Here is a 65,944-nt window from a genome sequence, read left to right on the forward strand (position 1 = left end):
CCCTCCCTCTCCTCCTGCACCTCTCGGAGCCTCCCCTCCACCTCTCGGAGCCTCCCCTCCCTCTCCTCCTGCACCTCTCGGAGCCTCCCCTCCCCCTCTCGGAGCCTCCCCTCCCCCCTTCTCCTGCACCTCTCGGAGCCTCCCCTCCTCCTGTACCTCTCGGAGCCTCCTCTCCTTCTGCACAGAGCTGAGCCCCGACTGCTGGACTCCTTAGTAGATCAGTCACAGCCCGAGCAGGAGGAGAGGGAGAGCCGGCTACCAGCTGAGGTCAGTGCTGTCACAGTGCACCTCCTCTGGAGGCTCCACAAGTATGGCGTCTGGCTCCCTTTTCTACTTCATGTGTGCTGTGAGCTGCACCTGTCAGCTTACAGCTACATTGTAGCTGCCGTCCGTTGACTCCTATGTACTAAAGGCTGCCATAAAGCAACTGTGTATGTGCCGTGCAGGGAGACATACACAGATGCTATTGCAAATGGCAGCCCCCAGGGCAGCACATTATTGTTAATTTTACAAAACACAAAAACTGAAATCAAAGTCTAACTATTTTTAAAGATATTACTTAAATGAAACAATAATAATAATAATAATAATGTGACACATTCCCTTTAAGGCCTCCAGGGTCAGAGCTACGGTGGCTGATCAGGCTCAACCCTAAGGCTAATCAGCATTGGCTATGACACCCACAATACATTGCAATGCAGACCAGCCTGTCATCAGGCAATCATATAATGAGGTCCCCATGGTGGGACTGTGAAATGAAGTAAAAGTATTAAATAAAAAGCAGAGAAATGTAAATAACTAAAGTACAAAACACATAAAATCCATATAGCCCCTAATGTAATAATAAATGTAGAAAAAAAATAGATAAAACTATCACGGTGACCGCAGAAAATTCCAAATGAGAAAAATGCAAATTTTGTCATTTTATTATGGCCATTTTTCACAAGAAAATTGTACGGATAATTGAACCTAAAGTACAACATGTCACGAAAAAGCGATGTCAGAATCGCATGGATAAGTTATGGCATTGCAGAGCTACAACCGCATAAAGGGAGGCAGGTCAGATTTAAAAAAATGGACTCTGGTCCTTAAGGCACTTTCTGGACCGGGTTAAGAACCTGATGTGGGGGCTGTTCCCGAGTATGTCACTACCAGCCGCCACTACTTCTGTAGGTGGCCATCCCTCACTTGCAGAAACAAGTTAGAGAGAAGATATGGTATGTGCGCTGTGCAAGGCCATGAGTGCCAAGGTCCACATTACTACCGATGCATGGACCAGTAAGCACGGTCATCAACGATGCATGGGCCAGTAAGCACGGTCATCAACGATGCATGGGCCAGTAAGCACGGTCATCAACGATGCATGGACCAGTAAGCACGGTCACCAACAATGCATGGGCCAGTAAGCACGGTCACCAACGATGCATGGACCAGTAAGCACGATCACCAACGATGCATGGACCAGTGAGTACAGTCACACCGATGCATGGACCAGTGAGTACAGTCACACCGATGCATGGACCAGTAAGCACGGTCACCAACGATGCATGGGCCAGTAAGCACGGTCACCAACGATGCATGGGCCAGTAAGCACGGTCACCAACGATGCATGGACCAGTAAGCACGGTCACCAACGATGCATGGGCCAGTAAGCACGGTCAGGGAGGTTACATCTCCCCAACTGCCCACTGGACAAATGAATTGGCGGCAGGGCCTGAAACAGAAACGATCTTGCCACGTGTCTTGCCACCACCTAGGATTACTTGACCTAAATTTTTTCTCCCTGTTTCATCCTCCTCCTCTGCTTCCTCTCTGGAGTAGAAGGAAGTCGTCAAAGTCGCTTGGGAACCAGCATCACCTTGGAAAGGAGGATGAGTATGGCTGCAATGTGAAACACCTTGCTCAGTGCTTAACAAAATGCACACACACACATTGTCCATCCCATTTGAATCCAATTCCGATTTTGGCACAAAAACTGCCGTCTGGGTTTCCAGCCTTTTTCAAGTTCGAAATAACCATTTGAACCTGAAAATCCAGGGGCCCACCCATCATTACTCTGCTCCTTTTTTTCTCCTTTGATCTCGGCCTCCACTTTCTCCCCCTCTTTTCTCAGAGGCTTACTCTACAGCAGAGAAGACCTTCTAAACGGCTGGGTCAATTGTTTTTATACATGTTATTCCCATGCTCAGTTATATTTACTAGTGAAAGTAAAATGTTGCATGCTAAATTTTTCCCTCCTTTGATCCGTTTCTTTTAAGAATTTTTCGTAAATATTTTGTATTTTTTTCTATTCTCTATGCGAATGCAGCTTTTAGTGACTTTGTTTACCAAGAGTGTCAAGGAGAAAGACAATATGGCTACTTTGGGCCAACAGAGAGAGGGTCGATCTTTTTTTTTTTGAAAGACAGACAACCTACAAAGTCCTGCCAACACACATATACAGTGCAACAACAAACCTAAACAAAATCCAAAGAACTTGCACAGTAAATAAAGGTATACAAAAAAGTCTTTATTATGGTCAATCAATTCATAAAAACAGATATATGGGATAGAACACAGAAGTCAAAACCAGAGGGGGAGGAAGACATCAGTGTGGCATCACAAAAGACAAGTAAGTGAGATGGATTATTGCTCTGTAAGGACACTACCATCTAGTGGTCATTGCTGGTATAGTGCAAAAAAAGGCCTTTGGGGTCACATACAGTCTCCCCCTAAACCTTATTTATGTGTTTCTAATATTTATTATATCTTCTTGGCCCTCTATTTTATAGAAGCCTTTTTTGCACTATACCAGCAATGACCACTAGATGGTAGTGTCCTTACAGAGCAATAATCCATCTCACTTACTTGTCTTTTGTGATGCCACACTGATGTCTTCCTCCCCCTCTGGTTTTGACTTCTGTGTTCTATCCCATATATTATTTTATCTGTTTTTATGAATTGATTGACCATAATAAAGACTTTTTTGTATACCTTTATTTACTGTGCAAGTTCTTTGGATTTTGCTTTTTTTTTTTAAGGAAAACTTTTCTTTACACCCAAATTAGGCACTAACAAAAAATTGTAGACCAGCCATCTATCATGGTAGGGATGGGGGAAGTACTGGCATGAGCCAGCATTCAATGGCCATTTTACTGAGTATTATTGACTACACTGAAGGGAAAATATCTTTCAAAATTTGAAGGCATCATTTCTGGTCCCTCTATCCAATGTTTGCAATGTTGGCCATAAGTGGTTAATGATAGCAGTTATTATTTATATGGTAAATGTATGCATTACTCACCTCTCAGTAAAATGTGAATAAGATGTTAGCCATTCAGTCTCATCCAGACAGAAAAAGTTGTAGACTCACATATACTGTACAAATGGTTCTCTTTGTCTTGTGTCATGGCCTCATAACTCCTATGGAACAGTGGAGAAGACCATGTAAATTAATGACCTTACATCCTCTATATGGAACTTATGTAGATGGTCAAGTTGGTATCCCAAAAGTTAGGCTAGGAATTAGGCTTTCACTATCCTTAATCTTGCCAGTGTGTATATGTTTAACATTATACTAGTAAGGATGGGTAAGGGGGCACTACAGGTCAGAAACATGTCCACTATACATTCGATAACAAAAAGTTGGCCTTATGATTAGGATGGTATATTTACAAAAAGCTGCAAACACAGTTAAATGGAGAATCTGAAAATCAACAAAGAGCTAAAGGGACCTACCATTTTTGAGCTCTGGAACGTATCATGGTAAGGCTACCAAAGAGGAAAAGAGGAAAAGGAAGTCATCTTTTCAAAGCTATGGAATCCACCATTTAAGAGCTATCAAAGAGTAAAAGGAAACCACCAAAGAGTACAGGAACTCACCATATTGGAGTTTCCAAAGAGTAAAAAAAAAAAACAGCACCATAGAGCAGCCCGAGGAACCACTATCACAGAACTCCCAAGCAGTCAAAGTACTCTACTGTTTTAAAGCTATCAAAGATTTCATGGAACGCTCTGCCTTTAACTTATGGAATCACCTATACCAGAGCTACTAATTGAATAAAGGAAACCACCATGTCGGAACTACTACAGAATCCACCATCTCAGATCTACTAGAGTTAACATATTCTAGGAGCCATTAAAAAGGTAAAGGAACCCACTATCTCAAAAATAAAGAAATAAAGAAATCCACCTTCTCTGAACTGTTAAAAAACTAAAGGAGTGCACTATCTCAGAGCAATAGAAGCTACCATCTCAGAGCTATGGGACCTACCATCTCAGAGCTATGTATGGAACCTATCATCTCAGAGCTATGTAACCCACCATCTCAGAGCTATGGGACCTACCATCTCAGAGCTATGTATGGAACCTATCATCTCAGAGCTATGTAACCCACCATCTCAGAGCAATAGAACCTATCATATCAGAGCTATGGGACCTACCATCTAAGAGCAATAGAACCTATCATCTCAGAGATATCTAACTTACCATCTCAGACCAATAGAACCTACCATCTCAGAGCTATGGGACCTACCATCTCAGAGCAATAGAACCTATCATCTCAGAGATATCTAACTTACCATCTCAGACCAATAGAACCTACCATCTCAGAGCTATGGGACCTACCATCTCAGAGCAATAGAACCTATCATCTCAGAGCTATCTAACTTACCATATCAGAGCAATAGAACCTACCAACTCTGAGCTATGGGAACTATCATTTCAGAGCTATGTATGGAACCTACCATCTCAGAGCAATAGAACCTATCATCTCAGAGCAACAGAACCTACCATCTTACACCTACGCATGGAAACTATCATACCAGAACTATAGAATCCACAATCACAGGGCGGCCAAAGAGGTAGAGAACCCTCCTTCTCACAGCTACAAAAGGTATAAAGGAACTCACCACTTTAGAGCTACTGATTACGTAAAGGAACAAACTCTCTCAGAGCTACATAGAAAAGCCAAGGCCTATTTTTTGGAGACAATTCAGTAATAATCCTATTGAGCTTATGTCCTGTGTGTATAGGTGTATATGTTCTGTATAGATGAAGCCCAACCACAAAATAATAAATAAAACAAATATCTGTTCCAGTACTGGTTCCCATCCATTGTATTGGGGGCAGCCATCATTATATACTGTATGAGCTACCAGCACTTCTAGAGGCTGACGGAGGTCCAGCACCATAACCCATGGACCTTGTCCTTCCCTTCTTACCAGCAGCCTCTGAATTGAGTTTGTCTGCACAGAAACCTTGTCTACAAATCTCATAACCATCTTATACAATAAAATCTAAATGCACAGAGTTGCTGTATACTAATGATCGTGAGTGTTACTTACAAGGGAGGAAGAGACGTGTAAGAGTTCTGTGACCGGCCAGTGTGACCGGCCTCTGTGGAGGACGCCTAATGGTCGGCCGTACTTCTATTTATACGGTATGTGTTACAGCGTAGACTTGGTCCCTTATGACCGACATCTGGATGTTGCTGCTGATTAATGACAAGTTATTAGGTCACCGGGGAGGCCAGCTGGTACAGTCACAGCTCACTATTCTCTCCGGCATCTGTACGTCCTATGATATGATCCCTGTGATTCTACCATATTATTATCCATCACTGTGACATGTATTATCCATCACATGTTGAAAAACAAGCGTCTGATATAGCAGCGATCTGCTGCCGTCACTCCATTGAATAGGAGCGTCGGCAGCAGACGCTGCTATATCCTATGGGCTGCCCGGACGATCTAGTGATCACCCGGGCAGCCCCCCCCCCCCCCCCCCCCCCGCAGCTCCCCGCCGCCCCCTCCCGCACTCACCCGCTCGCTGCAGCCGCGCTGAATAGCGGCGGCAGCGAGCGGGGAACGAGGAGAGCGCTCGTTTGCTCCTCTAACGACCCGTATAATAGGCCCATTTATTTCTCCTACCATTGTTAGCAGCCATTGTCACCTTCATGTGCAGTGGTGTTGTGAAAGAGAAGCCTGAACTAAAGCCACATCTTCTATAGTGATGTATCCAGGTTCTGTTTGGGCTTTGACGATGGTCAAGATGAAGTATGGAGCCTCATGATGAGTGCATCATCCTGCCTGCTAGTGTGATGATGTAGGGAGGACACATTGCCCCCTGCTGCTGTGATGAAGTGGGGAGTACACACTGCCCCCTGCTGCTGTGATTAAGTGGGGAGTACACACTGCCCCTGCTGGTGTTATGATGTGGGGAGGACACACTGCCCCCTGCTAGTGTGATGATGTGGGGAGGACACACTGCCCCCTGCTAGTGTGATGATGTGGGGAGGACACACTGCCCCCTGCTAGTGTGATGATGTGGGGAGGACACACTGCCCCCTGCTAGTGTGATGATGTGGGGAGGGCACACTGCCCCCTGCTAGTGTGATGATGTGGGGAGGACACACTGCCCCCTGCTAGTGTGATGATGTGGGGAGGACACACTGCCCCCTGCTAGTGTGATGATGTGGGGAGGACACACTGCTCCTTGCTGGTGTGATGATGTGGGGAGGATACAAAGCCCCCTGCTAGTGTGATGATGGGGGAGGATACACTGCCCTCTGCTGGTGTGATGATGGGGGGAGGATACACTGCCCCCTGCTGGTGTGATTATATGGATAATACACTGCCCCTGCTGCTGTGATGATTTAGGAAGGACACACTGCCCCCTGCTGGTGTGATGAAGTGGGGAGTACACACTGCCCCCTGCTGGTGTGATGAGGTGGGGAGTACACACTGCCCCCTGCTGGTGTGATGAGGTAGGGAGGACACACTGCCCCCTGCTGGTGTGATGATATGGGGAGGACAAAAGTGCCCCCTGCTGGTGTGATGATGTGGGGAGGACACACTGCCCCCTGCTGGTGTGATGATGTAGGGAGGACACACTGCTCCTTGCTGATGTGATGATGTGGAGGACACACTGCCCCTTGCTGATGTGATGATGTGGGGAGGATACACAGCCCCCTGATAGTGTGATGATGGGGGGAGGATATACTGCCCCCTGCTGGTGTGATGATATGGATAATACACTGCGCCCTGCTGGTGTTATGATGTGGAGGACACACTGTACCTTGCTTGCTCAGTAAAATGTACAGGACATCATGTGGCCACGTTTGTTGTTTTATGACTTCCAGCTGCAAGATTGTAACATCTCCTTGTCTTCCCGGTCACCAGATTTATCACCCATCCAGCAACCCACAAGTGCGCAGGATCTACAGACCCAGGTGTAATATCTGTGGGCATATGTGTCACAAGATGCCATACAGAACCTGTGTCCTCCATGTCCACCTCTATGTTATCTTGTATACAGGCTACAGTCAGCCACCAGGGTCTGTCTGTCAGTGAGTGTAGCAGAACACTTAAAGGGAAGATGTCACCTTCTCTTTTCCTAATTAGAGTCAGACATTAAAACTGGTTCTTTTATTTTCTGACTATGAAGTCAATTTTTTTTTTTTTAAATGACAGTGACATTATCAGGCTGTATGACCCAGCCGGACCCTCGCCTGATACAATCACTGATCTCTGAGATGGGGGCGGCGGGGGTGCTGCAAATGCGGATGACGCTTATTTCTCTGTATTTTTTGTTACATTTTTATGACCTAAGTCTAAAGTCTAATCCACTACATTCTATGACCCCCTACATAACCCCCTATATAACTTCTCTGAGGGGTATACAGTAGCTTCCAAAATGGGATCGTTTGGGGAAGTCGCGGGGGGGGGGGGGGGGGGGGGCATTTGTTATGGTTTAGCATGTCACTTGCAAACCAAACATGAAGCATTAAAAATACCCTAATAAAAAGAAGATCTTTATTTATGAGGCCTGTGGCCAAGGCAAGAAGCATGCCAGCGCAACATGTGGGATATTACTAAAAGCTAAGCATACAGGATAAGAAAAAATAGATTAAAATTGTAAATTTGTAAAACAGTCTCATTTTTACACTTTGCCTCCGCTTTGCTTTATTTCCTGTGACCCAACTAAAGGATTAGCAAAGACTTGAAGGAGAAGTCAGGCAAAAATTTTTATTAAAGTATTGTATTACCCCCCAAAAGTTATACAAATCACCAATATAGACTTATTACGGGAAATGCACATAAAGTGCTTTTTTCCCATGTACTTACTACTGCATCAAGGCTTCACTTCCTGGATAAAATGGTGATGTCACTTCCTGGATAACATGGTAATGTCACTTCCTGGATAAATGGTGATAAGACTTCCTGGATAACATGGTAATGTGACTTCCTGGATAACATGGTGATAAGACTTCCTGGATAACATGGTGATAAGACTTCCTGGATAAAATGGTGATGTCACTTCCTGGATAAAATGGTGATATCACTTCCTGGATAACATGGTGATGTCATGACCTGACTCCCAGAGCGGTGCGGGCTGTGGTTGCTGCAGAGGATGATGGCAGAGGGATGCTCAGTGTCCCTTTAGTGCCCTGTGTCCCTCAGTGTCCCTCCAGTGCCCTGTGTCCCTCAGTGTCCCCCTGCCATCATCCTCTCCAGCAGCCAAAGCTCGCACAGCTCTGGGAGTTGGGTTGTGACATCAGCATTTTATCCAGTAAGTGACATCACCATGTTATCCAGGAAGTGACACCACCATGTTATCCAGGAAGTGACATCACCATGTTATCCAGGAAGTGACATCACCATGTTATCCAGGAAGTGACATCACCATGTTATCCAGGAAGTGACATCACCATGTTATCCAGGAAGTGACATCAATATGATATCCAGGAAGTGACATCACCATGTTATCCAGGAAGTGACATCCGCATGTTATCCAGGAAGTGACATCACCATGTTATCCATTAAGTGACATCACCATGTTATCCAGAAAGTGACATCACCATGTTATCCAGGAAGTGACATCACCAAGTTATCCAGGAAGTGACATCACCATGTTATCCAGGAAGTGAAGCCTTGATGCAGTAGTAAGTGCAGGGAAAAAAGCACTTTATAAGCATTTCCCGTAATAAGTGTATGTTGGTGATTTGTATAACTTTTGGGGGACAATACAATACTTTAATAAAAAATTTTCCCAGACTTCTCCCTTAAGACTAAAGACTGTTGTGAATTTTTGAGAGATCCCATTTTTTTTAAATGGAGTGCTTTGTGGGTTCTCTGATATACAGGCCTTTCAAATCCACTTTAAAAACGAACTGATCTCTTAGAAAATCGATTTTGAAAATTGTCCTCTAACATCCTGAAAAGTAAAATGGTGTCTATAGAAAGTAGACAGATTGTAAATGTGACGAATAGCTTTGTTTATGTGCCATCACTCTGTTTCTTAAAAGCAAAAATTGTCAAACTTTGAAAACTTTTCTCCAACTTTTTGATAAATTTGGGCATTTTTTACAAATAATAGCTAAAGATATGGAGCAATATTCATCGTTAACATAAAGTACAGTGTGTCACAAAAAACATCACAGAGCTATTACCTCACATAAAGTGAGACAGGTCAGATCTCAAAAAAATGGGCCTTGGGCCTTGAGGCCAAAATCAATTTGGTCACTAGGGGTTTAACTCCTTAGTGACCGCCCATACGTCTTTTCACAGCGGTCACTAAGGGGCTTTATTCCGATGCGTACGCCTTATAACGGCGGTGCATCGGAATAAAGCTGTGGCGCTGCAGGGGTTAAAATCTCCCTGCTCTCAGCTACTGGAGGTAGCTGAGAGCTGGGAAAACCATCGGGGGCCGTGGTGAGCAGTCCCCGGCAATGCGATCGCCGATATTCACAGAATAACGCCGATCACATTAAAATAAATGGCAGCTGTGGCAGACAGCATTTTTACCGCCACCGACCGTTCATTTTCGGTCCCCTCACCTGTCTTTCTGTCATGGCCGCTAGCGATCTTCGGGGAGAGGCCCCCCTCCCCTCTGGGGGCCAAGAAAAAGAAAATGGCGCACGCATGCACCATTAACTATGTGACAGAGCTGCCTGTCAGCTGCTGTTGCATAGCAACAGGGGAGGGACCAATCTGGGTCCCTCACCCAATGATAACTGTGATACACCTATTACAGTCATCATTTTCACTGTGTTAGGTAAACACAGCACAGGACTTGTTTCTCCCTTCTCTCCCTGTAGTTGATCTGGGAGACAAGAGAGAGATACTACAAGTCTTGTGCTGTGATAGTGTCACACAAGCACAAAATACATACACTGTCCGTTGTCCCTGTCTGATCGCCCGTGCCTGTCACCCCTGTCCATTGTCACTGTCTGATCGCCCATGTCTGTTGTCCCTGTCTGATCGCCCGTGTCTGTATCCCCTGTCCATTGTCACTGTCTGATCGCCCATGTCTGTCACCCCTGTCCGTTGACAGTGTCTGATCGGCCGTGTCTGTATCCCGTCTGTTGTCCCTGTCTGATCGCCCGTTTCTGTCACCCATGTCTGTTGTCCCTGTCTGATCGCCCATGTCTGTATCCCCTGTCCATTGTCACTGCCTGATCGCCCATGTCTGTCACCCATGTCTGTTGTCCCTGTCTGATCGCCCGTGTCTGTATCCCCTGTCCGTTGTCACTGTCTGATCGCCCATGTCTGTCACCCCTGTCCGCAGGCCCGCTTCTGCCATGAGGCGGAATGAGTATTCCGCCTCAGGCGGCAGATTTTGCGGTCCTGCAGGGGGCGGCATGCCCGGCTGATAATCTGGCGGACCGGGCAAATGCCCACTGGGCCGCCCAGATTATCAGTTGTACGGCCGCCTGCCGGGCCCCTCCAGAAGATACACTACCGCCCCCACCTCCCTGGAACACCCAGGGTCCGCGGCCGCCGGAGCTCTTCAAGGCGGATCTGCCCCTTTAAAAGCAGAGGGCTCCGCTACCACTAGCTGTTCTAACCAGTCCATTGAGCTTCCGGGACAGGTCACCTGATGCACGCCGGCCCCGTAAGCTCACAGCTCCAGCCCCGTGCGCCGCACCTCTCCCGCGGTCCTGTGCGGTCAGCTGTTACATGTATGCCACTGAGCAGGAGACTAGAGAGGTGCGGCGCGCGGGGCTGGAGCTGTGAGCTTACGGGGCCGGCGTGCATAAGGTGACCTGTCCCGGAAGCTCAATGGAGGTGGGGTTGGTTCGAGTGCCAGTGAGGGGGGCGGCGGCCTGAGGTTTGCCTCAGGCGGCACAGACCCCAGAATCGGCCCTGCCCGTCCGTTGACAGTGTCTGATCGCCCGTGTCTGTATCCCCTGTCCGTTGTCACTGTCTGATCGCCCATGTATGTCACCCCTGTCCATTGACAGTGTCTGATCGCCTATGTCTGTATCCCCTGTCTGTTAACAGTGTCTGTATCCCCTGTCCGTTGTCACTGTCTGATCCCTCACTGTATATGAAGAACCCCCACTTGACATATATATATATATTTTTTTTGTATTGCCTGTATTGCGTACATAACATTGTTATAAGTTGTGTGATCGCACTTACACCTTTACACACCTGTCCGTGCTGGTAACAGTATTTTAAATACTCAAAATGTCCAGCAGATTTAGCGCTGAGCAGGCATACGTCATGCTGTGCTCTAGCGCTTCAGGGAGTGATAGTGACACTGCGTCAGATCCGGATTTTTTTCCAAACTCTGACGGCATTAGTAGTAGTAGTAGTTCAGATGAGTCTGTTGTTGGTAGATCCCGTATGGCGGCTGCAGCCACAGTGGAGGTGTCGGCCCCTGGCTCCAGTGGTGTCCCTAGGCCAAGTGGCGTCCCAGTTAGCTCTTGGGATTCCGCCACTTCTTTCTCTCCCCAAATACCCCCATTTACTGGCACTCCAGGGATCAATAGGGATATAACAAATTGTGGGTGATCAGGTCGTAGGATTGATTGTCGAGCAAACAAACTTATATACTCGGCAGTACATCACCCAGAAGCCCACATTCACCTATGCGACATCTTGGAGGCCCACAAATTAATTAAAATTAAACATTTTCTGGGCTTGACCCTTCCAATTGGGGAAACCATCCATACGCTCATACTGGAGTGGGCGGGCTGGCCATAGTACCCATGTACGTGCAGCAATGATGTCCTGCACCCGCTATGAGACAATAATGCGTTTAGTGCATTTTATTGACAACGCACAGTGCCCCCCAAGAACTGACCCCAATTATGATCGCCTCCACAAATTAAGACCCCTATTATCCCTCCTCCAAGAAACCTTCCTTAGTGTATACACCCCAGACAAACAATTGGCAGTGGATGAATTTTAAACGCCGCCTTTCCTTCCGCCAGTTTATTTCATCCAAGCGGGCGAGGTACGGAGTAAAGGTTTACAAGGTGTGCGGGAGCCCCATTCGCTACACCTGTAATTTTTTTTTTATTTATGAGGGCAGGGTCCGCCAACTGAACCTCCCAGGCTGCCCAGATACAGTTGGCGTCAGTGGAAAAATTGTCTGGGAGCTGATGGCGCCTTTTCTCCAGAAAGGCCACCATCTCTACATGGATAATTTTCATTACAGTGTACCCCTTTACAAACTGCTGCATGCTGCAAACACAGGGGCCTGACTGGAAAGTGCTACATGCTGCAAACAAAGTGGCATGACTGGAAATAGGTCTTTATGATCACCACCCTGCACGCAGACACCTCGTTGGTCATAAGGGAGAGGGGGGTCACCACTGAGGGTCCTATCACACTGAGCAATTTTTAACAATTAAAGAGTAACGATAAACGATTGCAAACAAGATTATTTACCGTTAACCTGAAATCTTTCACTATATTACACAGAACGGCCCATAGGGTGGCACGGAGGATCTGGCAGGTTACTAAATGTATAATGGGTTTTCAAGGCACCCCACTAGAGTCCCCCATATGGCGTAATCTGTCCTTGCCCCATGCGGCTGAATTTGAGGATGTGCGGTACTGGATACTGAAGGAGGTGTTATATCTCTCTGACGTTTATGTAGATGGAGTGTTCACTACATTTGAGGCCCTCAGAGATACATATTGTGTTCCACGCACACATTTCTACAGATATTTACAGTTGCAACACGTACTTACCACGCAATTTCCATCCCCCGCGGAGGAGATCTCCTATCCACTGATTGGGGTCATTAAATCTCAGGGTTCGGATGGGCTGGTCTCATCTATTTATTCTTACCACATTCAGGCAGTGGTGGCGTCCACTCCCCTCCCAGCAATGGAGAAATGGAAATTACCGATCCCTAACCTAGACGATGAGGATTGTGCCGCAATCCTGGAATCTCATAAGTATGTTCCCCCTGCGGTGACCAACAGGCTGACTCAGCTTCATTACATCCACCAGGCTTACCTTACTCCAGTGAGATTACACCGCATGGGACGATTACCGTCTCCGGATTGCCCCAAATGTCATGCAGCCCCAGCCAAATTCTGGCAAATGGTGTGGTCCTGTCCCTGAATTGCAGCTTTCTGGGAGGAGGTAATTCAACTCCTTACCACCGTATTAAATATCCCTGTTCCTCATACCCCGGCTGTATGCCTGTTTAGTCTCCTAGATGAGGAGGAGTGGACGCACCACACTCGTATCATGCTAAGGGAAACTCTGTTTATGGCTAGAAAGTTCATTGTGATCAGATGGATGGACCCCCACCCCCCCACACTCCGCATGTGGAAGAGCCAAATTAATAAAATTGTCGCATATGAAAAAGTATTGTACAAGCACAGAAAGTGCCCTAAGAAATTTAATAAAATATGGGACCTATGGTGTCACTCGCCACTAACGGCGAACGCTGATCAGCCTAACTCGCCGCCTTGAGATGGGCCTACTGCTCTAAGTTGAAGTACACTTCTGTTTATTTTACCTGTTACCCTTCGCGTTTGGTTATTCATCTCTTATACTGTACTCTTCTTCGGGACTACTTGCTTCTGTACTTATTAGTTCTATGAACAGTTGAGGCGCATGTTGCGCTACAATTCTCAGGATTACGCGCCTGTTGCGCGATTTTACAAGATTATACCTTGTTTACTCCATTGTAAATATGCATTGTGAATGTATGTGATCCTTGTATGTGATGTACATTCTTAATAAAACTGAGTTTAAAAAAAAAAGATCCAGAAGTACCATCGCCTGTGCAGGGGATAAAGTAACCTGTATACCCAGCACTTCAGAGGACCAATAAGTTCACAGAGGACCAATAAGGTGTAAGGCAGGGACAGTCCCATAATACATGAATTAGGGAGCCAATATTCCCACAGTTGCGCCAACAAAGGGGGGATGAGGAGGGATAAATATGATGTATTTTTTGTGGGGTAAAATACCAGTGCAATCTAGTTTTTAGTAGATTCTCCCTTTGGGGTACTGCCATCGCTGATCTAAGAGACCATTTGTAGGCCCGTAACCACTCCTCCGCAGAGTAACAATCGCAGAAGATTTCGTAAAATTAAAAAAAGTCTCCCAGTATGTTATAGAGAGGACAGAGTCCTTTCAGGCGACCCAAAAGAGAGTTGTGAATCTCATTACTCCACCGAGGATTGGAATTGGGAACATTAGATAGGCAGTGCCTGATTTGCAGATATAAGAAAAAATCACAAGGAGGAATATTGAAATTCCTCTGTAAATATTGAAAATCGTGCAATACTCCATCTCTGCACAACCCCTTTAACTCTACATATGCCCCTGGACATCCATTGTTTCAGCAGTGGTTTGGAGGAAGCTGGCAAGGCCCCAGACAAAGCTGATAGGGGAGTTGCCAGTGATATCACTGAGCAGGGCACACCACGTGAGGCGTGTGCTTGACACCAACATTTGATACAGGCTAACATAGGTGAGGAGAGGGGGAAGTTTTTGCTCTGGGGCGACCAAATGTGTGAATAGAGAAGACCAGGTAGGTCGTCGTCGCAGAAGACTCTTTCTATTTGGATCCAAGGCTTACAAGGAGCAGAGGTGGACCACCAGTCCTTTATCTGTGAAAGAACCGTAGCTTGGTAATAATAGAATAGATCTGGGACTCCCAGCCCACCTAACAGAGGTGGTTTTATTAATATATGGTAAGCTATCCGTGGCTTCCTACCGCTCCATACGAGCCTAGAGAGCATAGATCTAGCCTTCTGGAAGAACTTAGCTGGGACAATTATAGGCAGGGTGCGAAATAAATACATGAGGCGTGGGAGAATCAGCATCTTAAAAGATGCCACCCGTCCAACCCAAGAAATCTCTAATTTTGACATTCTGTCTGCTTCTGCTTGCAGTGCGGATAGAAGAGGTAAGTAGTTAGTGCGATATAACGCTGACAAGTCTGCTGTCATATGAGCTCCTAGGGGTTTCCTTCACACAAGGAGGAAAGCAGGCACTACGGCTAACCAGCTTCGCAGACACCAGACCGCTCACAACAGGATTCGCTGTGGTGGTGCTCGTGAATAAAGCACAAGGCACTCATAAGAACACAAGTCCAATAGAGAATGTCACCGCACTCACCGGTTCAGCGAAAATGATGCTTTATTTCAGGGAGAGGATATACAACATATAGCAGGTGCGTTCCACAGAAAGGAGCAACGAACGTTTCGCGCCTGCGCGCTTCAACTGGCTCACATAATCTACGTCATCGCCCTGGCGCAGCTAAATACCTCAGCCGCGTCACCGGACCAGGCAACATATTAACTCCATATGTACCAGACGCGTTGTGAGGTAAGTACCTGCGTCTCACACACTACACTGCACCTCCATACAATAGTGAACAAAATATATATAAAACCTGTACAACAGAAATATATAGAACATGCAGTTTACACAAAAATGCTCATGTCATTTTTATCATTTAGACCTAAGGCTTCCATAGCTCTAGTTTTCATTATCCACCATGATTCTCTCTTCAAAAGTTTTGTGTGGCGATCTCCGCCATCTCTGGAGGGCTTCACTGTTTCCAAACCTAGGAATTTAAGGACATTTCTGTCACCATTGTGTTTATCATTAACATGATCTATTAAGCGAGGTGAACCAATTCCCGTACGGATGGAATTGTGATGCTCCCTAAATCTGATAAACAGCTGGCGAATTGTCTTCCCTATATAGAAGTGGCCACAAGGGCACAAAATGGCATAAACCACAAATGTGGATCTACAGGTAATAAGTTGTCTAACTTGCCACTTCATGCCACCTATGGTCACCTCCTTTCCTTCCTGTAAGAAGCCACAAAAAGAACAAAAACCGCACTTATGATTACCCTTAGGAGCGGCATTATCTAACCAGTTAGATGGATTATTTTGAGCTCTATTTCTCGGTCCGGTTAGTATATCTCTAATGGTACGGGTCCGTCTATAGGAGAACAATGGCTTCCTCAGCGCAATCTCCCTGACATCCTCGTCAGCTTCCAATAGGTGCCAGTGTTTTCTTATAGCATTTTGGACGATGCGGTTCATCTCAGTGTATCTAAATGAGAATACAAACCTCCTCTCTTACCTTTTATTTTTCCTAGTCTGTAACATATGATCCCTTGAGCTGAACAATGCTTTGTTCTTTGCTGCACTAATAGTGTTAAGAGGGTAACCCCTCTCCTCCAATCTGTCACTAAGTTCCTGGGCCTGATGTAAGAACCCTTCATTCGTGCTGTTCAGACGGCGCAATCTAAGAAATTGACTGTATGGAATGGACTTCTTGACGTGAGGGGGGTGGAAGCTATCAAAATGGAGAAGAGCATTTGTGGCAGTGGGCTTACGAAAACCAGTAGTTGTAATCTGACCGTCAACCACCTGCACCCTCACGTCAAGAAAATCCAAAGAGTCACCACCAAAGACCGCTGTAAATGCCATATTCATCTTCATGTCTTTATTTAAGTAATCAACGAAAGCTGTGAACTGTTCCCTCGAACCCGACCATATTATGAACACATCGTCCATAAAACGTAAATATGTGACGATGTATTTCAAAAAGTCATTAATTTCCGAGAAAACAAATCTCTTCTCAAAAATCGCCAAAAATAAATTGGCCAAAGAACAAGCCACTGGTGTCCCCATGGCGACTCCCGAGGTTTGCTTAAACCATCTACCCTGAAAGCGAAAAGCATTGTGAGAGAGGATGAAATCCAAAGCCTCACCGACAAAATCTACAAAGGGGTCCGGTTTCTCTATACCTACGAGGATCTCGCAGACAGCCTGCACACCCGCATCCTGCGGGATGCGGGTGTACAGGCTCTCGACATCCACGGAGGCAAGACTAAAACCCTCCTGCCACGTAATTCCCTGTAGAGCCTGCAAAAAATCGCCTGTATCTTTAAGATAGGCAGGGATGTCCACCAAAAGGGGGTGTAACAACCAGTCGACATATTTAGATAAACCCTCAGTCACCGAGCCGATCCCCGCAACAATAGGCCGACCAGGGGGTCGACTCGGTGACTTATGGATCTTTGGCAAAAAATACCATGACGGCTTACGAGGGTGAGTATAGAACAATCTCTCACCACACCGTTTAGAAATTACTCCTAATTCTACAAGCTTTCTCAATAGAGATTGTAACTGACTCATATATTTAAGTGTTGGGTCTTCTCCAAGGGGCTGGTACACAGAAACATCGTTAAGGAGCCGTAAGGCTTCTTCCTGATAATATGTCTGACTCATGACTACAGTATTTCCTCCTTTATCCGCTTTCCTGACAACCAAATCGGGGTGGGTGGAGAGCCAAGAAAGGGCTCGCCTCTCACCAACCGAGAGGTTGTCAGTACACGGCGGATAAAGTAGAGCCTTGACTTCATTGCGAACCAGGGTAGAAAAAAGATCAAGTGTCCCTCCTGACTGTAGTGGGGGGCAGAAGGTAGATTTATTGCCACCTGTAAAATCTCCCACTTCTATAGGTGCATCCCTAGTGGCGACAGATTCATCTGTTAATTCCATCAATAATTGGGCACCCTGAGCCACATCATCAGGAAGAGACGTAGTGACACTGAAGCCAAGGGGACCAATTACTGCTGGTATTTCTCCTACTTGTCTGGAAGGAGGGATTGGAGGTTTTTTAGAAAAAAATTTGCATAAATTGATCTTTCTTATAGCTTTCTTATGAGCTCCTAGGGGTTGCCTGCAATTACACAGAACGATTATTGTTTAAATTCGAACGATTTAACGATTTTTCGCACGATAATCGTCCCGTGTAATAGGGCCCTGAGAGAAGTAAACTGTCTGCCATTACAACCGCTTCATGGGTGGTGTGGACCTGTCAGACCAGGTGCAGCAACCATACCTGGTAAGGTGTAAACCCAGGGCCTAGCATAAGGAGGTGGCAGTCTACCTTATACAGACTGACACCTACAACGCCTTTGTTGTTTACCAGAAGGCACAGGGGGTGATCACATTTTTACAGTTTCAGGAGAAGGTGATTGAGCGTCTCTTGTTTGATTCCCTTGCCCCCCAGCAGTCCTTAGAGTGTGAGGACGTGTGCAGACTCACAGAGAGCAATTTTCCACACCCTGTCCCTATCCGAAGGTATCCCCAAAAAAGGTGCAGAGTTTGCGCCAAGCATGGGGGGAGGGCATGTACTGTCATCCTTTAGAAGTACGCTCCTAAAGGAATAATTCCGTAATTCTTACCCCCCTAATGTCAGTGCACCTTTTAGATGGCACAACCAATTATGCATATTTTATTTTTACAATTAAAGGCAATATTACTGTGGAAAAGTAGCATTTTTGATCATTCGATCATCTTTCAACTGTTCTTATGACTATGTCCACCCACAGAAGTCTGTTATTTCCATTCCTAATACTGTATTTTCATACATTCATAACTTTTTCTTTTCTTTTTTGGAAAGATATCTAATAATAAAGCTGTTCAATATCAATACATGTTCAATCCGACATGGAGAGAGAGGAGCGGCTGCACATCACACGTATGGCTGATACTAATGCTGCTAAGCCTATTTAAAAAAAACAACTTCAGGATGTTGGAATATGAATTGATCAAGCCATATCACCCCGTGTACCAGCAGGTCTCCTGGTTCACACGGGTCCCTACGCTAACTCCACACCGTGTCGGTCAGTGACCGCCACCCCCGCAAAGCGTGCACATGCAGGAAAGGGAGGCCATGGAATGGCCCTGTAACCCCCATGTCACAGGACCAGACCCAAAGTGCCCCCCCCCCCCCAAAGTCCCAGCCAGCACCACCGGCGGGGAAGGCTGTCTCCAAACAACAAAAGTATGGATATGGTATTACACTCACCAAAACTGCTGCAGACAGAATGGGAAAAACATGGAGGCACCGCCATGTGAGCACAGGCATATGCTCTGCTGACTTAGGTCACATGGGTCTTCTAAAGGGGAGTGCCAGCTGCACAGAAAGGGGAGAAAAATACAAAATCCGACATGGAGAGAGAGGAGCGGCTGCACATCACACCTATGGCTGACACTAATGCTGCTAAGCCTATTTTAAAAAAACAACTTCAGGATCAATACATGTTCACCTGCTTTGCATTAATTTTTTCCATTGTGGGGTTAAAATACTCACTCTACCCCTAGATGAATTCCTTATGGGGTCTAGTTTCTAAAATGGGGTCATTTGGGGGTTTCTATTGTTCTGACATGTATGAGCCTCTGAAACTTGGCTTGATGCAGGAAATAAAATGTAATTCACAATTTTAAAAAAGTATGGTTAATTTTGTAAGTTTTCAAAACTAATGCCAAAACAAAGAAAACAGATGGAAATATATATATATGATTTTTAAAAAAATCTACAGAAAGTACATATATAAGTGGAATATTATAGTTAAAAGCTGCGTGGGCAGGGGGAAACATGGGGAAGGGGGCTATTCACAGACATAACACACATTACAAAGTTGTACAACTTTGTAATGTGTGTTATTTTGTGAATAAATGTTTAGCGCCGCGCTACCCCTTTAACTCCGGTAAGAGAAACTGCAAACACCCCGAGAAGAGAAACACTTTAAGAAACCCTGAGACCATCTTTGTCCCTCTTTCCTTTGGTTTTGTATATTTGATGAGGATACTTATACATATATATGTACATAATACTAATTGTATAGAGATTTATAACTCACATAGTAAGCAGATTGGCACAAATATAAAATAAATAATAATAAGAAGAAGAAATAAACAAACAGAAAAAATGTATTGATTAATTAATTAATTAGTTGATTGACATGATCAGCATTTTCCTTAAACCAATTTAATAAAACGTGTGAAATGGTAAAAATAGAAACATAGAAACATAGAAGAATGTCGGCAGAAAAAGACCACTGGGTCTGCCCTTTTAGTATTTCCATTCTTATTATCTTAGGATAGATATATAGTAATGAACGAGTACTAAAATGCCCGGGTGCTCGTTACTCGAGACAAATATTTCCTGATACTCGGGTGCTCGTTTCGAGTAATGAACCCCATTCAAGTCAATGGGAAACTCGAGCATTTTTGCAGGGGACCCAAGCTCGGCCCAGGGAAGGTTGCGTGAAAACCTGTCAACCTTAGAAAATGATCGAAACACAACAGAAATGGACAGGAAACAGCAGGGGCAGCATGCATGGATGCCTCTGAGGCTGCCTAATCGCACCATTACGCCAAATTCTGGGCAACAGCATGGCAGTGATCACACAGTGAAGGATTAAAATAGAGTTAGCATATGAACCACCCCAGAATTCAGCCTGACACAGCATGGTAGTGAGAACACAGAGAACCATTAAAACAGAGGTAGCATATAAACCACCCAAAAACTTAGCCTGACACCACGGAACACCACGGAAATGGACAGGAAACAGCAGGGACACCATGCATGGATGTCTCTGAGGCCTAAACGCACCATTACGTCAAATTCTGGGCAACAGCCTGGTGGTCAACCTCAAGACAATAGCGCTGACCCAGACCAAGATGGGCGAGGCACATGCGACCAAGGTCAAAGGCCTGAAGGTCACTTTGAAGGTCAAAGGCTTTGGAAAGTGTTCCACTCCCTTAATAACTTGTCTTTTTTTAAATTACTAAACTAAGCAGGGCTGGGGCATGACACCCCCTGACTACTTTAGCAGTTGGGGTAATTTTCCCAGTATCATGTCACTCACCATTTCTCCCCACCCCTTCTGTTCTGGCGACCGAATTTAAAATTATTTTTATTTATTTATTTTTGAAATTTGAATTATAATTTGATTTTGAGTTTGAATTAAAATTTGAGTTTGAATTTTGGGTTTGACGATAACATGGTATGAAATGGACAATACAATCATCCAATAAAAATTATGACTAGATTTAGCCTCACACCCTCATGCAGTTGTGCATGAGAGGCAAAATCATTGGAGGTAGGAACGAAGAAATAACAATACAGTCTTCTTAAGAGGCCCCAGAATTTGAATGAATACCCCTTTAGGTTGGGTTCACACTACGTATATTTCATTCAGTATTGTGGTCCTCATATTTCATCCAAAACCAGGAGTGGATTAAAAACACAGAAAGGCTCTGTTCACACAATGTTGAAATTGAGTGGATGGCCGTCATATAACGGTAAATAACTGCCATTATTTCAATATAACAGACGTTGTTTTACAATAACAGCAAATATTTGCCATTAGATGGCGGCCATCCACTCAATTTCAACATTGTGTGAACAGATCCTTTCTGTGTTTTTAATCCACTCCTGGTTTTGGTTGCAATATGAGGACCACAATACTGACTGAAATATACGTAGTGTGAACCCAGCCCCAGGCTATGTTCATACTACGTAAAACAACGGCCGTAGTCCTCGCCGCAAAACTATGGCCGTTCTTTTGAGGTTTATAAACTTGGCTGCAATATATACGAACTACGGTCGTACAATGCACAATATGTATTAGGCAATGGCTGTTGTTTATACGGCCCCGTGAAAAATGAACATGTCAATTATTTCTGGCCAACAACGGCCGTGGATTTCAATGCGGCCGCGAACGTAAAACTTATATCCGCCGAATTAAACTTGATTTTAATGTAAAAAATGTTCTGAGTGGTTTTTCTGGCTGGTCGCAGTATTTAAAGTAAATGACCTGTGTCAGCCCGCTTAGAAACATGCTAGGAAGCAAATTTAACCCATAGCTGCACCAGGACGTTATTTAACGTCCTCGTGCCGCTATGGGAGTTCAGAGGGGGGTCGCGCGGCGACCACCCTCTGAACTGCCGCGATCCCGGGTGCCGCGTGTAGCCCGGGCTCGCGGCTATTAGCGGGCACGGTCCGATCGCCGTGCCCGCTAATTAAGTACTTAGAAGCAGCTGTCAAAGTTGACAGCTGCTTCTAAATACTTCCTGATATGCATCCCTGGTGGTCTAGTGGGGGGATCGCCCCCCTGCGGCGCGATTGCGGGGGGGCGATCCCTGCATCCATACCGGGCCGGGGTCTGCTCCGTAATGGCGCTGATCCCGGCTCGGCATTCTATTGCTTTTGGCTGCAGCAGCCAAAAGTAATAGAACACCGATCTCATGGATTCATGCAGTATAACTATACTGCATGGATCTCTATGAGAGATCAGAGTGCATATACTAGAAGTCCCCCAGGGGGGCTTCTAGTATATGTCTAAAGTAAAAGAAAAAAGTATTTTTAATAACACAAAACCCCCTCCCCTAATAAAAGTCTGAATCACCCCCCTTTCCCCATTTTATAAATAAAAATAAATAAATAAATTAATAAACAAACATGTTTGCTATCGCCGCGTGCGTAATCGCCCGAACTATTAATTAATCACATTCCTGATCTCACACGGTAAACGGCGTCAGCACAAAAAAATCCCAAAGTGCAAAATTGCGCATTTTTGGTCGCATCAAATCCAGAATAATTGTAATAAAAAGCGATCAAAAAGTCATATATGCGCAATCAAGGTACCGATAGAAAGATCACATCATGGCGCAAAAAATGACACCTCACACAGACCCATAGACCAAAGGATAAAAGCGCTATAAGCCCGGGAATGGAGCGATTTTAAGGAACGTATATTGGTTAACAACGGTTTGAATTTTATACAGGCCATCAGATACAATATAAGTTATACATGTTACATATCGTTTTAATCGTAACGACTTGAGGAACATGCATAACAAGTCAGTTTTACCCCAGGGCGAATGGCGTAAAAACACATTTCCCCCAAATAAAAGAAATGCGTTTTTTTTTTCAATTTCACCACACATATAATTTTTTTCTGGTTTCCCGGCACATTTTAGGCAAAAATTACATCTGCCTTAGCAAAGTACAATTAGTTGCGCAAAAAATAAGGGCTCATTTGGGTCTCTAGGTGGAAAAATGCAGGCGCTATGGCCTTATATACACGAGGGAGGAAAAACGAAAACGCAAAAATGAAAACTGGCTGTGTCCCCTAAGGGTTAAACAACGGCCGTAGTTTCACGACTAGCCCGTATGCTCGTATTTCTACAGCCGTAGTTTCAGGCGTACGCGTCCGGCCGGGTGAAAACATGGTATGACCAGACTGCCCTGCAAAATAGTCGAATTTGAATTCGACTATTAGTCGAATTGAAGTGGATTTAATTTAAAGTTGAAATTGATGATTAAAAAAAGGCCATAAAGTGGCCTTTAACGAGCAGCTGACTACTGCCTTTGAAACAGCTACAAAATAAAAGGACGGCAGAGGACACCCGCAAGTTACATCCACTGATTGGATGGTTCGAAATGGACAACACAAGGAACCTAAATTAGGATCCACTAGGATTTTTTTAAAATTACTAGACTGAGCAGTAGCTGATTACTGCCTTTGAAACAGCTACAAAATGAAATGGCAGAGGACACCTGCAAGTTGATATCCACAGATTGTATGGTTCGAAATGGACAACACAAGGAACCTAAATTAGGATCCACCATTTTCACTGGCTGTTCCTTTTAACTGTGCCAGTGCCCGACAAGCTGACTGCTCCTCTCCTCCCCCCCCCCCTTAATAACTTGTGTTTTTTTTATTACTAGACTGAGCAGTAGCTGATTACTGCCTTTGAAATAGCTACAAAATTAAACGGCAGAGGACACCGCCCACACCCACGACCCTTACCCCTGGGGTTCACCATTTTATGGACACTGCACAGTCAAGACTGAGATAGCTGCACTACAGATCACAGCAAGCCAAGAAAATATATTACTCAGACTACTTTTGGAGGTAGTGGTATAGAGTCTGTGTGTAAGTTCTGCTATGTGGTGTATGCCACCTCTTACACAGGACAATGAGCAGTGAGCTTGGATATGGCTGCACTAAGAAATAAAGAAATAAGAAAATATTCTAGTCACACTAGTTTTTGGAGGTTGTCATATAAAATCTGTGGGTAAGTGCAGCTATATAGTGTATGCCACCCTCTAATGCTGCGTTTATACGGAATGATTATCGTTTGAATTTTCGCAATAACGATCACATTTGAGCAATAATCATTCTGTGTAAACGCAGCAAAAAAAAAAAGCCACGAGCGAGAAATCGTTCATTTTGATCTTTCAACATGTTCTCAAATCGTCGTTCGCTAAAAATTCGCAGATCGCTTTGTGTAAACAGTCTTTCAAAGATTCACCCTATGTGAAAGATGGGCTTAAGCAATTTTAAAAACAATCGCAATAACGATTTTTCTTATGAATTTTCTAACGATTTATTCGTCTAAACGCTGATCGTTTTAAAAACCAAATTGTTGCTTCAAAATCGTTAAACGATCGATTGGGCGAATTATCGCTTTGTGTAAACGCAGCATTACACAGGGCAATTAGAAGTGAGCTAGGATATAGCTGCACTAAGATGGGTCCCATGTTATCGCAGGATGTACCAGAGTCTCCTGCATGTTGATTGGCTGAGAAATTGCGCCCAAACTTACAGGAAAAGGATGATGCAATTTTCTAGAGTATCGCAAGATGCTCATCCGAGTAATGAGTACCATCAAGTACCTTAATGCTCGCTCATCACTATAGATATTTAATTATATTTATATATATATTTATATATATATATATATATATATATATATAATATTAAAATATATATAATTTAAAAGTAAAAATGTTCCCGTCCCTCATCATTTTTACATTGACTGAGATATAGTTTTCCTGAAGATTGTTCTCACATTTTCTTTTATTTCCTCGGTTCTCAGACAGTAGATGATGGGACTTGTAAAATGTGGCACAAAAGTGTAAAAGCAGATGAGCAAGACGCTGACATCATCATCAGAAATGATGTGAAACTGGTTGTTGGCATAGACTGTCAGCCTGGGCACGAAGTACAGGAAAATAATAATCCAGTGAGTGGTGCACGTATAAAATACTTTATGCCAATTTCCCACATGGGCTATTTTGAAAATTTTCCATATGATAAATGTATAGGAGAATATAATGAACGACAATGGCAGAAGGTGGGCAGTTGCAGCTATAGTAAAGGCTATATGTATGGTAGGGAGGGAATATACACAGGATAAATCTATTACAGAAGCAAAGGCACAAAAGCAGTTCTTTATTTTATTTGGTCCACAGTATGGCAGAATGGCGCCCATGATGGCAAGCGAAAGACTAATCAGTGAGGCGATCAACCAAAATATAAAGCAGATCACCATGACCACTTTGTTAGTGATGATGGAGCTGTAATGCAGAGGTCTACAAATGGCAACAAAGCGGTCAATGGCCATCAGCATGATAATAAGTGAGTCTAAGGAGCCCAAAGTATGGACAAAAAACATCTGAAAAAAACAAGTCATGAAAGACAAGGAGCCGTCACCGAACCAATACTTGGCAATGATTTTTGGTAAGGTGAATGTGTCAAATATGAGGTCGGAGAGAGCAAGATTTGCCACAAGGATATACATAGGTTGGTGTAGGTGAGATTGAAGAATGATCAGAATCAGGACTATACCATTGAAGAACAAAGCAATATTGTAGATTACAAAGAAGCTCATAGAAACAGCAATATGAAATTTTTCAGAGACACCGGGAAAACCGAGAAGGACAAACTCTACGACATTGCTTTGGTTGACCAACATTTCTTCAGAGAACTAATAAAAGGCAAAAAAAAACAGACAAATACTATCAGAGTATAAATATATAACAATGAGGTACTAAAAAGACAGAAGAGACCAGGTTCAGGGGTATATGAGGAAGCCATGGGTCCACTAACTGGACTGAAGCCCCACTGCATTATGGCCACGATGAGTCCACAAATTGAAAATGTTATGGTTACTATGGTCCTCAGTCTTTGTTTTTGTCTAGTTTTCTCTTTTTTTCTCCTTTTCTCAGCCTCTACATTCTCCTCCTCTTTCCTTAGAGGCTTTGGGTCCCCATACACCTTAGACGGCCAAACCTGCTGCTTGTAACGGAATCAGGCGTAAATCTAAACTGTATGGGCCTCTCCCGAACATCCATATCCATGATGTGGTGATAGGGGTTGGGCATGATGAAAAATCACAACAGATACATTTGTTTCGGGAGAGAGATGCCTCAGCGGGAGCTCACTCTCTGTGGCTTACTACTCCATATAAAGGACACAGGAACGCTCGGACTTGCCAAATATTCCTGTGTATGGGGAGGACGGATGACGGGTGGGAGAGATAATTGACAGCTGATTGATCGTACGGCCCTCCTAGGTTGAATGTGTACGGGGACCTTTCCTCTACAGTGGAGAAGACCTTCTAAACTGCTGGGTCTCAGTTATATTTACTAGTGGAAGTTGGAAAATGCTTAATTGTAATTTTTGCTTTGATCCATTTCTCTGAAATACTTTTTCATTAATACTTTGTATTTGTACAATTCTCTATTTGTATGCAGGGTTTGCTTCCTTTCTTTACCACAAGTGTCAAGGAGGAAGACAATGTGGCTATTTTGGTCAGATTAGTTTTTTTTTTTTATACCCAAGTTGGGCACTAAAAAAAAGTGGCTAGTAGCAGTAGTATAGTATTTATTATTATATGGTAAATGTATACATTACTTACCTCTCCGGAAAGTCTGGATAAGATGTTAGCCATTAAGCAGTCTTGTCCAGCTCGAAACACATGTTAGGAGACTAACATATACAAATGGTTTTGAGAGTCATCGCCTCATAATTCCTTTAGAATAGTGGAGAAGACCACATAAATTCATGAGCACATCCTCTATGTGAAGCTTATGTACATAGTCAAGTTGGGTCCCAAAAGTGGAATAAGATTTGCATTATCCTTAATCCTGCCTTTGTATGTGTTTATATTTATCATTATACCAGTAAGGAGGGGTAGGGGGCTCTCCAAATAAGAAACATCCCACTATCCTTTCTATAACAAAAAGTGGGCCTGATGATTGTGATGGTACCAACAAAGAGACTACGGAACCTACCATCTCAGAGCTCTGGAACGTATTATGGTAGGTATTTTAAAGAGTAAAAGAAAGTCATCTTTTCAAAGCTATGGAATCCATCACTTATCAAAGAGTAAAAGGAAACCACCATTCCATAGCTAACAAATTAAATCACCTCACCATCTTGGAGATTCCAAAGAGTAAAAGAAAAAGCGACACTATAGAGCAGCCAAAGAGTTAAATGATCCCATCACCGCAGAGTCTACACAGCTATGAAACCTACCATCTCAGAGCTATAAAACCTATCCTCTCAGAGTTATGGCACCTATCCTTTCAGAGCTAAGGAACCTACAATCTCAGAGCTATGACACCTACCCTCTCAGAACTATGGAACCTACCCTCTCAGAGCTATGCATCCTACAATGTCAGAGCTACAGCATGGAACCTACCATGTCAGAGCTTTGGAACCTGCCATCTCAGAGTTTTGAAACCTACCATCCCATAGCTAAAGATCCACCATTTCAAAGCTGCCAAAAACGTAAAGAACCCTTCGTCTCAGAGCTCCAAAAGATTTGAAGCAACCTACCATCTTATAGATACAAACTATATTAAGGCACCCACCACTTTTATATGTCCTATGTGTATAGGGGATGAGGATATAGATGAAGCCTCACAACCACAAAATAATAAACAAAACACAATATTCCTCCTGGTACTGGGTCCCATCTATTGCCGCTAAGTACTGGATCCCATCCATTGAACTGGGGCCAGCCATGAATATGTATGATCTACCAGCACTTCTAAAGGGCCATGGAGGTCAAACACCATAACCCCTCAACCTTGTTCATCCTTTCTAACCTTGAATTTGTGGTAACCCAGGGGTGCTGATGGTGCGGTACCACTGCAACACTTGTGAGGGGGCTCTGAGTGGTATATGCCCTCCCTGGGTCCCAATACATACCCGTTGAAGGAACAGTCATTGTGTGTATGTGATATGATGTTGCAAGAAAAAGAAATCCACAGTGTCCAGATAACTTACACAGGATAGCACTTTACTTCTTAGAGGTGCATTGCAGAAAATACAAAGTCCCTTTGTACGCAAGGAATAACTTAAGTTGAGTAGTTGGCTTATCAAGATCCATATGAACTTAGAGGTCACTGCAGGTATACTGGAACTGGAGTTTCCGGGTTCGGTAAAGTTTAGGAGTTGGTTGTAGACTTAGGCTGAAGACTAGGGAGGCTATCGTGAGGTGGGGGTTCTATCCGAATAGTCCGGTGCCCAGCTGGAGGGACTCTAATCACTTTGGAACTGGTGGCAATATAATTGTACAACAACCTGTACTCACGGCTATGGAGATCTGTCTGTTGTTGGTCAAGGGCACCGAGTGACACGTCCAGTAGTACCGGCTGCAGCTAATGCAGGGAGAGGAAGTAGACGCCACACAACACATTATATACAATAGAATCTAAATGCACAAAGTGGCTGTGTGCAAAGTGTAAGTTATAAAAAGGGGAAAAAAACGTTCCGGCCTCTGTGGAGGACGCCTAATGGTCGCCCATCCTCTATATATACAGTATACAGTACAGTACAGACTTGGTCCCTTATGACCGACATCTGGATGTTGCTGCTGATTAATGACAATTTATTAAGTCTCCGGGGAGGCCAGCTGTTACAGTCACTGCTCACTATTCTCTCTATCCACCATCCTCCACGTGGAAATAATCCATGTCATTCTATCATATTATTATCCATCACTGTGAATAGTATACAGAATTATTAATTATCTCCATAATTATTAGGAGATGTCGGGAGTAGTGGTTACATCAGTGCACAGGAACATGCTTCGGGCAGCCCAGAGAGACACCAGTAGGGGATCATGTGATCTGCCAACATGCAGGAGCAACTCCTACAGTTTCATGTCCACCATCCAGACACAGGAGGCCCCACCATTGGTGTTCCTTTATTTCTTCTACCATTAATAGCAGCCATTGTCACCTTCATGTGCAGTGGTGTTGTGAACAAGAAGCCTGGATGGGTATGGACTAAAGTCACATCATCTTGCCCACATTATTAAATTATAGTGATGATTCCAGGTTCTGATGATGGTCGGGTTGGAGTATGGAGCCTCATGATGAGTGCTTCATCTTGCCTGCTGGTGTGATGATGTGAAGAACACACTGCCCCCTGCTGGTGTGATTATATGGGAAAGACACACTGCTTCCTGCTGGTGTGATGGTGTGTGGAAGACACACTGCCCCATGCTGGTGTGATGAGGTGGGGAGGACACACTGCCCCCTGCTGGTATGATGATGTAGGGAGGACACACTTCCCCCTTCTGGTGTAATGATGTGGAGGACACACTGCCCCCTGCTGGTGTAATGATGTGGAGGACACACTGCTCCCTGCTGGTGTGATGATGAGGAGGACACACTGCCCCCTGCTGGTGCGATTATATAGGGAGGACTCACTGCCCCCTGCTGGTGTGATGATATGGAAGACACACTGCCCCTGATGGTGTGATAATGTGGGGAGTACACACTTCCCCCTGCTGGTGTGATTATATGGGGAGGACACACTGCTCCCTGCTGGTATGATGATGTAGGGAGGACACACTTCCCCCTTCAGGTGTAATGATGTGGAGGACACACTGCCTCCTGCTGGTGTAATGATGTGGGGGGACACTGCTCACAGTTGGTGTGATGATGGGGAGGACACACTGCCCCCTGCTGGTGTGATTATGGGGAGGACACACTGCCCCCTGCTAGTGTGATGATGTGTGGAAGACAGACTGCCCCATGCTGGTGTGATGAGGTGGGGAGGACACACTGCACCCTGTTGGCATGAGGATGTGTGGAGAACACACTGCCCCCTGCTGGTGTAATGATGTGGAGGACACACTGCCCCCTGCTGGTGTGATGATGTAGAATAGTGGTCACCCATAGTAGTGATACGAGGACACTAAGAGCTCAGTCATATTTACAGGACCTCCTGTGGCCACATTGTTTCTCATGGCTTCCAGCTGCAGGATAATGCTCCCCCCACACACAAGGGTTTCCAGGAATGTCTCCTCCAGATTGTAACGCTTACTTGTCTGTCCGGTCACCAATTTTATCACCAATTCAGTATTTATGGGACCAACTGAGACACCAACATTAGTAACATACAGTGTGCAAGATCTACGGACCCAGCTACTGTATACCCTCTGTGGGCAAATGTGTCACATGATACCATACACAACCCGTGTCCTCCATGTCCAACTATAGCTCATCTTGTATGAAGCTAGAGGTGCCCACTAAACTCTAAACATTTCCCAGAACATCATCCACAATTCGGGAAGATGTCACACACCTTCTCTTAGCACTGAGGTGATGACCATACTCAACCCCACTTCCTGGTACCGCTTCCCAGTATGACACCACTGGACCAATAACTCCAGAAGTGCCGCATCATCAGCGCTATCATCAGGGCTTCTCCTCCTGGATGGACACAGAATATGTATCTTATGACAGTAATACTTTAAGGGTTTGGGAGCTTAGCTGCAGCAGTGGCGTCTAGACAAATGGGGAAAAAAAATAATAGGATTATTAAGTTGCTTACATCCTTAAGTTTGCACCCCCTCCCCCTGATCCCATATCTGGTCTTCAGCAAAGCCTTTGAAAAAGTTACCCATAAAGAGCTGATAGATTGGTCTATTAGAATCCAACTTAATCCATTGATAGTTCAGTGGATTTGTGGTTGATGAAGAAAGGATCAGAGGTTTATTATTAATGGTGTATCTTTTGAGCAAAGACTGGTTACATGTGGTGGCCACAAGGGTCTGTTCTGGATCCTGTTCTTTTTTATATGTTTGTAAATTACATAGGAGAAGGTTTGGTAGGTAAGGATAGTGACATAGGAGAAGGGTTGGTAGGTAAGGATAGTGACATGGGAGAAGGGTTGGTAGGTAAGGATAGTGACATAGGAGAAGGGTTGGTAGGTAAGGATAGTGACATAGGAGAAGGTTTGGTAGGTAAGGATAGTGACATAGGAGAAGGGTTGGTAGGTAAGGATAGTGACATAGGAGAAGGTTTGGTAGGTAAGGATAGTGACATAGGAGAAGGGTTGGTAGGTAAGGATAGTGACATAGGAGAAGGTTTGGTAGGTAAGGATGGTGACATAGGAGAAGGGTTGGTAGGTAAGGATAGTGACATAGGAGAAGGGTTGGTAGGTAAGGATAGTGACATAGGAGAAGGGTTGGTAGGTGAGGATAGTGACATAGGAGAAGGGTTGGTAGGTAAGGATAGTGACATAGGAGAAGGTTTGGTAGGTAAGGATAGTGACATAGGAGAAGGGTTGGTAGGTAAGGATAGTGACATAGGAGAAGGTTTGGTAGGTAAGGATAGTGACATAGGAGAAGGTTTGGTAGGTAAGGATAGTGACATAGGAGAAGGGTTGGTAGGTAAGGATAGTGACATAGGAGAAGGGTTGGTAGGTAAGGATAGTGACATAGGAGAAGGGTTGGTAGGTAAGGATAGTGACATAGGAGAAGGGTTGGTAGGTAAGGATAGTGACATAGGAGAAGGGTTGGTAGGTAAGGATAGTGACATAGGAGAAGGGTTGGTAGGTAAGGATAGTGACATAGGAGAAGGGTTGGTAGGTACAGATAGTGACATAGGAGAAGGGTTGGTAGGTAAGGATAGTGACATAGGAGAAGGGTTGGTAGGTAAGGATGGGGACATAGGAGAAGGTTTGATAGGTAAGGACAGTGACATAGGAGAAGGGTTGTAGGTAAGGATAGTAACATAGGAGAAGGTGCAGTAGGTAAGGATAGTGACATATGAGAAGGTTTGGTAGATAAGGTTAGTGACATAGGAGAAGGTTTGGTAGGTAAGGATAGTGACATAGGAGAAGGGTTGGTAGGTAAGGATAGTGGCATAGGAGAAGGGTTGGTAGGTAAGGATAGTGACATAGGAGAAGGTTTGGTAGGTGAGGATAGTGACATAGGAGAAGGTTTGGTAGGTAAGGATAGTGACATAGGAGAAGGTTTGGTAGGTAAGGATAGTGACATAGGAGAAGGGTTGGTAGGTAAGGATAGTGACATAGGAGAAGGGTTGGTAGGTAAGGATAGTGACATAGGAGAAGGTTTGGTAGGTAAGGATAGTGACATAGGAGAAGGTTTGGTAAGTAAGGTTAGTGACATAGGAGAAGGGTTGGTAGGTAAGGATAGTGACATAGGATAGGTTTGGTAGGTAAGGATAGTGACATAGGGGAAGGCTGGGTAGGTAAGGATAGAGACTTAGGAGAAGGTTTGGTAGGTAAGGTTAGTGATGAGCGAGCATGCTCCTCCGAGCTTGGTACTCGTTCGAGTATTAGGGTACTTGATGGTACTCGTTACTCGAACGAGCATCTCGCGATACTCGAGAAAATGGCATCATCCATTTCCTGTAAGTTTGAGCACAATTTCTCAGCCAATCAACATGCAGTAGACTCTTTGGTACATCCTGTGATCACGTGGGACCCATACATGTCGATAGCAGTGATTGGTTGGCCAGATCAGATGCCCCTGCCATATAAAAAGTTGTGTCGGCGGCGCTCGGCTCACATGCATGCTGGAAGAAAATAGGGACAGAGCTGCTGCTTGTCAGGGAGAGCGTTAGGGAGGGAATTAGCGTTCCAGTAGGCAGGGATACTATATACAGAACCAAACAGCCCTATTAAGGGCTTAAAATCCTTTTTTTTTTTTTTCATTACTCCAGACTGCTGCCTGGGACTTGCAGTGCAGCTAACACGATTTTAGCAGCACACTGTGGTGATCGGCTGCTGGCAGAAAGGGGACAGCAGGTGTTGCATACAGACCCCAAAGAAATCCTCAGTACTACTATATTTTTTGTAGCTGATGCTGCTGTTGTTGTACACTGTATTGCTGTGATTTGTAGTACAGCTGCATAAAACCTCACTGCTCATTGTCCTGTGTAACAGGAGGCATAGACCATTATATTTTCATATTTCTTTAATTCTCAGTGCAGCCATATACTGTACAAGCTCACTGCTAATTGCCCTGTGTAAGAGGGTGGCATACACTATATTTCAGCACTCACACGCTTCTGAGGGGGAGGCAAGGTCAGTCACAGGACTGGATGGAAGAGGAAGAAGGGTGGGCAGAGGAAGAAGCAGGGCCAGAGCAAGTAGATCAGCAACTGTTTCACGGAGTCAAACTCCCGTGGCCAGGCCTAGATGTTCGCAAGTCTGGAGGTTCTTTAAATAAACTGCGGATGACCGATGGACTGTAGTGTGCCACGCCAGGATCAGCAGGGGAGCCACCACTACCAGCCTAACCACTACCAGCATGCGCAGGCATATGAGTGCTAAACACCCCACTCAGTGGAACCAAGGCCGTTCAGTGACTGCAAGTCGCACCCCTGCTCCTTCCCCTGTGTCACATGCTGGCTCTGTCAGTCCCCCCCGCCCAGGCCCCAGGCACAAGCACCCTTTTGGGTGGTTCATATGCTACCTCTGTTTTAATGGTTCCCTGTGTTCTCACCGCCATGCTGTGACAAGCTACATTTTGGGGTGATTCATATGCTACCTCTGTTTTAATGGTTCCCTGTGTCCTCACTGCCATGCTGTCTCAGGCTAAATTTTGGGGTGGTTCATATGCTACTTCTGTTTTAATCCTTCACTGTGTGATCACTGCCATGCTGTTGTCCATAATTTGGCGTAATGGTGCGATTAGGCAGCCTCAGAGGCATCCATGCATGCTGCCCCTGCTGTTTCTGTCCATTTCCGTGGTGTTTCCATCATTTTCTCAGGTTGACAGGATAAGGAGAAGGATTTAGGGGCAGTGAATTCTGACAGCCTTTAAATGAGTCACCAGTGCAGCCAGGTAGTAGGGAAAACTAATCACATGCTGGGTTATACAGCCAGAGCTATAACCAGTTGGAGCTGCCGAAATTCCAGCTAACGGTTAGCCATACAATTTTGATTTCAAAATTAATAATCACCAGACTCTAACAATCAGCTAATCTGCCCAAAATGTTTGTAAACCTGGTTTGAATACACTATAAAGGGAATGATGGCTATTTTTCCTGTGGTCATGATTCAGGCCTTGACTGGTAATCCGTGCTACCAGACAGATTCCCTGTGGGCCAGTTGTTCAATGGGACACTGGCAGGTCTGGACTGCCCATATGGCATTTCTGGCATTTGCCAGAAGGGCAGGTCCCTCTGTGGTCTTGTCCTTAGATTTTCTAATGTACAGCAACAGGCAAGGCTAGAACACTGGCCCTGCCAGGCAGATTTTCAGTGTGTCACAGGTCTTCTGTTTCACCTCTGTTTTCAACTGTCAGTCAGCTACAGCTTTGTGTGCAGAAACCTCTTTGCACACAAGATCCTTAGCTGCAATGCATTCTTCATGCATGTTCCCCAGAACCCTTAGCATGGTGGAGGCTGCTGGCTCCACTTCCCGACCTTTAACCACCACTGCCATGCTGAGGCTGTTTTACAGTTTAAGATAAAGATGGATTTCCCATCCCATAATATTACTTTTTTGGGGCTGATAATCAGCCACATGGCAGCCAAAACTTTAAAAAAATGTAAGACAACATAATATTATAAAAGTTAAACAGATTTTTTTTTTATGACCCAATTCTAACAAACTCTGTGAAACATTTATTGGGGTCAAACTCTCACTAACCCCTATATAAATTCCTTGAAGGTTATAGTTTCCAAAATGCTGTCTTTTGAGGAGGGATTTGTGATGGTTTGGCATGTCAGTTCATGGTGCATGAAAAACACCCAAAATCCACAGGGTGTCCCTTCATTTCTGAAGCCACGCATGGGACATTTCTAAAAACTATGAATTCAGAATAATAAATATGTAGTAGAATTTTTCTCTTAAACCTGCTAAGTTACAGAGAATTTGGATTAAAATAAAAACATTTGCAAAAAAAGTAATTTTTTTTACCTCTCAGCTTTTTAATTCCTGTGAGCAACCTTAAGGGTTTACAAAGTTCCTGTAGACTGACTCAAAAATGTATTATATGTTTATGATATGTTTTTTTTTAAATGTGGTTCTTTATGGGTGTTACTAACATACAGACCTCTGAAATCCACTTTTAAAATAAACCGATCCCTTAGAAAATCGATTTTGGAAATAGTCAACAAAATTTTCAAATTTGCTGCAAATTACCAAATGATGTTTAGTAGAGATGAGTGAACCAAACTTCCCCAACTGAGAATTATTGCAAACTTTGCAAAAACCTTTGTTTGGAACCGAACTGAACTTTCTGAAAAGTTCTTAACGAGTTTGTAAAGATGGTGGCTGCACAATGTAAATTGCATAACATCACATCAAAAGCACCAGTACAAGGGGTTATCCATAATCCCTTCCAGTCATCTAATCGGCTGCAAGCCGCCCCCCTGTGACATCACACTTCCTCCTCCAGTATATATGCAGGAGTGCACCATCAGCTCGGTATTTAGCTACTGATCAGTGAACTGAACACAAACACATTGTCGAGAAAGAGATAGGTAGAAGCAAGTAGAGTGTGAGAGAGGCAGAGAGAGAGATGGTTGACTAGGTAGAGATAGAAGAAAGCTTGAGAGAAGTAGTAGTGTAATCTGTGTACTTCGTATGTCACTACACAGTGTCCACAGCTCTCCTGGGTGATTTTAACTATATGAATCACCTGTCATGTGACATCTCCAGTGAGTTCTTAAAATTGTTTCTGTCAGGATACAAAACTTCCACCACTGCAGGTTTAATGTAACCCTTAGAATCTGTTGTGGCTGTATACGAAGCATTTCAAGGTCCTGGAGTGGCCTAACCAGTCTTCAGACCTAAATCCAATAGAAAATTTTTGGAGGGAGCCGTAACCCATTGTTGTCCAGCGACAGCCCCAAAACCTGAAAGATGTGTCTGGAGAAGTGGGACAAAATCCCTTCTGCAAAATCCCTTCTGCAAACCTGGTCAAAAACTGCTGGAAACGTCTGAACTCGAATTTTAAGTCCTGATTTCCTATTGTATCAAATCCTTATTTCAGTAACAAAATGCTAAATAATTCTTTAAATATCATACAATGTGAAGTGTATCTATGATAAAAATTGTACACCTCTCCATTCTTTGTAGGTTGGAAAACCTACAAAATCGGAAAGTATCAAATACTTATTTACCCCACTATATATCACGGATTGTCTAGAGGTTTCTATAGGATTATCACGGTCCGCAGAGCCTGTGCAAATAATAATATAAAGAAACAATAAACACAAAATATTAATAGATTAGTTTATTGTCATGATCCAAATTCTCCATACACCAATTACTTTGCTGTGAAATAGTAAAAAAAGAAAAAAAAAATGTAAAAGTTTAAAGTTTGCAGTTGCTCATCATTTTACATTGACTGCGATATAGTTTTCCGAAATATTTTTTTCACACTTTTTTTAATTTCTTCCGTTCTTAGGCAGTAGATGATGGGACTTGTAAAATGTGGCACAAAAGTGTAAATGCAGGTGAGGAAGACATTGACATCAGCGTTAGAAATTTCCTGAAATTGATAGTAGGTATACACCACCAACCTGGGCACGAAGTACAGGAAAATAACAATCCAGTGAGTGGTGCACGTATAAAAAACTTTATGCCAATTTTCCACATGGGCCCTTTTGCGAATTTTCCATATAATGACTATATAGGAGAATATAATGAACGACAATGGAAGGCTGTGGGTAAGAAATGCGATAGTAAAGGCTATATGTCTGATGGGAAGGGGGTCTACACAGGATAAACCCACTACAGAGGAGAAGGCACAGAAGCAGTTCTTTATTTTATTTGGTCCACAGTATGGCATACGGGCCCCCAAGATGGTAATGGCAAGACTGATCAATGAGGCGATCAAACAAAATATAAAGCAGATTACCATAACCACTTTGTTAGTGATGATGGAGCTGTAATGCAGAGGTCTACAAATGGCAACAAAGCGGTCAATGGCCATCAGCATGACAGTAAGTGAGTCTAAGGAGCCCAAAGTATGGACAAAAAACATCTGAAAAAAACAAGTCATGAAGGACAAGGAGCCATCACCAAACCAATACTTGGCGATGATTTTTGGTAAGGTGAATGTATCAAATAGGAAGTCGTAGAGAGCAAGATTTGCAACAATGATGTACATGGGTTGGTGCAGGTGAGCTTGAAGAATGATCAGAATCAGAGCTATTCCATTAGAGAACAAAGCGATATTATAGATTACAAAGAAGCTCATAGAAATGGCAATGTGAAAATTTCCAGGGACACCGGGAAAGCCGAGAAGGACAAATTCTAAGACATTGCTTTGGTTGACCATCATCTCTTCAGAGAACTAATAAAACCCAAAAAACAAAATACAGAGAAATATTATCAGAGTATTAATGTGTCACATAAAAAGTGAAAAGGTACTAAAAAAAGACATTTTTGGGGCCTACATGTTCTTTATGGTTTTTGTTCAGTGAACTTTGTATCTTTTGCTTTAAGACAGGGTTGGACATAGTTGTCCAGGAGAGACCAAGTTTAGGGGCCTAAGAGGCAGCCATGGGTCCACATCTACAGTAACTAGACTGAAGCCCCACTCCATCATGGCCACAGTGAGTCCACAAACTGAAAATGTTATGGTTATTACTGTGTGTCCCCAGTCTTTTTTTTTTAAATCTCAGTCTCCAGTCCCCAGTCTCCAGTCTCCAGTCTACTTTACAGTAAAGAAGACCTTCTAAGTTGTTGGGTCCATTGTTTATATATTTATTACTCCTTGAATATTTAATGTTTCATACAATTCTTCTCTGTCTCTTATTCTAACGCTGGGTTTGCTGAGAACTTCTGTTTACCAATGGTAAAGATCATGTAGCTAGATGGGTCATAGTTGATCTTAGCCAGGGGAAAATTTTTTCCTCTTCATATTTAAGTTGGACACTAACGAAAAATTTAGCTCAGTCGTCTATTCTACTAGGGACGGGGAAAGTACAGTGGCCCTGCAAGTATCATTGACTACACTAAAGGGAATTTTTTTTTTACAAAATGTAAAAGGTATTTAAGATGTTTTTGACCCTATCAAATGTTTGCTATGTGGCCCAATAGTTGCTAGTCATAGTGGTCACTATAAAGATGGGTAATGTATATATTGCTTACCTCTGTAACTCTCATCTCCCAGGAAAATGTGGACCAAATATTAGCCATTCATCAGTCTCGTCCAGCCCAAAAAAGTTGTAGACTCACATATACAGTATAAATGGTTCTCTTAGAGCCAAAAAAGACTTAAAGAAACCTACCATCTCAGAGCTATCATACTTATCATAGCTACCAAAAACCAAAGGAACTCACCTTTTTAAAGCTATAAAAATGATAACAACAGAGCTACCAATGAGTTAAAGCAACTCACCTTGGAGATTAAAAAAGTGAAACAGGAATTCACCATCTCAGAGTACTCCACTTTGTCAGAGCTAGCAAAAAGGTTCTGGTACCCATCACTTCTGATCTATGGAACCTACTATATCAGAGCTATTAATTAGGAAATCCACCCTGTTGGAAGTACATTACCTATAAATTCAGACCTACAAAAATGGAGTCCACCTTTTCAGACCTATCAAAGAGCTTAATGATCCCACCATTTTGGAGCTATGGAACCAATTTCAGATCTTTGAACCCACCATCTAAGAGATACAAAAGAGGTAAAGAAGCCTCTGTCTCAGAGCTACAAAAGATCTAAAGGAACCTACTCTCTTTTAGCTACAAAAGATATAAAGGCACCCACCACCTCAGAGCTACTGATGAGTTAAAGGAACTAACCCGCCCAGTTACACAGAAACTGCAATTTTACAGGACGATTCAGTAATAACCTACTAAATCTGAGTTTTTGTCCTGTGTGTATAGGGGACATGTATATGTTCTGTATAGAGGAAGCCCCTCACAACCACAAAATAATACAAAATAACCATCTTGGCACTAGGCCCCATCCATTGTCTCTAAGTACTGGGTCCCGTCCATTGTCTCTAAGTACTGGTTCCCATCCATTGTATTGGGGCCAGCCATAAATATATATGAGCTACCAGCACTTCTAGAGGGCCATGGAGGTCCAGCACCATAACCCATGGACCTTGTCCTTCCCTTCTAACCAGCAGCCGCTGAATTGAAAAGAAACCTTGCCTACAAATCTCATAACCAATCATATACAATAGAATCTAAATGCACGGAGTTACTGTATACTAATGATCTGTGTACTGGGGGTAACTTACGAAGAAGGAAGAGAAATGTAAGGGCTCTGTGACCGGCCTCTGTGGAGAACGCCTAATGGTCGCCCGTCCTCTATATATACAGTATGTGTGTACAGCGTAGACTTGGTCCCTTATGACCGACATCTGGATGCTGCTGCTGATTAATGACAATTTATTAAGTCTCCGGGGAGGCCAGGTGTTACAGTCATACAGCTCACTATTGTATCTATCCAGCATCCTCCATGTGGATATAATCCATGTGATTCTATGATTTTTTTTTTTTTTTTTAACAATATTTTATTAGTGGCTTATGTAATATTTGAACATACATATTGAAAATTCATTACATATTCAAAAAAAAAGAAAGGCAACAAAGGATTGTATGTTTACAACATCATACAGATACAATGAGCCTTTGTAATAACCTTAAAAGACATATTATCATATACAATACAACGTAGTCTTACCAAAAACATAGGTAGAAAAACAGTAACCTATAATATCACCTTAAAACATGGTATAGTCAGATATTCAAATATGCTACCAATAGAATGGAGAGAATTGTCTTTAACAGAGAAAGGGAAAAGCTTAAGATATTTGGAGTGCTCCCAGAGTTCCCTTTTGGGCGGCCATGCAATACCAATCAGTGTCCTTAAATTGATTAATGACAGAGTCTCTCTCTTCTATAGTAAAATCATGAATTAGAAATTGTGTCCATTTGGACATAAATGTTTTTGTTGAATTTTCTTTGGTGCGCAATACATCCAAAAGTTCCCAATGAAAGATCTCCTTCAGAGCGGAGATTACCTCAGAAATGTCTGGTAGAGTATCCAGTATCCAGGGTCTTAATAAACATTTCAGGGAAACTAATAGAGTTAAATGAATTCCTTTAGAAGTAAGTAATTTAGGAGAGGGAGTAGTAGAGTCTATATCAATAAAATGAAAAAGATAACTAAGAGGGAGAAGTGGTATGGCATGGCCCCAAGTGGACAAAAGATAGAGCCGCACAGAGTCCCAATATTCCTGCACTTGCGCGCAGGCCCAGGCACAATGAGACAAGTCTGCTTTAGGAAGTGAACATTTCGGGCAACTGTTTATGTGAGAAGTGTGTTGGAAAAAGGAATATATAGGCATATATAGCCTTGTGTATAAAGCAGAAATGTATTTCACATAGAACCACATTAGGAGTGGCAGAATGCACTAGTTGAGATCCTCTCAATATTTGTTGGGTCAGATCCTCTGAAAAAATTACGGAGGACCATTTTTAAAAAAAAAATTGTCTAGATAAATTCTTTTGAGAGCGTGATCTAAGTTCTCCATATGTATGTGATAAAGAATTATGTACCGGTGGTGTTGGGAATAGATTATCAAATTATTCTATATCACTTTCTGCTTCTGCTATGTCCCGCACTCTGGAAGTAAGAAATTCAATTATAGAATCGTATTGAGGTAAATGAAATGAAGACAATTTAAATTGTGTTCTGATGATATCCCATGATAAGAAAGTGTTGGAATTAGTATCCAGCAGATCCCCAACAGAAGAAACGTGTGCACTCTGCCACTCCGAGTAATCTAATTTGTCTGAGTCAGGTGGGTAAAGTGGTGAATGCCACAGAGGAAATCTTTTCGATAGGCAAAAGGGTAAATCATATAATTTTCGTATCGCCTTCCATGTGGCAATGGTGTCTTTAAAGATAACACTTCTCTTAATTTCTGGGGGGAGTTCTGGTAATTTAGCATGTAGCAGGGTGGGTAAAGGCCAAGGTGCTGCTAAAGCTTTCTCAATTAAAATATTGGAGAAATATGACGTGTCCATAATCCAATCTTTAGCATGGCGAAAGAGAGCGGCTAAATTATATAATCTAATATCTGGGCATTGAGCGCCACCTTTAGAAGTAGGGAGACAGAGAGTGGAATAGGCAATACGAGGTCTCTTTGATTGCCAAATAAATTTAGTGACATATGATTGGAGTAGGGAAACGTCAGAATGTTTGAGTAAAAGGGGTATTGTTTGCATTGGATATAACAGTTTTCCAAAACACATCATTTTGATTAAGTGGGTACGTCCTAGAATTGACAATGGTAGAGATTCCCATCTCTGGAGATCTTGTTTTATTCTCTTAATTATAGGGCGATAGTTCAGGGAATATAGTGAGGAGGGAGTTCTGCCAATCTGGATTCCAAGACAAGTAATATAGGATTTAGCGATGGAGACCCCCGCAGGACCCGAAGTAGACCTCTTATGTGGAGTTAGGTAAAGAAGTTGACTTTTATGTATATTGATTCTATACCCAGAGAAGGAACCAAAAAATTTTAAGGCATCTAATACTGCCGGAACATGTAGATCTGGGTTATCTAAATATATTAAAGTATCATCAGCAAAGCATGTAACTTTGATGACTTGGGAACCAACCCGTATGCCTGAGAAAAAGTCAGAAGAAATAAGATATCTAGCAAGAGGCTCCATCGCCAAATTGAACAATAGAGGGGATAGGGGGCAATCCTGTCTGGTACCTTTTTGTATGAATTATAGCTTTCGGAGATGTGTATATTGTGGAAATAAAATCTTTGAATTGACCTGTGATACCAAATTTTGTTAAGGTCATGTCCAGCCACTCCCAGCTGATATTATCAAAAGCCTTTTCGGCGTCAATTGCCAACAGACCTGGAGAGTGGCTGGAACGACCCCCAGATTGGACACCAGACTGGGCCGCTAGTACCGTTCTTATATTAGTGACACCAGAACGTCCTTTTATAAAGCCAACTTGATGGCTGCCTATTAGTGATGGTAGGATGTCTGCCAATCTATTGGTCATAATCTTTGCCAACAATTTTAGGTCTACATTTATTAAAGAGATTGGCCTGTACGAATTAGGAGATGTCGGATCCTTCCCCTGTTTATGTAGTATTTTGATATATGCAGTATCTCCCGAGGGGAGCATGTGATGGTCAGTCAGAATAGTTTGGAAAGTAGAAAGAAGAGTGGGGGAGATGACAGAAGACATAGATTTATAAAATTCCGCACTATAGCCGTCAGGGCCTGGAGCTTTGTTATTTTTAAGTGTAGAGATAGTGGCAGTAATTTCCTCCAATGTGACTCGGGTGTTGAGAGAATCAAGAGAAGGTGTTTCAAGAGACGGTAGAGTTAATGACTCTAGAAAGTTCTTACCAGCAGCCAGATCAAGCCTATCTTTGGAATATAGTGAGCGGTAAAATTGTTGTAAAAGTTGTGATATGACTTTGGGATCTTTTTGTATATTACCCGCTGTATCTTTGAGAGCAGGGATATGTGTAGTAGGTCTACGTCCTTTAGCAGGGTTAGCTAACATTTTCCCTGATTTATTACCATAGCGGAATAAACGGGATATGTATTGATCTCTATATATAGCATTGAGTTTTTCCTGTGCAATTTCGAAAGCTTGTCTAGCTGCTGTCCATTTAGTTTATTGTCATCTGTAGGGGAAGACAGGAAAAGAGTGTATGTAGAGCGCAGATCTTGGGAAAGTTGAAGATAGTTTTTACGTGCTTCACGTTTCTGGGCAGCCACATAAGAAATTATTTGGCCCCTTAGAACTGCTTTTGCAGTCTCCCAGAAAAGTATTGGGGATTGTGTATGTTCAGCATTGTTAGAATAGAAGTCTGACCACCATTTTTTTAATAGTTTGATAAATGATTCATCATTAGTTAATGAGAAGGAAATCTCCAAATAATATCGGATTCCTTCTGAAAAATGTCTCTTAATTGTAAACTAACAGGGGAGTGATCCGAAATTACTATATCATGAATTTCAGAGTCTTCTACTCTGCCAAGAGAGTCCGGTGACACTAAACAGTAGTCTATTCTTGACCAGGCCGTTTGGGAGTGAGAGTAAAAAGAGTATTCTCTACCATCTGGGTGTAGATGACGCCAAGAATCAGATAGGGAGGTAGAATTAAGGAAGTTGGATAAAATATTATCTGATGAAGTATATACAGTAGGGGTCTTAGTTCTTTTTCTATCTTCAGTTGTATTAAGAACAGTATTTAGATCTCCACCAACTATTTTAAGATTATTGTCATCTTGCAGAATGAGGTTTTCCAATTTTTAAAAAAAATCAGGTCTCTGAGTGTTGGGACCATAAACGTTATATATGCTATATTTGCCCGCTGGAGTGTCAATAAGAAGATGACATATCCTGCCTTCATCATCTTCATATTGAGATAATACCGTACAGGCTAAATTTTTATGTGTAAGAATAACTACCCCGCCTTTACGGTTAATAGCTGGTGAACCATGAACTGCACCCACCCAAAAACGTTTGAGTCTGAAATAATCCGATTCAGTTAAATGTGTTTCTTGCAATAATACTATATCGGCCCTAAGTCTCTTAGGGTGTTTGAGTATAGAAGTCTTCTTAGATGGGGAACGTAGTCCCTTAACATTCCAAGTGATTAATTTCATGAAATATTAATAGAAGAGGAGGTGTTAAGAAGAGACCCTGGAAGCACAATAATATAGTGGGTAACCCTTTCAGGCAGAAAAAGAGGATAGCATGTAGCATATTCAGACAAACTCAAGGTTATATACGTAAGAATAAAACAGTTAACAATATAAACTAAGCGAATAAAGTGAGATGTGGACTTCACTTTTTTCGTATTGTCCAATGTTCGGAGCATTCACAAACTCCGCATTGTGGAGAAGAAATAAAGAGAAAGAAATAACTGGTGGAGAGGTCACATCAACCTCCGCTCCACTAAATGAGTATATATTAAAATTAAAGACATACACATCCCTACCTTTCTGAGAAATGTGTGAGTTGTCACAAGGAAGCAAATAAATAAATAAAAATAAAAGGGAGAGCCAGTATATAATGATTAGTACTTTAAGAAGTTGTACGTAAACCTAAAACCATACAAGGTGTAATTATACATATACATACATATACATGCACACACACACATACAGTATACATACTGTATATACATACATACATAAATACATACTTACACACACACCACCAAATGCATTACTACCTAGACTAAAGAAAATAATAATGTAGTAACAAGGTGTCCCTAATATAGTATTTAGTCAACATGTATAGGGCTAAATAGAGAAAAAATACTCAGTTTTAATGAGCAGCATAGCGTCCAACAGAATAGAGATGGAGTTCATAATCATTCAATTTTTTCTACCGTGTCAGTAGGACCATCCAAAAGTCGTCTCTTGTGCTTGTCTTGAATAGGTGGAGTGAGACCCTTTACATCTTTAAGGGAAGAAATGGCTTCCTCAGGAGAACTGTAAAGAGAGGCTGAACCATCCGATTTGAAAACTTTCAGTATGGCAGGATAAAGAAGAGCAAATCGTATTTGATTTTTTACCAATGTCGAGCAAATGTGTGCAAAAGCTTTACGTTTTTGAACCACTGCTGCGGAGTAGTCATTAAACATGAGGATTTTGTGGCCACGAATTGCAACATCAACTGTAGATTTTTTAAAGCTTTGTAAAATGTTGTTTTTATCATTATAATTCAGATACTTGACAATCACTTGTCTGGGTTTCTGTTCCTTTTGATTTGCATCTTGCTTTTGTTTGGCTGGTGGGGGTCCCACACGGTGCGCTCTTTCCACAGTAATGTGACCGGGGATACCCAAGGCTTGGGGAATTTCTAGAGAACATATAGCATGTAATTGCATGGCTGGAATGGATTCAGGTAAACCTATAATACGTAAATTGTTGCGCCTAGAGCGGTTCTCTAGATCATCAGTCTTTGTTTGCAATGAAGCTGTGACATTCATATTCTGTTGTAGTTTTATTTTTGTAAATTGTATTTCATCTTCTAACAGGCTGACTCTCTCCTGAAGTTCAGTAATCTGTGAGGTGTGCGTTGCTATATCTCCCTGTATGGTTGCTAGGGAGGAAACTATGGTGGCCTCAAGAGAGGATTTTATGTCATTTAATATCATCTTGGACTTGAATTGCCAGTGCCTTGCAAGACATATTTAGTCCTGGTATTATGGTGTCACAGAGGTCCGGCACTGGGGTTTGTGAGGTATGTGTTTCCTCTGTGTGTGCCTCAGCAGCAACACCTCGTGTCGGCGCCATCTTAGGTGTCCCTGTGACAGAGCTGTAAGGTAAATGAAGGAGGGCTTATGGGGAGGTGTATAACTGGTTCCCCGCTTAATGAAGTGGTGCCTCTGACTCCTCGGCTCTTAGAGAAGTCAGAGATGTGGTCCGGCAGGGCCGGTAATGTCAGGAGTCAGAGCGGGGAGCGATATTATGAGCGGAGGGTGGAGGAGCTCACTCACACTGCTGCCATCCCATACGCGCCGGAACTGGAAGTCTCGATTCTATGATATTATTATCCATCACTGAGAATAGTATACAGAATTATTCCCAACACACGGCCATTATTACCTGACCTAAACCAACTCCATAGGATGGGAGCCATAGGTAACGTACTGTATGTGTAAGGATATATATAACCAGTGAGACTGTTGGTAATCTACAGAATGTATACATTTTTTTTACTTTTGTAATTTGAAAGTCCAAATGTCATAATTCCATCTCTCATGGGGTCTTAAAGCTTTATTAATAAGGTTTTAGCTGATGCAATGTAGGCCGATCGGACGGAGCTATTAGGAGATGTTGAGAGTAGTGGTTACATGAAGGCATGGTAACAGGTTCCAGATAAACCTCTGTACAGAGGAGCATTAGCAGCTCCCACTGTTTCATTGTCCACCATCCACGGAATTGCAAGCCCCCACCCCCAAAACTTAACCTAACAATAAAAACACAGAGACCTTTTACTTTGCAAATATTTATGGCCGCGGTACTTTGTAAGGGTTACAATAAATAAAAAGCAGTTAAATAAACCAAGCTTAAAACTTTCATTAAAAATTGTCCAAGATAAAATCCTATCCTCCCAGGGTGAACTGGGAGATTAAACCCCCACTACAAAGTCCGCGACGTTTCCTAGATCTTAAAAAATAGGGAGGGCGGGAGCTTCTTCCTCCGAGATGATCCGCGGCGACTGAGCTGGAAGCCGAAACCAACTCCTTAAATTCAAATCCGGATTCCCGCTCAGCCGACAGCGACCAATCAGTGACGACTTCTCCTGTATTCCTAGTTCCCGCACTTTTCAACGGTCCAATCAGCTGATGGCCTGGACCGAACTTTCTGGTAGGTAGCTACCACCTGTGAGGAAGAATAGGGGGGGGGGGAGAAAGCACATAACGGGACAGACCAAGTGTGTCCCATAGTAAAAGTGTATAGAAAAAAGGGGGGGGGGGGGGCGCAAGTCCGTGTGTCCTGCCAGACACAGGCGGCCCCTCCATTACACCTCCTGTCACTGCCCGCACCATCTCCAGACACAGACGGCCCCTCCATTACACCTCCTGTCTCTGCCCGCACCATACAGACACAGGCAGCCCATCCATTACACCTCCTGTCACTGCCCGCACCATCTCCAGACACAGACGGCCCCTCCATTACACCTCCTGTCTCTGCCCGCACCATACAGACACAGGCAGCCCATCCATTACACCTCCTATCTCTGCCCGCACCATCACCAGACACAGCTGGCCCTTCAATTACACCCCCTGTCACTGCCCGCACCATCTCCAGACACAGGCGGCCCCTCCATTACACCTCCTATCTCTGCCCACACCATCCAGACACAGGCGGCCCCTCCATTACACCTCCTGTCTCTGCGCGCACCATCTCCAGACACAGACGGCCCCTCCATTACACCTCCTGTCTCTGCCCGCACCATCTCCAGACACAGGCGACCCCTCCATTACACCTCCTATCTCTGCCCGAACCATCCAGACACAGGCGGCCCCTCCATTACACCTCCTGTCTCTGCCCGCACCATCTCCAGACACAGACGGCCCCTCCATTACACCTCCTGTCTCTGCCCGCACCATCTCCAGACACAGGCGGCCCCTCCATTACACCTCCTGTCTCTGCCCGCACCATCTCCAGACACAGGTGGCCCCTCCATTACACCTCCTGTCTCTGCCCGCACCATCTCCAGACACAGGTGGCCCCTCCATTACACCTCCTATCTCTGCCCGCACCATCTCCAGTCACAGACGGCCCCTCCATTACACCTCCTGTATCTGCTCCCACCATCTCCAGACACCGGCGGACCCTCCATTACACCTCCTGACTCTGCTCCCACCATCTCCAGACACAGACAGCACCTCCATTACACCTCCTGTCTTTGCTCGCACCATCTCCAGACACAGGCGGCCCCTCCATTATACCTCCTGTCTCTGCTTCCCCATCTCCAGACACAGGCGGCCCTTCCATGACACCTCCTGTCTCTGCCAGCACCCTCTCCAGACACAGACGGCCCCTCCATTACACCTCCTGTCTCTGCCCGCACCATCTTATGACACATGCGGCTCCTTTATTACACCACCAGTCTCTGCCCACACCATCTCCAGACACAGCCGGCCCCTCCATTACACCTCCTGTCTCTGCCCGCACCATCTCCAGACACAGGCGACCCCTCCATTACACCTCCTGTCTCTGCCCGCACCATACAGACACAGGCAGCCCATCCATTACACCTCCTGTCACTGCCCGCACCATCTCCAGACACAGACGGCCCCTCCATTACACCTCCTGTCTCTGCCCGCACCATACAGACACAGGCAGCCCATCCATTACACCTCCTGTCACTGCCCGCACCATCTCCAGACACAGACGGCCCCTCCATTACACCTCCTGTCTCTGCCCGCACCATACAGACACAGGCAGCCCATCCATTACACCTCCTATCTCTGCCCGCACCATCACCAGACACAGCTGGCCCTTCAATTACACCCCCTGTCACTGCCCGCACCATCTCCAGACACAGGCGGCCCCTCCATTACACCTCCTATCTCTGCCCACACCATCCAGACACAGGCGGCCCCTCCATTACACCTCCTGTCTCTGCCCGCACCATCTCCAGACACAGACGGCCCCTCCATTACACCTCCTGTCTCTGCCCGCACCATCTCCAGACACAGGCGACCCCTCCATTACACCTCCTATCTCTGCCCGAACCATCCAGACACAGGCGGCCCCTCCATTACACCTCCTGTCTCTGCCCGCACCATCTCCAGACACAGACGGCCCCTCCATTACACCTCCTGTCTCTGCCCGCACCATCTCCAGACACAGGCGGCCCCTCCATTACACCTCCTGTCTCTGCCCGCACCATCTCCAGACACAGGTGGCCCCTCCATTACACCTCCTGTCTCTGCCCGCACCATCTCCAGACACAGGTGGCCCCTCCATTACACCTCCTATCTCTGCCCGCACCATCTCCAGTCACAGACGGCCCCTCCATTACACCTCCTGTATCTGCTCCCACCATCTCCAGACACCGGCGGACCCTCCATTACACCTCCTGTCTCTGCTCCCACCATCTCCAGACACAGACAGCACCTCCATTACACCTCCTGTCTTTGCTCGCACCATCTCCAGACACAGGCGGCCCCTCCATTATACCTCCTGTCTCTGCTTCCCCATCTCCAGACACAGGCGGCCCTTCCATGACACCTCCTGTCTTTGCCAGCACCCTCTCCAGACACAGACGGCCCCTCCATTACACCTCCTGTCTCTGCCCGCACCATCTTATGACACATGCGGCTCCTTTATTACACCACCAGTCTCTGCCCACACCATCTCCAGACACAGCCGGCCCCTCCATTACACCTCCTGTCTCTGCCCGCACCATCTCCAGACACAGGCGACCCCTCCATTACACCTCCTGTCTCTGCCCGCACCATCTCCAGACACAGACGACCCCTCCATTACACCTCCTGTCTCTGCCCGCACCATCTCCAGACACAGAGGGCCCCTCCATTACACCTCCTGTCTCAGCCCGCACCATCTCCAGACACAGGCGACCCCTCCATTACACCTCCTGTCTCTGCCCGCACCATCTCCAGACACAGAGGGCCCCTCCATTACACCTCCTGTCTCTGCCCGCACCATCTCCAGACAGAGGCGGCCCCTCCATTACACCTCCTGTCTCTGCTCCCACCATCTCCAGACACATGCGACCCCTCCATTACACCTCCTGTCTCTGTCCGCACCATCTCCAGACACAGGCGACCCCTCCATTACACCTCCTGTCTCTGTCCGCACCATCCAGACACAGGCGGCCCCTCTATTACACACCCTGTCTCTGCCCGCACCATTCAGACACAGGCGGCCCCTCTATTACACACCCTGTCTCTGCCCGCACCATCTCCAGGCACTTAGCAGAAGGATATTCAGCGTCATGGCACTGATTTCATTTGCTGCCATTCACAGCAGTCACCGTCACCTTTATATGCAGTATTTTTGTGTATGAGAAGCCTGGACTACTATGGACTGGAGTTGTATTGTCTTCAGTGATGAATCCATGTTCTGTTTTGACAGTGACAGTGAGTGCTGTGAACAATACACTGTCCCCTGCTGGTTTGATGATGCGGAGGACACACTGCCCCTGCTGGTGTGATGAGGTGGGGAGGACACACTGCCCCCTGGTGGTGTGATGCGGTGGGGAGGACACACTGTCCCCTGCGTGTTTTATGATGCGGAGGACACACTGCCCCCTGCTGTTGTGATGAGGTGGGGAGGACACACTGCCCCCTGGTGGTGTGATGCGGTGGGGAGGACACACTGTCCTCTGCGTGTTTGATGATGCGGAGGACACACTGCCCCCTGCTGTTGTGATGAGGTGGGGAGGACACACTGCCCCCTGGTGGTGTGATGCGGTGGGGAGGACACACTGCCTCCTGCTGGTGTGATGATGCCGAGGACACACTGTAACCTGCTGGTTTGATGATGTGTAGGACACAGTGCCCCCTGCATTTTTAATGATGTGGGGACACACTGCCCCATGCTGATGTGATGATGTAGGGAGGACACATTGCCCTCTGCTAGTGTGATGATGTGGGATGTCCTTATATAGTACAGTATTCATCCCTAGTAGTGATACAAGAACTCTAAGGACATGTGTTGTCTATCATGGCGTCCTGCTGGTGTCGTGAGGTGGGTGTGACACACTGCCCCCTGTTGGTGTGATGATGAGGAGGACACACTGCCCCCTGCTGGTTTAATGATGTGGAGGACACACTGCCCCTGCTGATGTGATGATGTGGGGAGGACTGTTATTATTATTAGGCTGGGAAGGGCTGCTGTTTGTTTTCTTACCTGGCTCACAATGAAAGGTAAAAAAACAAACATCAGCAGCCTAGTAATACCAGGGTGGGAAGGGCCACTTATTTTGACCCTCCCCAGACCTGCTAACACCCAGACCAGGAGCACCAGTTTTTGACGCTCCTGGGCTGGTACCTGGCTCTTCGCAGTACCCTTATGGCGATGGATACTGGGGTATTAATGGGGGGGTAGTTTTAGCCATTTTACCAGCCAACACTATGCCCCAGCTATGTAATGGATGCCATCTATCAGATAGCTTCCACTACTACTCAAATGATGGGGGGTGGGGGGGGGGGGGGAGAACACCAGAATTTTTTTGGTTGTTTCCACATCTCTTTAATACCCCTAAAAAATTAGAAAACATAATATACAGTGGTGCCTCGGTTCTCAAACTTAATTGGTTCCGGAAGGCAGTTTGAAAACCGAGCAGTATCTTCCCATAGGAAATAATGTAAATGTGATTAATTGGTTCCAGCAGCCACCAATAATTACCTACAATCCTCATTTATTACACTGATAAGTGCTCAGTATAATCACTACAGTACAGAACAGCACTATATACTGTACAGGACATTAAACATAAGAAATGTTCATCAATTATATTACACTAGTCACCAACTCCTCACCCATCCTTTACTGTATAGCGTCCCCCCCCCCATCCAAGCACTGTAATGTATGGGAGATGGTGGTACACTGCCTGTACTACTACTGCACTGTATATGCACTCCAGCAGTCTTATACAGCACTGTACTGTATGTGAAGTCTCACCACTGCTTAACTCGCCAGGTACAACCCACCATCCACGCTCGCAAAAACGTTAGAAAACCGAGCAAAGTTCGAATTCCAAACACTACTTCTGGGTAAATTTTCGTTACAATACCAAGCAGTTCGAGTTCCAAAGCGTTCGAAAACCGAGGTATTACTGTATATATATACCGAGCTAGAGGCTTGTCAGAGCTGGGGTGAGGGAGGGAAGGAAGCACTACTAAGGTGGTACAGGTCAGCTACAAGATGCTGAAATATTTACCATGATAGGCTGCCCCCAAAGAACCCTATCCCCCTGGGCAATTGCCCTTTTTGCTCCGCCGTAAAGCCAGCCAATTGGGAACTTAATTTTATCAGAAAATGTTAAAGACGTGAGGCGAGCCTTGGGGCTTTAAGGGCTCAGTCGCAAAGTTAACCCATGTACATTGTAGTAGTCCTGCAGAGCAGTCCAGGAGTGATGAATCCTTGAAATTCTTGAATTTGGTTCAGGTTTAGAGGCTTTGAAGAGGTAGAAACATCTCGTTCCTTGGCTTAAAACTTTCTCGGAAAATCCTTTAGGTCAGGCTAAAGACAGGATATTGTAGTGCTCTGTGTTGCAGCCTGTGGTGGTACACATGTAGGGTCTCGGTACGGGTGGTCCACTAAGTCTTATGTCACCTGGGTAACTCTGGTTTCACACAGAGGGATGAAGCTGCCTTTTTGCACTTTCACCACTTGGTGTCTCCCTCTCCCCTAATTGTTTGTAAGAGCACAGCTAAAAATCTAGGGGTTAACTGTTGCACTGTATGTTTACTGTTTTGACCAATCACGGGCTCAGGTGTTTCACACAGTTCTTGACCAATTACACTTCTCTCTTCTCTTTCTTACACAGCCCCACCAATAGGAGGTTAGACCTGGTCACCCCTATATAAGCTTAGTTAGCTTCTGGAGGTAGGTCTTTTGTCTGTTTTATGGGAAGAAGAACAAGCAAGCTAGAAAGTCCTTGTTGCAGTAGAACCCGGGCCCGGCCCAGGGCAAAAGTACTTGTCAGGAACCAGAAACAGTCAGATTTCTGCTAAAAGAAAGCCTTTCTTTATGATGCACTGCTAAACCCACAGGAGGGGTAACCGTCATGTAGGGACCACCTTGTCCACACCAGTAATCCTTCATTACAAGTCAGGACAGTTACCAGAGTCAAGGGACTGATCCTCAGTAAGACAAAGCGTAGCAGGCCTACGTATCTTACTGATCTCGCATGGCTATCCTGAGAAGTCTTGGGAAGTCTGCTACACTCAGTTGTATGGGCCTGGGGCTTGAACTACCCAGCCTGGTACTCTCTGACCTGGTTGGGCAGAAGGCGGTCAGATATAGATATTTATATATATCTACACAAGAGTATCAGTTATTATTCTTTTTCTTGACTACTATTCTGTACACTAATCCTGGGAAGAAAGGATATGCAAAATAGCTCTCACACCTCTTGAGCAAAGATATGTCCCTTCAAGTATAGTCTCGCTCAGTCAATAAGCTTTACAACATTGACTGTGGATTTTATGCCAAGCCAAACAATCTCTCCAAAAGGACAACTGTTTCGGGATTTTTGCCCCTCATCAGTGCAGAGCAGGGTGTTGGCTGGCTAGTGAGAGGTCTATCGACGTGGTGTGAGAGGTGTGAGAGCTATTTTGCATATCCTTTCTTCCAAGAATTCTCAATGGAGCAGCAATGGTCTGTAAGTCTCCACACGTCTTTATGACAGGCTCTCCTTAAGGAGAGTCACTACCCCTTTGACCCACGTCGATAGACCTCTCACTAGCCAGCCAACAACCTGCTCTGCACTGATGAGGGGCAAAAAACCCCAAACAGCTGTCTGCAGATAGGAAATCTTTCCTTTTGGAGAGATTGTTTGGCTTGGCATAAAATCCCCAGTCAATGTTCTAAAGCTCCTTGACTGAGTCAGACTTGACGGGACATAATTTTGCTTAAGAGGTGTGAGAGCTACTTTGCATATCCTTTCTTCCCAGAATTCTCAGTGGAGCAGCAATGGTCTGCAAGTCTCCACATGTCTTTATGATGGGCTCTCCTTAAGGAGAGTCACTACCACTTTGACCTACACTAATCCCGGCAAAGTACACCTCTACCTTGGAAAAGGCTCCCCAAGACATCCCCCATACCTAGACCTAAGCCTTACTACTACTATTTCTGCCTCTACTCCTCTAGTCACTAGCTTACGCACCACCTTCAAGCTTCTTCCGTTTCACCCGTACCCACACCGGTGCTACCCCTTTACAAGTGTCAGTCAGTGCCTGCATGTCTAAGGTTGGGTAACACCACTCCTGGCCACCGTGACAAGTGCCCCATTAGAAATACCAGAGCCCACCTGCTGCATAACACCTCAGCACACCGGGCCACCGCACACACTCCTGGTCAGCATTTTGGATCATTCTCTAACTCTAGTAAAAGAAACAGCAAACTCCCTGAGACTCTTTCCCCCTCTCACCTAACTTTTTTACCTACTTTACTTATGAAAGACTTCAGTGTTCTTTAGCTGTATGTATGTATTTTTCATTGTTAGCAAGTTTTTTTTTCACTAGAGTTCTTTCTTGCACATTCGGTTTATCTATAATTTTGTATATTTGATGGAGATATTAATACACATACATACATATTACACATAATTACTCTAATTATATTAATTACACATATGCACATATTACACAATTACACATATTTTTACACCATGCTTACAAATGTCCCCGCAGCATCGGAGCTCTGTGGATTTATGTAGAGGCGCATTGCCTCTAAATAAATCCCGTGCACATGGAGCCCATCTGTGCGAACAAAGTGAAACCTCCGCCAGCTTCAAGTGGCACAGAGAGGCCACTTATAAATAAATTATTTACAAATCGAACGTTTGCGAACAAATTTATTCGCAAGTGGGCCCTGGCCAGTGCGCCGCTTAATAAATTTCCCCAAAATATTTATTGATTGATTGCCATAGACCCATTACATGTTTAATGTGAAATATTCCTAAAGTGTAACTATAAAATATTTTGACCTTTCAGTTTTAGTTAGCTTAGGTCATGATAACAATTTTTGCAATATACATTAATAACCTAAAATGAACAGTTTTTTAAATACATAAGGCTGATTATGCCCTTACAACTCTGTCTGGCTCTGACTTATTTCTGCATTCCTGCTGGACACACCCCCTCCCTGGAGATCCGTCCTGAGTGTACGGACTGAGACAGGAGGATCAGATAACAGCCCTGACACAGAGAGAAACAGAAACAAAGCCTCCTCCCCCCCTTCTAGCAGCACGTTCTCCCCCCTCCACTCATAGAGGTGACTTAGCAGAGCTGAGGGTGTTGTGTGTGAGGAGCAGCGCAGGGGAGGAGATGGATGGAGGGACAAGTGTTTCCAGTGCTTCACCCAGGAGGCACATGCCACCATGACTCCAATGTACTGCATGAGGGAGAGTGGGTGAGTCACTGAGGGGAGGACTACAAGTCCCAGCACAACACAGCTGTAGTCCTTCCATAGTACATATAACATTCACTATCAGATGTCTGCAGCAGGTCCTCCCCCTGTCTGGCTGACATTATCCTACAGTGTAATGAGAGCAGATGACTGTATCTAATCCCACTGTGTGTGATACCATTGGCTTGTGCTCTGTATCTAATCTTACATTGTGATACTGTATACTGGGGCTGTATCTAATCCTGCTATGTGTGATACATCTGCTAAGTTGCTGCTCAGTGGATAGAGAGATGCAGCCAGGGAGATAAGGGATAGGCCACGCCCACTTTCTCTCAGCCAGAAGAAAAATTAATTTATTCTTCTGAGCCAAACAACTGGGGATATCTCAGCGAGCATACACACTATTAACGCAGTTTAGGGCTCTTTTTAAAGGGTAACACATGGGCTTTTTATTTGAGGAATTTCATTTTTTGGCTACTGAAATTATAGTTACGCTTTAAGTTAAAATGTTGCAGTCTCTCATTTTTCCATTGACTGAGATAGTTTTTTTTAAGATTTTTTTCACATTTTCTTTTATTTCCTTGGTTCTCAGACAGTAGATGATGGGACTTGTAAAATGTGGCACAAAAGTGTAAATGCAGATGAGCAAAACAGTGACATCGGCATCAAAAGTGACCTGAAACTGATTGTAGGTATACACCGACAGCCTGGGTACAAAGTACAGGAAAATAACAATCCAGTGAGTGGTGCATGTATAAAATACTTTATGCCAATTTTCCACATGGGCCATTTTTCGAATTTTCTTGATGATGAATATATAGGAGAATATAATGAACGACAATGGAAGAAGGTGGGTAATAAGGCCAATAGTAAATGCTATATGTCTGGTGGGGAGGGGGTCTACACAGGATAAACCTACTACAGATGAGAAGGCACAGAAACAGTTCTTTATTTTATTTGGTCCACAGTATGGCAGAAGGGCCCCCATGATTGCAATGGCAAGACCGATCAGTGAGGCGATCAACCAAAATATAAAGCAGATCACCATGACCACTTTGTTGGTGATGATGGAGCTGTAATGTAGAGGTCTACAAATGGCAACAAAGCGGTCAATGGCCATCATCATGATAGTAAGGGAATCTAGGGAGCCCAAATTATGGACAAAAAACATCTGAAAAAAACAAGTCAGAAAGGACAAGGAGCCATCACCGAACCAATACTTGGCAATGATTTTCGGTAAGGTCAAAGTGTCAAATATGAGGTCGGAAAGAGCAAGATTTGCAACGATGATGTACATGGGTTGGTGCAGGTGAGCTTGATGAATGATCAGAATCAGGGCTATACCATTTGAGAACAAAGCGATATTGTAGATTACAAAGAAGCTCAAAGAAACGGCAATTTGAAATTTTCCAGTGACACCGGGAAAACCAAGAAGGACAAACTCTACGACATTGCTTTGGTTAACCATCGTCTCTTAAGAGAACTAATGAAAGATAAAATAAAAATACAGAGAAATATAATCAAAGTATCAATATTTAACATATAAAAGGTACTAAATAAGACATTAAGACATTCTTGGAGCCTACCCTGTTATTTATGTTTTGGTTGTTTTGCTCAAGGAGGGGGCTCACTAGTTTTCCGGGAGAGATCAAGGTCAGGGGCATAAGAGGCAGCCATGGATCATTGCTTTTAATTAGACAAGTGAATTGAATTCCATGCAATTCACTAAACCTGGTGGCCGCACAGGTGGACAAACATGTTTAGGTACAGTACTGTCACTTGGCGGGAACAAGGTATTATCCATAATCCCTTGTGATTGTCCAATCACCTGCAAGTCCCAATGTGATGTCAGAACCTTCCCCTCGCCCTGTATATGCAGTTGGCTGTGTGTGCAGAAGAGAAAAGGATCACAGTAGGCATTTAGTGCAAGGCAGGGAGAGAAATAGAGAGAGATAGGGAGAGAAAGGAGAGGATAAGAGGGTACATTGTGGGTGGTTGTTTGTGGGTGCTGTGAAGCCAGTGTCCACTCAAATCAGTCTTTGGGTGCTGTGAAGCCAGTGTCCACTCAAGCCAGTCTTAGTGCTGTGAAGCCAGTTACCACTCAAACCAATGTCCACTGCTGTCCTGGGAGAAATAACATGTAGAGATGAGCAAGCATGATTGTTAGAGTATAGTATTGGCTCAAGTATTGGGCTTCGCTGCTAAGCCAATAAGCAGCTGAGGTCCTGCTTCAATCGCTGATTGGCTGAGCGGTGATAGTAAAGACAAACATAAGTCCGGACTGGTAAGTATAATTTCCCCATTCCCCTCCCCACCAACAGAGCGGAGTCTGGCCCCCAAAAGGTTAATTTAACCCCCTAAATGCAAAACTGTCCCTTTCAGATTAAAAAGATAGCCTCGCTCTGCCAAGCAGGGGGCACTTGGATAAATACTTGAGTCTCTCATTGTTTTTAATGGGGCTCATTACTCGATTTGAGCACTCGAATATTGGAAGACACTTAACCCGAGTAAAGAGCACTTGAGTATTTTGATACTAGCTCATCTCCAATAACATACAGTGAGTCCAAGAAGTATTTGATCCCTTGCTGATTTTCTTTGTTTGCCCACTAATAAAGACATGATGATTCTATACTTTTAATGGTAGATGTATTCTTACATAGAGAGACAGAATATTAAAAAGAAAATCCAGAAAATAAATCTAAGGAATATATATTAATTGATTTGTATTTCATGGAGTGAAATAAGTATTTGATCCCTTAGTATTCATTAGCAGTTCTGGCTTTTACAGACCAGTTAGACACTCCCAATCAACTTATTACCTGACCTGAAGCCGCCTGTTCTCACTAATCACTTGTGTGAAAAACAACTGTCCACAGAATCAGACAGATCACACAGATTTCAAGTCTCCAACATGGGTAAAACCAAAGAGCTGTCACAGGACCTCAGAGTCAGAATTGTTGACCTTCACAAAGCTGGAATGGGCTACAAAAAGATTAGTAAGGTGTTGGATGTGAAAGTAACAACTATTGGTGCAATTATCAGAAAGTTTAAAGAGTATAACATGACAATCAACAGACCTCGGCCCGGTGCTCCAAAGAAGATTTCGCCTGGTGGGGTGGCAATGATGCTGAGAACAGTCAGAAATCGTCCTGCAACCACTCGGCAGGAGTTAGCAATTGACCTGAAGGCAGCTGGGACCACAGTTTGCAAGGAAACAATTGCGCAACAATGGATTCACATCCTGCAGTGCCCGAAAGGTGCCCCTGCTGAAGAGAGCACATGTGGAGGCGCGCCTCAAGTATGCCAATGATCATTTGAAAGATGAACCAAGTTATTGGGAGACGGTTTTGTGGTCAGATGAGACCAAAATTTAACTTTTTGGCCTCAACTCCACCCGCCATGTGTGGAGGAAGAAAAATGCTGCCTATGACCCCAAGAACACTGTGCCCACCGTCAAGCATGGAGGTGGAAGCATAATGTTTTGGGGGTGTTTCTCTGCCAAGGGTACAGGGCTACTTCACCGCATCACTGGGAAGATGGATGGAGCCATGTACCGCACAATCCTGAGGGACAACCTCCTCCCCTCTGCCAGGGTTCTGAAAATGGGCCGTGGTTGGGTCTTCCAACATGATAACGACCCTAAACATACAGCAAAGGCAACAAAGGATTGGCTCAAGAAAAATCACATTAAGGTCATGGAGTGGCCCAGCCAGTCGCCAGACCTCAATCCGATGGAAAATCTATGGAGGGAGCTGAAGGTCAGAGTTGCCAAGCGACAGCCCACCAACCTTCATGATTTAGAGAGAATCTGCAAAGAAGAGTGGGCCAAGATTCCCCCTGGTGTGTGTGCTAAACTTGTGGTTAACTACAACAAACGTCTCACCGCTGTGCTTGCAAACAAAGGCTTTGCCACTAAGTATTGAGTGTGTTTGGCAAGAGGGATCAAATACTTATTTTCCTCATTGAAATACAAATTAATTAAAATATATTCTTTAAAATTGTATTCTGGATTTTTTTCTTGATATCCTGTCTCTCCATGTTAGAATATATCTACCATTAAAAGTGCTGACGGATAGTGTCTTTATTAGTCGGCAAACAAAGAAAATCAGCAAGGGATCAAATACTTCTTGGACTCACTGTATGTAAAAAAGTGACTAGAGCACAAATAGAAAAAAACATAGTAATAACCAAAAATAGATTATCTTGTAGACTCACATATAAAAAAAAAAAAAAAAGAAAAAAAAGAGAAGGGGGGGTTGATGTCACATAATCAATCATATACAATGGAATCTAAATGCACAGAATTTCTGTATGCTTATGATCTGTGTGCTGGGTGTTACTTACGAGGAAGGATGAGAAATGTAAGGGCTCTGTGACCGGCCTCTGTGGAGAACGCCTAATGGTCGCCCATCCTCTATATATACAGTATGTGTGTACAGTGTAGACTTGGTCCCTTATGACCGCCATCTGGATGTTGCTGCTGAATACTGATAATTTATAAAGTCTCCGGGGAGTTCAGGTGTCATAGAGCTAACTATTCTCTCTTTCTAGAATCCAGCATGTGGAAATAGTCTCCGTAATTGCATCATTTTTATTATCTCATCACTGTGAATAGTATACAGAATTACATGACGACACACGGTCATTTACAGATCAGATCTTGTAAAGGGGATTTCTTCCAAATTGTGCAAACCCAGGTCTCTGAGAGGAGGGCAAGTTTACAGGAACAGTCCATTCAGTCGATACACCTCTGGCCAGGACTCTTTCTACACTTCCTAAAATGTAGCTTATAATTTTCCCTTTGTATTTAGAAAGATATGGAGTCTGGTTCCGACATGTGTATGAATGATGAATGCTATGATGGTACATATGATGGTTAGCAATGGGCATCTGTCTCGGCCTCTAGTCAGCTCTAGCCCCCTAAGACCTATGCTTGGGCAGATTTGTTGCCCTAAGAAGAAAGGCTCTTTCCCTTAGAGTCAACCTCCGCACTTGGTGAGTCCTCACTCAGGCTAGCCAACTAAGACCTTCCCTAACAACTTTGTGCTTACAACCAGTAGACCCAAAGTAAAATGAATTAGTTCAGTCTTGCTGTGCAAGAAATGTAAATTCCTAGAGATACCTATATATAAAGCCATACATAATGTGGGCCACCCATCAGCATTACAGCATTGCAAAGCCACCAATGTGGAGTGCCACTTATGGTCAATGAGGACCAACATCCTAGGGTCTCCAGCCTAATTCCAGGAGATCCGTACTATGTCCTGCCTACATTCTCAACACTAGATATGTACTGGCACTTTCTCACAGGTTCCATCAATCTCACAGGTGCTCTTACCCCATTGCAACATCAGCGTTTTGTCTAGGCTGCAGCAATCCATGCTAGCCCCTGCTGGGTAGTAAGCCAAAAAAATTGTAGTCGTAACACTGATGATCATTGGATCCTAGAAATCAGCTGATCTGTTGGTTAAGTTTGATTATACTATAAAGAGATGAAAACACAAACACGGGGGCGTGGTTTAAGCATGGCCGAGTGAAGACGTGCCGTCTCTCAGCTCCGGGCACTGCTCATCATTACCGGGACATTGACCGATCATAGCCTGGCACAGGAATGCCCACCAGAGCCAGGAAGACCCCTGCTACTCCGCTGGCGACCCCCCTGGCATCTATTTCCCGTTTTGTTCACCCGCTGTCCCCCTCTTCCACGACAGCTGCGGGCGGCTCCAAAATGGCCGCTGCAGCTACCGCTAGGACAGCGACGGCGAGGCCGAACTCGCCTTTTCCTGAGCTCAGCCAGCCGCATCCAACAATCCTGAGGGATGGAGGGACTCCCGGCTCACCCTCACGGATGGAATCCGACACCCCGGTGGGAGACCCGCTAACGGCCGCAGCCCCGGTGACTCTGCTGTCGGAGGTAAGGGCCCTGCTGCAAGCCCTCCCCACACGTACCGAGCTGACAGGGCAGCTGTCTCACATGGAGGAGCGCCATGGGAAGGACATGGCTGACCTGAAGTCCGCACTTGCCGCCATCACGACTTCCATCTCCTCCCTTGAGTCCCGGCATACCGAACTAGATAAGGCCATCACTGCCGTGGCCCCCCGGGTAGACGCTCATGAGGCGGTCCTGCGCGACCTCATAACGCATGTGGATGACCTAGAGAACAGGGGCCGCCGTAACAATGTTAAGGTACGCGGCCTCCCCAAAGATATAGGACCAGAGCGTCTGGTGGATACTGTGCGCAGCATCTTTAATCAGTACTTAGGGGACCCAGAAGGCACTCACATTGAATTTGAAAGAAAACATCGGGTGGCCGGACTCCGTTCCCAGGACCGCAACCGTCCACGGGACGTCCTCTGCCGCGTCCATTATTACCAGCAAAAGGAGGCACTACTGCAGCGCGCCTGGGAGCTGGGCCCCCTGGACTACCACGGCGCTGAAGTTACGCTGCTGCCAGACCTGTCCCGCCGAACCCTAGCTATGCGGCGCCTCCTGCGCCCCCTCCTGGACGTGATTCGAGACGAGGGCGCCTCATATCGCTGGGGATACCCCTTCCACCTTATTGTACGGCGCGGAGGGATCTCCTGCATAGTGCGTACGCCGGGAGACCTGCCCGAAGTGTTTAAGCTTCTGGACATCCCTGACTTACCGATACCGGACTGGACCGCTCCCATCCTCCCTATGCCTGCGGCTAGACCAGCACCCGGACGTCGATCGCCTCCTGCCGAACAACGACGATCCCGCTCCCCTCGTCGAGAGGACCCTCGTCCGACTCCTCTCCCCCAGCGCTTCCCAACGGTTTGGGGAAGATCGGCAGAAGACTGAGTGGGGCACTGCAGGGAGCCTCATCCCCGCGCACTCGGCAGTCCGGATCCGTCAGCGGGATGCCCACGACCCTTTCCTATTCTCCGGTTCAGGACTCCGGGACACGTGAGCCGCCCCCCTGTGGGGGCCAGATCTGACCGCATTGTGTTCTGTTCTGTCCTCATACCTTAGATGCCCTTACCTCGGGACTGCTGTCGGGCTCGCTGCCTCACGAGACATAAGCGCCCTTGCACCACATCTGTTCATCTCCCTCCTCTCACTTGGGTCCCCCACCCTTGTTCCCCCCCCCCCCCTCCCCTTGTCTTTCCCCTGTCTCCCTCCGTTTCTGGGGGCCCTATCCCCCCCCCCCCTCACCTTTGTTTCCCTACCCCATTCCCTCCCCATCCATGTACCCCCCCTCGCCCTCCCTTAAGTCTGCTCCTCGGTGTGGTGTTATACAGGTACAAAGCGATACTCTGGAATACCCTCCAGGTTGCGCTGTCACAGCATATCCACAACTACACTGCGGTTCTCTCATTGTGTTTCATATAACTATGTGGGACTGTTCAAAACTTTGCAAATGCTCCCGATACCACATTGTCACCTGTGTTTATGGACCGTCCTTGGGAGGGATCACTGATCTGACTTTTGGGGGTCCTCTTGCATACTAGTGGTCCCCATCACTGTTCACTGTTCCCTTCTCCCTTGCTCCCCCTTCCCCCCTTTCCCTCCCCCCTCCCCCCCCCCCTTTTTTTTTTTTCTTCCCCTCCACCTCCCCTCCTTTTCCCTCTCCCTCCCTCCCCCTCCCCTTCCACTCCCCACCTCCCTCCCCCCTGTTTCCTTACCCCCCCTCCCCTTCCCCTTCTTCCCTTCTTCCGCCCCCATCCCCCTTCCCCCTGTTCCATACTAATACGTGGGTATTTCTAAGATCTAGTTGTTGTTGTTTTTATTGTTTAAATGGTTTTTCTTTGTGGTTTTATCCACATACATATGGTTCTCACATATAGTGCCAGTTAAGCACCAGAGCTGTGTCACCCTTTCCTTATCCTTTTGCCCCCCTGTCCTACCTCGCCACTCTCCCCCCTTTACCCCCTGTTAGGCGCCTCTACCTCCTTTTTAGGGGCCTCTCTCGCTGGCATCACCCCCCCCCCCCTGTCTCTTATCCCCCCTGCCTCTTCTCCCCCCCTCCTCTGGTGGGACCCTTTGCTGCCCTATTCCCTCCCCGAACCTCCCCAGCTAGTTGCCTGAGGGACGTATGGCCACTCATAGGTCATGTCTCTGTCTCTCCCGTACATAGTGTGCCTGGATAGCTGAGTTCTCCGGTTAAACCTATACGAACGCCCTTGTGTGTTCGAGTCAGGACCCTTGGTCTGTTTTTCCACGCTCCCCCGTGTGGTTTACTCCTCACAGGCTCTGGGTGGGCCACGTTAGTGGTCCCTGCCCATCCTAGTGTCTGGGTCTTTGTAACCCGACTCCCCCCCCGCCCCTTCACCTGTTTCCCTTTGATTTGTTGTCCCAGTCCCTCTCCTGGTGTGTGCGTGAGTGTGTGTGTGCGTGTGTCCGTCCACCTCCCTGAGAGATGTCGTCTATCCTTTGTGTTTCCCTTAATGCACAGGGGCTGAACGTTCCGGAGAAGCGATCTTCCCTGTTACGACTCCTGTGGGCTAAGCGGGCCGGTGTGGCCTTCCTGCAGGAGACTCATTTTCGTGCTGATAGCCTGCAAAAACTGTCAGATCGCAACTTCCCTGATGTGTACTACAGTTGTTCTCCCGACTCCAAAACCAAAGGAGTCGCCATTTTGATATCCCGGTCAGCCTCGTGGGAATACATAGACCACAGGGCGGATAAGGAGGGGCGTTACCTCTTTGTGAAAGGCACGATGGCGGGTACGTTATGTACCTTCGGTACAGTGTACCTCCCTAACAGCAGCCAGTCAACCTTTCTGGATCAGTGTCTTCTGGCGGTAGAGGATTTCCTGGAGGGTCTGTTGGTTTTTGGGGGGGACCTCAATATGGCGTTGGACCCTGTTCTGGACTCTTCGTCCGGACACTCCTCTCTTCCCTTTTCTTCCCTGCGCCGCACCAAAAGGTCTCTTTACTCCTTCCAGTTGATGGATGCATGGCGCATCCTGCACCCGCAGGACAAAGATTTCACTTTCTTCTCTCACCCTCACAATTCTTACTCTCGTATCGATTATCTTTTTGTTTCCCACTCTCATCTGGACCGTGTGGTCGCCGCCTCTATAGACCCGATCTCCTTTTCGGATCACGCTCTCATCTCCCTCTCTCTCTCTTTTCCACTACCACACCCTAGATGGTGGCGCTGGCGCCTTAATGAGACCTTACTGAAGGACCCGGGGGTCCTCGCCGAAGTGCGAACTGAACTAACTAATTACTTTTCCACCAACGTCACCCCCGACGTGTCCCCATCAGTGATCTGGGAAGCTCACAAATGTTACATCAGAGGCACCCTTGTTAAGCTCGCATCCCGGCTTAAGAAGGAACGCTCAGCAAAGATAAAATCATTGGTCTCCCGGATCGCTGATCTGGATAAAAGTCACAAGCGGACTCTTACCCCGACCGTGGGTGAGGAACTGGCCGCCCTCCGTAGCAAGCTTCGGGACCTTACCTTTTCCTCTGCCAGGGCCTCGCTGGCACGTTGCCGCCGCCACTATTTTGAATTCAGCAACAAGCCGGGCAAGACTCTGGCTCAAGCGCTCCGGGTCCAAAGGTCTCGCTCCTTTATACCTTTCATATCCTCTCTGTCGGGCTCTAAACTCTCTTTAACCTGGCACATAGCAGACGCTTTCCGTTCGTATTACCATGAACTGTATAACCTTCCACCCTCTTCGGGCTCCTTGCGCTCGGCGATTTCCGATTACTTGTCGAGCTCAGGCCTCCCCTCCCTGCCGGAGGAGAGCATATCCCTATTGGAGGCCCCCATTACATCCACGGAGTGGAACTGGGCTATCAAATCCTCCCCGTCGGGAAAGGCCCCTGGCCCTGATGGGCTCACGCTTCCGTACTACAAAATCTTCTCTCCCCTGCTCCGTGATCCCTTTCTAGCGGCCTATAATTCCCTTACTGCCAATTCTCATCTTCCCCTCGACTCCCTGCGCGCCCACATCACCGTTATCCCCAAGGACGGAAAAGACCCCTCTCTTTGTCAGAACTATCGCCGTATCTCCCTCCTGAACCTCGACCTAAAACTCTTTTCCAAGATCCTGGCCTCCCGTCTCACTCCACTTCTACAACCTATCATTCACCTAGACCAAGTGGGCTTTATGCCCACCCGGGAGGCCAGGGATAACACCACTAGGGCCCTCAATCTCATACACTATGCCCACTCTGGCACCCCACCCACGATGCTCCTCTCTACCGACGCGGAGAAGGCCTTTGACAGAGTCGGCTGGCCCTTCCTGACCGCCACCCTCCAACATTTTGGACTAGGTCCCCGCATGTTGGCCTGGATCGGTTCTCTCTATTCGCATCCTTCGGCTCAGGTCTCTGTCAATGGCCTTCTCTCGTCTCCTTTCTCTATACACAACGGCACCCGTCAGGGATGCCCACTCTCCCCCTTAATCTTCATACTGACATTGGAGCCCTTCCTACGTCATGTCAGACAGAACGTAAATATATCGGGGGTACGTGTGGGGTCGGTCACCCACAAGGTAGCGGCCTACGCGGACGATCTGCTCTTTTTTCTCACCCACCCTACGGTTTCTCTCCCCAATCTTCTCTCTGAGCTTACCAGATTTCAAACCTTATCCAACTATAAAATTAACCTTCAGAAGTCTGAGGCGCTGAACCTCTCTCTTTCCCCCTCGCTGGCCTCCACTCTCGCAGAATCTTTCCCTTTTCGCTGGTCGAGATCCTCTCTATCCTACCTAGGAGTCCAGCTTACCCCCTCTATCTCCGATCTATTCAGGGTTAATTTCCCTCCCATGCTGAAAAAGATTGAAGCGGACTTGTCTGGGTGGCACCGGGGCACCTTCACCTGGTTCGGCCGTTGTTCCATCTTCAAGATGAACATCCTTCCTAGACTTTTGTACCTCTTTCAAGCCCTGCCGGTGTCGGTGCCCCTGAGCTTCTTCAGACAACTTTCCTCTTTGCTGACCAAGTTCATCTGGGCCCACAAACAGCCCAGAATAGCGAAATCAGTCTTGTATCGGCCAAAGACGCGTGGGGGGCTGGGCCTCCCCAACATTCTTCACTACTATGTAGCCAGTCACCTCGTCAGGGTGGTAGACTAGCACCGACACTGCTCATCAAAACTGTGGGTCGGCCTTGAAATGTCTCTCGTCCCCCTCTCCCTGTTGGCGGCTCCTTGGCTTCCCAACTCCAGCAGATTGGTCGGGTCTCACCCGACAGTCGTCCCGACTCTTAAGATCTGCCAGAAATACTTCTCCTCGGC

The 65,944-nt window shown here is 45.3% G+C and overlaps 3 protein-coding genes across 3 annotated transcripts; all 3 read right to left on the reverse strand.

The window, feature by feature from the left end:
• Nucleotides 1–24,884: 24,884 nt before the first annotated feature.
• On the reverse strand, nucleotides 24,885–25,832 carry LOC138793998 (olfactory receptor 4K2-like). Its single transcript, XM_069972763.1, has one exon. It carries the CDS (start codon nucleotides 25,830–25,832, stop codon nucleotides 24,885–24,887), a length of 948 nt encoding a protein of 315 aa, XP_069828864.1.
• Nucleotides 25,833–36,482: 10,650 nt separating this feature from the next.
• Nucleotides 36,483–37,427, reverse strand: LOC138793999 (olfactory receptor 52K1-like). Its single transcript, XM_069972764.1, has one exon. The coding sequence runs from the start codon at nucleotides 37,425–37,427 to the stop codon at nucleotides 36,483–36,485; it is 945 nt and encodes a 314-aa protein (XP_069828865.1).
• Nucleotides 37,428–55,225: 17,798 nt separating this feature from the next.
• Nucleotides 55,226–56,413, reverse strand: LOC138794000 (olfactory receptor 56A5-like). Its single transcript, XM_069972765.1, has 2 exons — nucleotides 56,404–56,413; nucleotides 55,226–56,202 (listed from the first exon to the last, which is right to left on the reverse strand). The coding sequence occupies exons 1-2, from the start codon at nucleotides 56,411–56,413 to the stop codon at nucleotides 55,226–55,228; spliced, it is 987 nt and encodes a 328-aa protein (XP_069828866.1).
• Nucleotides 56,414–65,944: the final 9,531 nt, after the last annotated feature.

Source organism: Dendropsophus ebraccatus, chromosome 5 (genome assembly GCF_027789765.1).
Source record: "Dendropsophus ebraccatus isolate aDenEbr1 chromosome 5, aDenEbr1.pat, whole genome shotgun sequence".
Classification (NCBI taxonomy): Eukaryota; Metazoa; Chordata; class Amphibia; order Anura; family Hylidae; genus Dendropsophus; species Dendropsophus ebraccatus.

Bases quoted from the DNA above. Each gene is read 5' to 3' on its own strand.
- LOC138793999 (XM_069972764.1), bottom strand. From the start codon at position 37,427: ATGGTCAACCAAAGCAATGTCTTAGAATTTGTCCTTCTCGGCTTTCCC.
- LOC138793998 (XM_069972763.1), bottom strand. From the start codon at position 25,832: ATGTTGGTCAACCAAAGCAATGTCGTAGAGTTTGTCCTTCTCGGTTTT.